At 41.1% G+C, this 60,948-nt stretch overlaps 4 protein-coding genes, 1 long non-coding RNA gene and 1 pseudogene across 5 annotated transcripts; 1 reads left to right on the forward strand and 5 right to left on the reverse strand.

The window, feature by feature from the left end:
* Nucleotides 1-12,499: 12,499 nt before the first annotated feature.
* Nucleotides 12,500-14,562, reverse strand: LOC121053460. The gene has a single exon (XM_040520394.1). It carries the CDS (start codon nucleotides 14,560-14,562, stop codon nucleotides 12,523-12,525), a length of 2,040 nt encoding a protein of 679 aa, XP_040376328.1. The 3' UTR covers nucleotides 12,500-12,522.
* Nucleotides 14,563-14,612: 50 nt separating this feature from the next.
* On the reverse strand, nucleotides 14,613-23,592 carry LOC121053436. The gene is made up of 3 exons (XR_005811048.1): nucleotides 23,505-23,592; nucleotides 16,675-16,766; nucleotides 14,613-14,687 (listed from the first exon to the last, which is right to left on the reverse strand). It is a non-coding gene; the product is annotated as an uncharacterized LOC121053436 (long non-coding RNA).
* Nucleotides 23,593-24,971: 1,379 nt separating this feature from the next.
* On the reverse strand, nucleotides 24,972-29,388 carry LOC102708684 (potassium channel KAT1). The gene is made up of 11 exons (XM_006647053.3): nucleotides 29,148-29,388; nucleotides 28,828-29,043; nucleotides 28,557-28,712; nucleotides 28,418-28,475; nucleotides 27,960-28,277; nucleotides 26,940-27,179; nucleotides 26,747-26,845; nucleotides 26,629-26,661; nucleotides 26,350-26,535; nucleotides 25,689-26,262; nucleotides 24,972-25,532 (listed from the first exon to the last, which is right to left on the reverse strand). Exons 1-11 carry the CDS (start codon nucleotides 29,315-29,317, stop codon nucleotides 25,420-25,422), a joined length of 2,163 nt encoding a protein of 720 aa, XP_006647116.1. The 5' UTR covers nucleotides 29,318-29,388; the 3' UTR covers nucleotides 24,972-25,419.
* Nucleotides 29,389-38,617: 9,229 nt separating this feature from the next.
* Nucleotides 38,618-44,092, forward strand: LOC102708961 (prefoldin subunit 6). Its single transcript, XM_006647054.2, has 5 exons — nucleotides 38,618-38,807; nucleotides 38,906-38,976; nucleotides 39,109-39,233; nucleotides 39,337-39,397; nucleotides 43,847-44,092. The coding sequence occupies exons 1-5, from the start codon at nucleotides 38,708-38,710 to the stop codon at nucleotides 43,892-43,894; spliced, it is 405 nt and encodes a 134-aa protein (XP_006647117.1). The 5' UTR covers nucleotides 38,618-38,707; the 3' UTR covers nucleotides 43,895-44,092.
* A 4,061-nt stretch (nucleotides 44,093-48,153) lies between these two features.
* On the reverse strand, nucleotides 48,154-49,801 carry LOC107303504 (annotated as a pseudogene).
* Nucleotides 49,802-50,595: 794 nt separating this feature from the next.
* LOC102709244 lies at nucleotides 50,596-52,262 on the reverse strand. Its single transcript, XM_040521105.1, has one exon. It carries the CDS (start codon nucleotides 51,887-51,889, stop codon nucleotides 50,933-50,935), a length of 957 nt encoding a protein of 318 aa, XP_040377039.1. The 5' UTR covers nucleotides 51,890-52,262; the 3' UTR covers nucleotides 50,596-50,932.
* Nucleotides 52,263-60,948: the final 8,686 nt, after the last annotated feature.

Genomic DNA, 60,948 nt, shown 5'->3' on the forward strand with positions numbered 1-60,948 from the left:
CACCTCTTAGTTCTTATTGAGTTGTACTTGAATCTTCTTGTTAGATGAAATTCTGAGTGCTTGTCGGCTGCATCCAAGCCTAGAGTTTGAGCAAAAACCTAAACTGATCTAGATTTGACTTGGGCCCGAGTTATGTACTTGGATAGTTATTCTTCAAGAAGTCGCTAAGAAAATTGAATTAACCCTAAATTAACTTTATAGCATGTTGGATTGTTGGGCCATGGGTCATGCCAATCAAGACCCGCGCAACACTCTCCGAGTATGGATCATGACAACACATGTCAAGGCCTTAAATAACGAGCAAAAGGCAAAATGTTGCCCCCATATCCTCCTTTAGCAATTGTCTCTCCTTAATCTCAAATCTCTCACCATTACAATGTCATCTACCAGCGAATCTATGCCACTCTCCAACCACACTCAAGCATGGGCGACATATATGGCAACAAAAGAGAAGCTTTTGAAGGCTATAGAAGAGGGAGTCCTACCACAACGGGAGCTCATCAGATGGAGGACCGTCATCGGTGTCACGCCTAGAAATTCTTTACACGAATTTTCGAACATTATTGTGTATTAAAATCCCCACCCAAGACCAGCCGGGGTACACCAATAGACAATGTTGATTACATCACCAATAGTTCTTAAAAACAACAATAAATGGTAATTATAGTCTAACGACATGCAGTGGAAAGTAAAAAAAGGGCTTCTGGCTCCAGCGTAGCTTGGCTCTACTTCACAGGCAACACCTTGACGGCGGACAAGCATTAAACCTTAGAATCGCCTCCATCTAAACAGTACTCTACCTCTGAAGGGGGAAACACAAGGCTGAGTACAACCACGTACTCAACAAGCAGCACAGTAAAGGAGAAATAAATGAATGCAAGTACAGTTCAAGGAGAGGCTAGGGTTAGTTGCACAAAAACAGCAATTTAAGTAAAACAGAGATTTAAATAGAATAATAGGATTTAAATAAATAAATAAAACAATTAAATAAAGCATCAACACACTTTTCAACGTTACACCACGTTGCAACAGGCCCAACCCCTACTCAACGTTACACCACGTTGCAGTAGGCCCAAGTGAAAGCTAGTTTACTCAAGTTATTAGCGGTTCAACTAATCACAGTAAATCTGGAAGTCCGCTCATAACCGTGGGCACGACTATTCGAATAGATTATACTATGATCAGAGGTGTACTACTATACCCACAAGACACGACTCCACTGCACTTGAACGTGCGCCGATGTACCACCATCACATACCAGAAAGGAGGCCGTGACAGGACCCGTCACATAACTATCCTTATTTAATCGTACCGCACTTCAGGTTTCACCCCCTCCTTTTGTTAACACCAAAATTTGGTAAATTTCCGTATTGGATTCAGATAAGGAAAGATGCAATCGCCGATAGAAAATCTTATCCACGAGAAGCCGAATTCGAGAAGGAATCGTGAAGACCCAAGGCTTGGTGGCGCAAATTTATTAATTAGAGTTAGTTATGACTTTTATTTTATCTCTAAGGGAGTTAGAGTCCAATCGGGACTTGTGTGTTAGAGATAGAATCTATCTAGGAGTTTGTTATTTCTTTTTATCTATTAGAAGTTGTATGTCGTGTCCAACACGGTCTAGCCTTAACCCGAGGGTATAAATATGTATGCCCGGGCTCATTGTTTTTGATCGACCAATCAATTAGATCAACTTCTTTCGATGCAAAAAAAACAATGACCTAATTGATTGGTCGATCAAAAACAATGATCCCGGGCATACATATTTATACACTCGGGGTGGCTAGATTGTGTTGGACATGACATACAACTTCTAATAGATAAAAAGAAATAACAAACTCCTAGATAGATTCTATCTCTAACACACAAGTCCCGATTGGACTCTAACTCCCTTGGAGATAAAATAAAAGTCACAACTAACTCTAATTAATAAATTTGCACCGCCAAGCCTTGGGTCTTCACGATTCCTTCTTGAGTTCGGCTTCTTGTGGATAAGATTTTCTATCGGCGATTGCACCTTTCCTTATCCAAATCCAATACGGAAATTTACCAAATTTTGGTGTTAACACATGCCCCCCAGTTTTGAAGTATGAGAACTCATGCTTCAAAATTATCTTCTGTGCTCCGGCTTTGGCGACTCTAAAAATCCTCTTCTTTTCATGATCGGCTTTCATGAACCGATACTGCTTGAATGAGATGGGCCAAACTTGCAAACTCATGGCAAAAGAATTTGTCTTTGATTGGTTCTAGTAGCCCTCCGAATGCAAGCTCTGCCAACTGTTTATCATTTAAGCTCAAATTATAGCATCGGCTGTGAACGTTACGAAACCTTTGTATATATTCCATAACCGATTCTCCTTCCTGCTGCTTAACCAAAATTAAATGTGTAAATCTCATCTCATTCGTGCCAGCAAAGAAGCATTTGTGAAATTGTTTCTCCAGATCGGCCCAACTTCTGATAGAATTTGGAGGTAACGATGAAAATCATGTAAATGCCGATCCAGAAAGTGACAGCGGGAACAACCTAACCTTCAGAGCGTCAGAAGCCGATGCCTCTCCACACTGTGCTAGGAATCGGCTGATATGTTCAATTGTGGACACATTGTCTTGCCCTGAAAATAAGGAGAATTCTGGTATCCTATATCGACGTGGCAATGGAACCCTATCGAACCACTCAGGATACGGTCGCCGATACAGATCTATTTGCTTTGTTGGTCTGATTCCGAATTGTTCCCTCATTACCTCAACAACTCTATCGGCCAACTCATCTTCCGTTGCATCATATTCACCTTGCCAATATTGACGAGGTTCTTCTGGCCGATATTGCCCCCCGAGTCGAATTCCTTGAGCAGTGTATTCATCAATTGTTGTCTTAATCAAGTCTTGTAATGTGTTCATCACAACTCCGGATTGATCAAATAAAGCACGATGAACTGATTCATTAACCACATCTTGGAGTGTTTCATCCATCGGCTTCGGGAATTGAATCTTCTGAATTGGCCCTTCTGGTGTCCTGACGAAAGATTGAAGGCAACACTTCTCAAAATCTACCACATGTTGTGCCACTAGTCGCCATTGTTCCTCTGTCAAGTCTTCTATGGTGACCAAGTTCTTGGTATTAATCTCTTCGGAAGACATCTCTGACTTTTGCTCAGACGATCGCTTGTGAGTAAAAATAGCACGTTGTCCCACTAGGCATGCCAAAAATATATTGACGTCAAAAATGTGATCTGACGTGTCACACACGAAGACCTGAGAGTCAATCTTAAATAGCTCCAGTGCAGGACCTAAATTCTTAGAATGTGAGGGTGTGCTAGTCAGTTTGATCCTGCAACTGACAAGATATAAACAGTAAAACAAGTCGATCGGCTATTGAGCCGATAGGTAACAAAATATTCAGCCGATCGGATGTTGATGCTGCAATGGTTAGCCGATAGGATGAACAATCGGCTGTAAAAAGCATGGATCGGCTAGAAACACCAATAGAAATAGACTTGAAATAAATAATAAACCAACGTAACCCGCCAAGTTACTTATCAACTCTCAGTTGATCGGACGAGCCCCTATAACCAGATCGAACCAGACATACAGAGATTGGACTTAACCAAGACAGTATGCAGTCGAGCACGATATGATTATAGGATACATGAAGATCGATAAAGCTAATAAATAAACCGACGAATTAGTTGGAATAAACAATAAATCATGTGTTACGATCGGCTAAAACCGACTTGCATGTAATTCTCATAAGCCGATGCAACATAAATAACTGCCGATCTAATCTAAATCAAGCCGATTGGTATAGAAATAATACAGTAAAGCAATTGAGTACTCTATTGATGTAAATATGATAAGCATGTAGATCGGCAAAGATCATCGGCTATAGACGGCGGACAAACAACCAAGATCTACAAAATACCTAGCCCAGATTGCTAAGAATAATCATAGAAGATCGGACCCAACCGAGACAGTTCAAGATTAAACCTAGCAATGTCAGGATAGATAGTAAACAGATCTAGATTGCTATCAAGCCAATAAGCCGATGACTGGTAACTTATCGGCTGGTACTCTGATAAAACAATGAGTAAAATACATCAATCTGATATAAACCATCTGACAAACGTAATCTACTAGATCGGACCTAACCGAGACAGTACTAGATTGAATATGTCAAATAGCGAATATCAAACCAACATAGATCGCCCAAAGTGGTCGACCAGATCAACTCAAAACACGAAAATGATCTAAGTTGAAACTGATACGATAACTAGAAATCACGCAACTAGATTAGAAGATCAGACCGAACTGAGACAGTTCTAATCTAGCCGCACGATTACCATGGCCCGGCGGAACGTAGGACTTACTCCTCCGTCGGAGATCGAGACGATGCAGCCCCACGTCAGGTGCCAAATTCCACCGATGTTGAAACCTCGGTTAGGAGGGTGGCGATGCGCCGAAAGAAGTTGATCTAATTGATCGGTCGATCAAAAACAATGACCCCGGGCATACATATTTATACCCTCAGGTTAAGGCTAGACCGTGTTAGACACGACATACAACTCCTAATATATAAAAAGAAATAACAAACTCCTAGATAGATTCTATCTCTAACACACAAGTCCCGATTGGACTCTAACTCCCTTAGAGATAAAATAAAAGTCATAACTAACTCTAATTAATAAATTTGCGCCGCCAAGCCTTGGGTCTTCACGATTCCTTCTCGAATTCGGCTTATCGTGGATAAGATTTTCTATCGGCAATTGCACCTTTCCTTATCCGAATCCAATACGGAAATTTACCAAATTTTGGTGTTAACACCTTTACACCAAGTCGGACAGTCACCTCTTGTGCCTTGGTGAATCGGGAAGCAGCAGAGGCCATCGTTACACCATGATGTCTCGTCCGAACTCCATCACAATCACCCTTCAAATCCATGCTTCAAATCCTACCTTACCCATTTCGGCATGTGGTTAGCACTAAATTACTTCCAAGGGTTTCCCATGAACCGGTCCTTATCTGCCATGGGTGCGACTCTCAAAACCATGCACCCACGACCCACCATTATTAGTGTTTTAGTTGGAATTATCCCTGACGGGCAATGAATCATTAGTAGCTAAAATCAGTCTAATAGTGATTAAAGGTTCCCATGTGCTACTTGTTCTAAGCAGAGCTAAGCTTGGCATAGACCTAATACTACTTCAGTTACCCCAGGTACAACATGGATAAAGAATGGATAAACAACAGCATAATGGGTTCAACCTATTGTATTATGCTGGAAATACTATAGGTAAATAATGCATGTTGAACAGTATGCTGGGGTAACTGACCGGCGGCGGTGGTGCCATGACGGCGACGGCGGTGACCGGCGTCGCGGGGGTCGGTGGCGTGAGGGTGCAACCGAGGGGAAGGGTGGTGGCGGCCCGGCGCATCGGCTATGGCGCGCGACGAGCGCGAGCATGCTCGAGCACTGGAGGGGACGAGATAGCAGCGGCGTCGTGAGGGCAATGGCGTCGGGACGACCGGCGATGGCAGGGAGATGTCGCAAGCGCGTGGCGGTGACGCCGGGTTCGGGCAGCGCCGATCGAAGGGGAGAAAAGTGAAGGAAGAGGGGAAGGTTGTGCTCACCGGCGGCGACGGGGCAGCAACGACGACAGCAAGGGAGTGTGACACGAGGTGACGCGGTCCGGTGACGGGTTCGGCAGATGGCGGTTTTCGAGTACAAGCTCAGAGGTGGCGACATTCGGCGGCGTTGGAGAAAAACAAAACCTGGCGGCGGCGGTGGGGATTTTATGGCGGGGACGAGTCAGTGATAAATGGAAATTGGAGGAGGGATGGAAAGCGGTGACAGAAATCACGACGGACGGCGGCATCAACGGCGGCGGTTCGGGCCAGACTCGGGGAAGGGGAGGGAGAGGTGGCTGACATGCGGGCCTGGCCTATCAGCGGGCGCGGAGGGGAGAGGGGAGTGTGAGCGGACCTCGTGGCGCGGGCGGAAACGAGCTGTGCCGGCTGCCCAGTGGGGTGGCACGCACGCAGGAGGAGGGAAACTGGCCGAGCGGCGGTTGGGCCGGCCCGGGGAGAGGGAAAGTAGGAGGAAGGAAGGAAGAAAGAGGGAGAGAGATTTGGGCTGCGGCCCAAATCTTAAAAAAAGTAAAAGAGGAAAAAGAGAGGGAGCTTCAACTTGTAAATTTTTAATTGAAAATTTTGGGGCAAATTTTATAACCTGAATTTCAACTTTAAATCCAGTTAATGATTTCGTGGACTTTGATTTGATTAACTTAATTCTTTAGAGGGTATTTTCCTGAGCTTTAATTAGGTCGATTATTATTTAACAATTTATTTACTGAATTTGGCTTAGCAATAGAAACTTGGGGTGTGACAATCGGTGAGGTATTTCCTACGCTGAACATCGGGGTGATCATGGTCTTCCTTGCATTCTTCTAGGCATGATTAGGACTTCCAACAAGCACCTTCCTTTTGGGCTCGCTTCACTTCTACAGGATCGAGCTTCACCATCTCAACCTTAACTCCATCTCCAAGTCACCATCTTCATCCACCTTTGCAAGCATTTCTTGTCATCCATCCTCATTTTGTTTTATTCCGCCACATCTTCTAGCTCAAGCTGCAACCATCAAACTCAAATCCACGAGGTCGTCTGCATAGTCAGCCTCCAAACTCGACCAAAGATGAAGAGGGAGTACCTCCACCTCCCAATCAAGACCAACCGCAAAGGACATTACCTAGATTGGTTTTACTATGTCAACCTCGAAGCCTCCCATCTATCCTTTGTCGGCCACGCTCTATCCCCAAGTGATTCTTGGGGCTTAGTGTTGGGCAAGAAGGAGATGGAGCTAGTGAAGTTGCAACTACACGAAGCACGATCGACCGGGCCGTGCTTAGCACAGCACGGCCCAATTCCTAGCTCTAACCTATAGCATGAACAATGCTGACAAACCACTTGTGAAGAAGCTTGACAAGGAGCCCATCATAGATAAGCTACGAGCTCCCACCGAAATAATATCTACGTTAGTATTCTGCTACAAACCGTGTGCTGTAGTCAACATTCTCCAACTCCCTCAACTACATCATGCAGAGCTACACAAACACTTAGGCCAACTCCACTAGCCTAGGCAAAAACAAAGCCGAGTAGTCAATATGTTGATGGCTTGAGGTCGCTGAAGCTGTGGAGGAGGAAATTGCACGCACTAGAAGGTAAAAGTACTTCTGAGCCCATTGAGCTATGTAGCTTGTCGTCAGGTCTAATAAGTGTCTCTATTGAGATCTTGCGAACCACTGAAGCCACACACAACAATAGTTCAAGTACTTTCGGAGAAAGTGGTGCTAGCAAAGCTTATCAGGATAGCTTGATGAAGGTAGTGAAGCATGTTATCGAGTTTCTTCCCAAGTCACCGGGTGGACAAGAGCTATACGCCATGGGAAGATCTTAGCAATCGATTGGTCCATGCCCTAGATGCTATCAACATGGACGGGTGTGCGAGGTGGGCTAGTGGCCTAGGGTGAAAATGAAGGGAGAAGTTGGGTTGCGGGAGACATTGGCCTACTTATTGGGGGAGAGGGTGTTGGGCTAGGCCAGTGGGTTGCCCTGGTGGCTAGGGATGAGAGGAAGGAAGGGATGTGAGGAAGGAAGGAAGGAGAGGGTGCAAGGGGGCTGGTCTATGATATGTTGCACCGGCCAGGTGGTTGGGGAGGGGAAGGGATCCAATGAGGAAGGAAGGGGTGCTAGGATGTAATGGGGGTAGGAGTGGTAATGAGCTAATGCCTTTAGGTCCTTTCATAGCCCTACTTAACCCTTAAACAATTTTAGCTAAAAAATATTTTTTTTGGTTACTCCATTTTGAACCAATCACTTAAATTATTTAGGAAAAAAATTAAGCCTATTACCACTCCTAGCTAGGAGAGGAGTGGGGATGAAGGGGAAGGAAGAAGAAAAGTGAAAGAGAAGAAGGGGAAAACAGAGAGGTAAAAAAGAGAAGGAAAAAAGAAAAAAGGGAAAAGAGAGAAGGGAAAAAAAGGAAAAGAAGGATGAAAAGAGGAAAGAAAATAGAAAAAGACACTGGTTTGAAAAGGAAAAATCTCAAACTCCAGAAGATCCACATTATGTAATTTTACAAAAAAAAATTGTCCCTCGATTTTTGTTTTCAAATATCTAGGCTAGGAAAAATCAGGATGTTACATGAATTTTGACAAAGTTTATAGAAAATATATGAAGATACTAAATTAGTTTCACTAAGTACACTGTTGAATATATTTTTATAGCATAGTTTTTTAAAATGTTGATATGATTTTATATAAATTTTGTGAAACTTAGAGAGACATTTGTATAGTATATTAGTTTCATTAAGTTTTGTATTTAAAGTGTTCATGGGATTTTTATAGTATGTTTGTTTCATTGTGGTATGTATCGGAATGAGTGAAAAACAGGAGGCAAATAAAAAACAGGTATTGACCAGACGACGAGTCATATTAAATTAACAAATTTAACACGGAAAGTCCTGTCTTAAAAAAATGTTGCTACTTTCAACTCTGGTTGGAAACAGCCTAGTCTGCACGCTAGCACACGACATGGTGGCAGGTCTATCCGTGATTTCTTATATGGAAGGAAGATCAAAAGCTTAATCTGTCGATCAGATAAGAAAATGAGAAGCATTCGCGAATTAGTTATATATTGTATTCGATAGTTTGGAGCTGATCATAGATTAGCGGCCTCTGTTTAGTGCTCATTTCATTTTATATTTTAAGATTTATTGGCTATATTTAATTAATATGTAATATTTATAATATTCATTATAAATTTAGTCAGAAGTCTTAACCTATAAAATAAAAAATAAAGAGGTAGAAAGACGTTTATGATTCTCCTCCGACTGTATTCTCCACAAGTTAACCTGAAAAGTCTATTCCTAGGGCAGAGTCATCTCGTTATTTTTTCACCCAGAGAGTCATAAAAAATCCCAAAAAAAATAGTGTAATCCTTTCTTTCTATAAAGTTCATGCCCACTGATTCTCTCTTCTCTAATGAAGTTATATCACCTCAATTTATTTTAGCTTTAGAACGATACATCAATGATATAAATTATATCTCTTCATATCACCTCAATCATTTTTAGTCTTTGGATGATTCATTAAAAATGTAAATTGCATCTTTCCCTCAAAAGACACACCATACAATCTAATCATTTATAACTTATGGATAATTGATAAAGGCACAAAATATATAAACACATGAAAAAATCGTACAGTAGGTAAGAAAAAATTTAGAACTCATATCCACTATATTATCACACATTTCTCCCACAGGAACACACGGAGTATCTATCTAGTTATATCAATATATAATGCCATAAATATATAAGAGTTTAAATTTGACATATAAATAGAAACAAGCACGAAATTAATTTAACTACGGACGAAACCTTAGTAGCTCAACAGGTGACGGTTCATATAGGGTTTGTTTGGTTACTCACATCGCCTTAGCCTGGCCCATCGGTTGAGTGTGGCCTAGCTATAAGGGTATATATATCTATGTTTGGTTGTTTATATCAATATAGCCTGACTGACACATGATTATGTTTGGTTAATTGTAGTGGAGATACGACTGAGTAGAGATGTTGTTTGGTTGTATCTGATATTTTTTTTATCATTTACATGGTCAAATTCAAATGATAAAATTAACTAGAAAAATCGATGTAGCATCAGTCACTGTATAGTCTATACTATACAGTTACAACATAATATTTTGAAACAACAAATTGACCGGAAATAAGAAGAAAGAAAAAGCAACAGCGAGGACGACGAAGCTCGAAGACGGCGAGGACGACGGCGACTATGGTCGGGCGCGAGGGAGGCGTTGACGACAGTCGTGCGCGAGTGGGGGAGCTCGAACAGCGTCCATCAACGGCAGCGGCGACGAATTCTTGACGCTGGGAGCAGCCGTGTTGGCCGCCGACGACAGCGGCGGCGCTGCGTCAAGCCAAGAGGTGGGGCGCGGTCGTGGCGGACGCCGACAGGAGCTAGCGGCAGTGGATCTGGAGAGGGGCAGCGTCGGTGGTGGTGTCGAGCGAGGCAGCGGCGACGGGGACAGCCTGGCATCGAGTGGCCGTGGCGGCTGTCGATGCGAGCGACAGTGACGGATCTGGAGAGGGGAAGCATCGGCGGCGATGGGGACGACTCGGCGTCAAGCGGCAGCGCTGGCGGCGGTGGCAGCGATGAGGTCGAACGGCGGCGACGAGGACGACCCAACGTCGAGTGGAAGCGGCGGCAAAGAGCCAAAGACGTAGGTCGAGTGGCAGCGACGCGGGATACATGCGTTCGTGCAGCGGTGCGCTGGGTGGGTGCAGCACCTTGCACGCTCGCAGCAACGCTCAGATGGAGCGTTACTCCAGAGCCTGGCTGGGGAGCACGTTTTGCACCCACTCAGCCTCGCTGGAACCTCTATGCAGCCAACCAAACACGAAAAAATTGTATATGTGGGTGCAGGCCAAGCCTAATACAGGCAACCAAATACCCCTATACCGAACCAATAGTTTTGAGTTACCACATATTCTGGTTCTAAAGAAAACTTAGCACTCATATTGATATCAGTTTTCTAAAAGAATCGAGATCTATAATATATTATATCCAGTGGTTATTTAAGAAGAATAACACCTATAACAACCTAGCCGATGGGTTATGTGGTTGGAATTTTTTCCAAGTGTCAACCCGCTCTTCCACTCCGCCCCACTCCCATTCCTCTTATTTTTCTCTCCATCTCTCTTCATATTACTCTTCTCACCACTGTCGTCGCTACTTAAGGGCTGGGGCAACGACAATAACAATGATGGTAACTTGAGCATGTGTTCCTCCTCCTCCCACCACCAACTATGGCCTCAGCCTCCCCGGATTTGTTGGCGATGGTGAGGGTGGTGACAACAATACCAAATTTGGCCATCCTGAGACAAGCTTAGCAGACCCCGGTGCCTTTAAGAGCATGTTTAATGGTAGAGCTCATTATGTGTTTTCAAGCCACGTCAACAGAAAAACTTCTCATACAAATGACAGTCTCTCAAGCTGACTATTCATAATTATAGACTAATTAATTCCTCGTCTGTATTCTATTTGGTTAGCGTATCTGATTAGAGTCAGCACATGTTTTTTTAGTTGTCTACTCGTTTTATGCGCCAAGAATCGATGTTTTGTCTGACTCCATGCAAAACAATCAATTTTCCCTCTCCTATCGTCTATTTTTCACATCAGCGAACATGCAGCAATAGAGATTACAATGAGAGTCCTTCGTAGATACCAAAGCCTCCATGTGGCTGAATTTGGCAAGGTGGAGGCTGAGTGAGGGAAACACGGTGACCGGTGACATGAAGTTGAGGAGGGCGCCGTCGATCTGTGCAATGGCAGTGGTGGTGAGCTCGGCCTCCGGTGAGCGGCGATGGCAACAATGGCCTCGGTGTTCGTAATCTTTAGTTTTTGTTTTTATAATTTTTTAATGAATGCTGTGATTCTATTACCATGTGATGATTCTGATTTACATTGGAATTACTCCTTTTTTGTTTTGACGCAGCGGACTCTTTGATTTATGTTTGACCTTCATCTTATTAAAAAATTTATCTAAGTATATAAAATTATAAATTATACTTAAAGTTATTTTAGTAATAAACCAAATCATAATAAAATAGTCAATAATTATATATTTTTTAAATAAAATGAATAGTCAAACATATATAAAAAGTTAACGGTATCAAGAAAAAAGAAAAAAAAAGGGAGTATATGATTTGCCCCGGCCTGAAGCATCGATGTTTTTTTTTCCTGGCCTCCCTGGGCGCTAATTGCTGTTTTTTTTTGGGGGGGGGGGGGGGGGGGGGGGGGTGGCCTAATTGCTGCTGGTTCACAATCTGGCATCTATGCCACGACCTCAGGGGTGCACATATGTTGGGTTGGCAACCAGCCCCTGTTAAGTGTTATGTTGTAGTAGTGTATTCTATTCATATTTAAATTTGTTTTTAATATAAACTTGCATCTAATCAAATTTTTTCAATAACTTTTTTGTGTGACATACGTAAAAAAGAGTAAAAGAGAGCCAACATCCCTCAAAGTGATAAAAATTCACATAAAGTCACCCTCATATGACATACTTTCTACACTCCGGCACTCAAAAAGGGGAATATGACTTATGTAATACTCCAATAAATATAAGAGTATAAGTGAAACACATATACACCCACCGTTTCTTCTAGTCTGGTACGCACAACTTTTTTGTTACGTATAAATAAGACGACCGCTGGTATAAATTTGCATGCGCACCACCGCACATCTGTTGCAACTTGCAAGCGGTTTGAGAGCGAGAAAAAACAAAAAATATTACAACCGTTTCTGATTATAATTATAAGTTAAAATTTAGAATTTTAATATTAATAAGTTGATTTTGAAGTTTTCTTTGCTGTAATTTATTTTTCATTCATAACTTTTGTACTACGATAAACACGTATATAAAAATATTATTCGTAAATTATTTTTTATTTACAAATAAGCAGCACAGCCGCGACGGGCCGGTTCTGGAAGCTCCGGCCTCTGGAGCTGGTCGGCCAAGCCCTCCATGCCCATCCTGTGCAGGAGGAGCCAGACGACGGTGAGGAACTCCCCGCCGGCACCCAAGCTCTTCGCGTGCAGGAATCCCCTGCATCTGCTCGCGGAGTAGCATATCATCTCCACCCACACCCCGCTGATGATGCTCAGCGCCCTTCTCGTGTCGTTCATCTGCGTCATCTCTCCGGCGAGCCTGCGTGCAGCCTCGAGATGGCCTCCCGGTGCTACAGCCGCCGCCGCCGGTGGCGGGGCAGCGATCCTGCGCACGAGCTCGCTCTTGCTGAGGCGGCGACGATCTTGTCCCAGTGTGCGCTCGATCTCGCCGCAGGCCGCGGCGAACAGGCTCCGCTGGGTGCCCGGCATCAGCATCTCCGCCTGGAACAGCAGCAGGTACATCATGTAGTCCGATATCTCCCTCGCGGCGGCGGAGGCGCGCTCGTCGGCGGCGTCGATGGGGTGGTCCCTGTAGTGGTCGAGGCAGATGTCCGTGGCGATGTGCCAGATGAGGACGGCCTCGTCGAACGGCAGCTTGGTGACGCTCCATCCAAGCTTATCTTGGAGATACTCCCGCTGGAGAGTCCACTGACCTCGCCGGTCGTTGAATCTCCGGTAGTCGTCGGAGCTGTATAGACCCACCCAACCGTCTCTCAGGTGGCCGCGGATGAATTTCGTGATGGCCGGGGTTGACCAGCGATGGTGAGGGTGGCAGTACTGGCTGGCGTCGACATAGTTGAAGTCCTTGCATCCGAACAGCATGCCCATGATCCACCTCGCCGCGGTTAGCCACCGGCTGCCGGCGACGAACGCCACGAAGCCGATGAGGTTGAACTGCGTCACCGTGCGTTGCATCTCCGGCACGAGCTTCCCCGATGGAACGAATCGCAAATCGGCTAGCCAAACCAGGGCACAGATCTCCAGCACGAGCGTCGAGCAGAGCAGGATGTAGGACACCACGACGTCGCTGCTGTGAAAGCCATCCTTGTTGCTGTCGTTGAAGCTGGCGATGGCGGCGATGCCAAGAAGCAAGCTGAAGGTGCGCAGGTAGACGCCGACGATGGTGTAGGCGGCTTCTTTCTTGGTGTAGAAGAACTGGAACGCTATGTCCAGCAGCATGCAGAGCTCCTCGTAGGCTTTGTTGTCTCCGAGCGCCATGAATGACTTGAGGTAGCGGAGCCGGCGACGATAGGGTGCAGGGAAGTCGATGAACAGCTCCATGAGATCGTCTTGAAGCTCCCTCTCGACCAGAGGATGGATCACCACGACAGAGCGGCGGTCGTGGCTGGGAGTTGCCTGCCTCACCTTCTGTACGTAGTCGCGTGCCTGCTGCACATAGGCATAGCTCTCCAACGGATCATTGCTCCGGCAGGCGGCGGAGGACCTCACGGCCGCTAGCCTGGTAATACTGGCTCGTCGGAGAGCCCACAGCCGTTCGCCTAGCTTGAGGAACCCGGCGGCGAACAGTGACAGCGCTGGGGAGCGCTCCGGCACCTGGCCGCCGGCGACGGACCACGACCTCCAGAACACGTAGACGGCCACCGCGGCCTGGGACGACATGGCCACCGCGTGCCGCGCCCACAGCTCGTTGTCCTCGATGTTGTACGCGGTTATGCTGTCCTGGCCTCCGAGGTGGACGAGGAAGACGGGCACCCACATCACCTCCAGCATGGAACTGGCGGAAGAAGAAGATCCCGCCCGCCCCCAGTAGTGGCCCTCCGAGCCGCCGCCGATCGTCGCCTGCGCATGCTGCCTGTGGCGGTTGAATACGGTGGCGAGGGCGTAGATCGCCAGCGCGTCGCCGCCGAGGTAGGCCAACCAGACGCACGACCTGAGGAGCGGCGGGATGCGGTACTTGCGGAAGGTGGCCGAGACGAAGAGGAACAGCTGGAGGAAGAGGCTGCTAAGCGCCAGCACGCGGAGCTGCCACTCCTCCCACCATCGCACCATCCCGGGGAACGACGGCGTCGCCGACGCCATATTCAATCTTCTTCTTACTCCTCCACTCCGTTCGACAGATCGATCGAACGCACGGCCGGCCGCTGGTACGTTGCATCTTAATTCTCTTCACCTGTTTTTCCTCGCTCTCGAACCGCTTGCAACAGCTGTGCGCATGGCGGCAAACTTATACAGTTATACTTATACTAGCGGCCGGCTATACTATATATACTCCGTATGTTACACGAAAAATGACATCTTACCTTATGAAACAACGGAGGGAGTAACTTGTTACAACATTAAAAAATCAATTGTGCAGATAAAAACACAAGTTTTTCTAAAAATTAGATGAATTTACTTACCCCACGACGAATTTACTTCTAATGTCGTGACAAGTTATTTTCTTTTGTTTTAAGTTATGTCTATAATATATGTAATGAGTTTTTTACCATTTTTAAAAAAATATTTCAAGGTATCACAATTTTTAGTGTAAAAAGTGAGATACCTTGGGGTACCAAAAATTTATACTAAAATTCTTGGTACCTTGAGAAACTTTTCGAGGATGATAAAAAAACCCATATGTAAATTATTTTTATGTTGTATTAAATTTATTTTTATATATCTAAAATGTGATTCAATGAAATCTAAAAATAATTTGGATATATTATAAAAGTAATTTGTAATCTTTCATCAAAATATAATCATGTGAGATCTTGTTATAAAGATTTGATTATTATGAACACAACAGTGTAATCGGATCGTCGATCGGATGAGTAGTTTAAGAGAAAATTGAATACGAAGCATATGATTTTTAGGTTGGTTGAACATGTCTTCTAACCAGATAGCTAGGTTGCTTGCTTATTTTGCTGGTCTAGTCCCTCGCTCGTGCTCGCACACCTAAGAGCAGGTATATTAGCAGGCTTTAAGCATATTTTAAAAGAAATAAAATGAGAGAGAAGAGAGGTGAGCTACTAATTTGTAAGCTGCATATGGGCTCCAAGACAAAATGTGTGTATGACATGTGGGGCCTTGTATAGATGTTTTGTAGCTAACTATTGTATGCATTGGCTAGTATATTGGCTATAGATGAATTGGAGCTAGTAGTTGGCTATACTATTGAACTTGCTTCAAGCATCCGTCGCTCGTTAATCCTAAATCATGCGCGTCATTTAGATTTTACGTTTTTTTTCGTCGAAGCAGTGGCGGAGCCAAAATTCTTTCAAACATGGGGCTCAATTTTTAAATTTTTATCTTTATAATTTTTAGATTTTACGTTTTTGAATTTATATAATTTTATCTTTATCTTCTAATTATTAAATTTTTAAAATAAAACTTCAATGCATATTTAGGATTAGAAGTAGCGCAACAGCCCTAGCTGCCCTACACCTGTATCCGCCCCTATGTCGAAGGATAGACAGGTGGATGAAACTCCCATTTTAAAATAGTAAATATTTTTCTAACTTTGTCTACCTTAAATATTGAATAAGGCGACCCACTTGACCTAATAAAAAACAGAGTCCTAATGAGCCACGAGGCTGCCATGTGGGAAGAGAAGCAACAACCACCATCCTTAGGCCCAGTTCGATTATTTCTCAAGAGGGAGGGGTTAGAGAGGATTAAGGCCTTGTTCGGTTGGAGGGAGATTGAGCGGGATTAGGCTACAACCCCGGTGGATTTCTCTCCCGCGGAATAAATCCCGGTCCATAGAAAAATTGTTGTTCGGTTAAGGCTAGTTGGAGTTTTAGCCCGGTCCATCCTGGAATTTTTCTATTGTCTTGCCCGAGGAATTAATCCTCTCCATCGGTGGTGTGAATAAAATCTTATCATCTTGTGTGATAATGTGTAAAATCCCAACCTGCTACTTTCTGTAAATTTTTATCAAAACAAATAGATGTTTTTATAGAAGGAACTATGAAAAAGTTAGGAATTCAAACCCCATGGGGATTGGATGACATGGGAGAGGTTCACCCAATCCCCCTCGGAATAGATTCCTCTTGGGGTTAAATCACAACTAACCGGCCTAAGAGGAAATAATTCCACACCACAATAGATATGAAATAAATTCCTTCCTAATTTCTTTGAATCCTCTTGTGATTTGGTATTATCTGAACGAAGCCTTAATGGGTCTTAAATAACCACTAAAAAGTTATGTACCTGCGTGGATCGATCTTTCTTCCTCGTCATCGTCTCAAAATTTCTGTACGACTGTAGGAGGACGAATGGACAAAACTTCTCATAATGTATGGCTGCATTATCAATGGTGAACATGTCTCCTTAAGTTACATGCTAACCATCCTATGATTACAGTATTACGAGCAAGTATAATAGTAGGCTATAAGCTGACTAAATGCTTATGTGGAGAAGAGATGATAAGAGAGTGTAAGCATACTGTAAGCTTCCTAGTATATGAGTGACATGTTGGTTCTGCATTAATAATGAATAGCTAACTAGTATATGAGTGAACTAAGAGCTGGCTATAAGAAGTTTTATAGCCAACTTGTTGGCTATATTATTAGCCTTGCTCTTACTGGGTTAGCTTTTTCTCAAAGTTCTCACCACAAATTAATATTCCTGCATCTAACCTAACTGCATGATATGGCCTATTAACTTCTATCTGGTGCACCAGTTTTTATTTTGAAAAACTTCTAAATGCAACATACAATAGATTGATTCTTTGCAAACAATGATCAACAAGACCTTTTCTTTTGTTTGCGTTTTACAGGGGAAACTCACACATGGTAGTATGAATTCAAGGAAATAGGCTGAGGAGTTTATAGTATGACCACTCTGTTTCAGGCTTTTTAAAAAAAAGGTTTATAAGGGCATGTTAGCCTATTATGAGCTCTGTCTCAAGCCACGTCAACAAAAAAAAAAACTTATATAAATGACAGTCTTTCAAGCTGACTTTTCATAATTACAGGCTAATTAATTCCATGTTCACGTCCATCTGATCAGCGTCTCTGATTAGAGTCAGCAGACTTACAAAGCAGATTTTCTGATTGTCTTCTCGTTTTATACGTCAAGAGTCGATGTTTTATTGACTTCATACAAAACAACCATATTTTTCTCTCTCCTATCCTCTCTCTTCCACATCAACGAGCATGCAGCGATAGAGATGACAATGAGAGTCCTTTGTACATGCCCTAAAATGGAATTCGATTTAAATGGACTAATTTCAAACTTAGTGATATTCTTGAGAATGGATTCCTAATCTAATATGATTTCGTTGCAACACACGTGCATGGTTCATATTGCTAGTTTTCCTACATAACCAATTACAAGGGACATTTTGTAGCCGAGACGTGCATGGGCTGACGGACTCGATTGAATCGAAGGCCCAGCCCAGTTGTCGCCTCCATCCCAACGGGTCCACCACTCCACCGCGGCGCGGCCGACCGCCGTCACACACGCGCCGCGCGAATCAGCCGGCGCGATTGCTCGCCGCGGTCCCGTGGGGACGGCGATGGCCCGGCCTCCATCTCCATGCGCGCGCGGCTGATCGCCCCCCCCACCCCACGTGTGCGCCACGATCCTCGTTTGTCACGCCTACGGTTGTGACCGGTGCAGTGGAGGATGAAGCGGAGAGCGAGAAGGCGTCTTCGGGCCACGGAGGCGAGGGAGAGAATATGTAATGTGAGTTTACGTCTTTGTGTTGAGTTGTGTGTGCGTGGTGGGACCCAGAGGGCATGAGCGGGCTGAGCTGGCTGAGAGGGAATAAAATCCGGGAGTACTGTAGCTTGTGGTGGTAAGTTTTTGAGAAATGAGAAATCCTTAGTCTGTTCTTCCCCAATCTATTCTCTGAATTCTCTGGCTCTATTCTCTTGCGATCTCGACTTCTTCGCCCCAATCGACGGCGACTTCTCTCATCGGCGACGTGGGATATCACAAGTTGGTATCAGAGCCGTCGGTCCCGGAGTGCGCTCCTTCATCCTCGCGGCTTGGTCGGTAAATTCCTGTGGCCGAGTTGGTGGTTCCTCTCCGGAGTCGAACTACTGTGAATCTCGCGTCTGGTTCGACTGAGTTTCGTGCAGGAGACACAACGGCACCGTCTAAGCAAGGAGTGCAGGTGCGACAAGTAGTTGCAGCGATGGAATCCATGGAGGAACGGCTACTGAAGCAGTTGCAAGCGTTGGTTAAGCAAATGGAAGGGGTGGAAACGATGGTGTCTAGGTTGGATCAGATTGATTCACAGCTGAAACACCAAGGGGATTGTCTAGAAGAAGTGCAGAGTAAAGTGGATTTGTCCATGACTTCCCTGGGGCAAGTGCAAGCAGAACAACTTCAAGTGGCGTAGGCTTTGCAGAAAGCTACACTGGGGTCAGGACCTCATCCGCCTCCGCCACCGCCACCACCACCACCTCCTCCCCCGAGGTCTGAATCGGTGCTTGGGTCTCCATTTTTTCATCCTGGTGGGGATAGGGAGCATGGGGAGAGGCATTGGACTCCGAAAATGGATTTTCCGAAGTTTGATGGTTCGGGTGCTCGTGTGTGGGTGGATAACTGTGAAACTTATTTCTCGATGTATAACATCATTGAGGGTTTTAAAGTGTCAGCTGCATCGTTGAATATGGTGGGCAATGCAGCCAATTGGTACCAAGCTTTGGAAGCAGGAAATGGGATGGCCAACCTGGGAACAACTGAAGTTGGCTGTTCTGGAAGAATTTGAGGCTCATCTTCATCGTGTAAAAATGGATGAGTTGTTACTGCTGACACAAACTGGAACTGTCTATGAATACAGGTCTCGGTTTGCTCAGTTGGTGTATGAGATTCGATTGTATGACCCGGCAGTGAGTGGACAAATGTTAGTTTCCCAATTTGTTTTGGGCCTGAAAGAGGAGTTGCGATTCTTTGTTACTGCTCAACAACCTGTAATTGTAACTCAGGCTTATTTGGTGGCTCTAGCTTATGAGGGAGCTGCTAGAGTAAAGAAGTCTAATCATAGAAGAGAGTTGGTTCCATACAAAGGTGGAGATATGAGTAAAAATGGGAGCACTGAGTTATGGAAGGCCCAACAGTTGAAGGAGTATAGACACACGCATGGATTGTGTTTCAAATGTGGTGACAAGTATAATCCAACTCATGTGTGTGGGAAGGTTATTGAGGCACAGTTGAAAGCTCTGGAGTTTCAGGAGAATGAAATACTATCTGATGAAGTATTGGAAGCTGTCACTCGGTTAGAGCATTCTGAAGATGATGGAATGTTGTTGTCCATTCATGCTATTTCAGGGACATGTACAGCTTCCTCATTACAGTTACGAGCTTTAGTGGGAAATCAGGTTATTCTTATATTGGTGGACTCCGGAAGCACTCATAGTTTTATCAATGCTGATTTGTGTAACAGGTTGCAGCTGACCACACAAGACATTGCTCCTTCTGCTGTTCAGGTAGCTAATGGTCATACTTTGCATTGTACTTCTGTTGTGCCCGATTTTACTTGGTGGATACAGGGTATAACATTTGTAACTCCTGTGAAAGTATTGGATATGAGGGGCTATGATGTAGTGCTAGGTATGGATTGGTTGCAGCTACATAGTCCTATGCATTGTGATTGGAATGGGAAGTGGTTAAAATTTGAGTATCAGGGATCAACAGTTGAATTACAGGGTATTCAGTTTTCGGAATTGTCCCAGTTGCAAATGGCTTCTCCTGAACAAGTGATTAAATGGCAGCATGGTAATGATGTGTGGGCTATGGCATTAGTTCAGCCCTGTTCAGATCAAGAGGATACACCTGCAGTTCCAGCTTCTGTTCAAAAATTATTGGATAAGTATCAATCTGTTTTTCAGACTGCTTCCTTTTTACCTCCTCACAGAGATTTGGATCATGCAATTCTTTTGATTCCAGGTGCTGCTCCAGTTAACAGCAGACCATATCGGTATTCTCCAAGTGATGCAACAGTGGCCTACTCCTTCTATGATTACTGAGCTGCGGGGTTTTCTAGGCCTGACTGGCTATTATCGAAAATTTGTGGCTCATTATGGTATTATAGCTAAACCACTTACTGTGCTTTTGCAAAAGTCTTCCAAGTTTGTTTGGTCAGCCCAGGCTGAGGCAGCTTTTCAATGTTTGAAGCAGGCTATGTGTACAACTCCGGTATTAGCATTGCCTGACTTTAATCAACCTTTTGTATTAGAAACTGATGCTTGTGATACAGGTATTGGGGTAGTTTTATCTCAAGTCGGTCATCCTATTGCCTTTTACAGTAAAGCTTTGGGTGTCAATAATCAACAGTTGTCTATCTATGAAAAGGAGTTCTTGGCTATTATGATGGCAGTTGATAAGTGGCGTTCTTACTTATTACATGGCCCTTTTACTATTCGTATTGACCATTAGTCGTTGTGTCATTTGGATGATCAACTCTTGACTTCTGAATTGCAACACAAAGCGATGACTAAGCTTATTGGTTTACAATGTAAGTTTCAGTATAAGAAGGGTGTGGAGAATAAGTCAGCGGATGCTTTATCTCGAGTGGGTCATCATTTTTCTCTTCAAGCCATTTCTATGGCTCATCCAATTTGGGTACAAGAGATAGTGAATTCTTATGCTGTGGACACTTAGGCTCAAAACTTGTTAGTTGAGTTGGCTGTAACAGGTTCTAATGACAAGGGTTTTTCTCTCACTCAAGGTCTGATTCATAAGAAGGGCAAAATTTGGGTAGGTGCTAGTTCTGCACTGCAAACAAAGTTAATCTCAGCTTTTCATGCGTCTGCTTTGGGTGGTCACTCGGGTATGCAGGCTACTTGTCATCGTCTCAAGAAATTGTTCTGCTGGACTAGTCTCAAAAAGGCTGTGGAAGAGTTTGTGCAGCAATGCTCTGTGTGCCAACAGGCTAAGCATGAATATTGTTCTTACCCAGGTTTACTTCAACCGTTACCAATTCCGGATGGGGCTTGGTTGGATATTTCTATGGATTTTATTGAAGGTCTTCCTCTTTCTCGAAACAAGAATTGTATTTTGGTGGTGGTTGACCGTTTCTCGAAGTACAGTCATTTTATCGCTCTTCGGTATCCTTTTACAGCTCCTCAAGTGGCGGATGTGTTTTTGGACCAAGTTGCTAAACTTTATGGCATGCCACACTCTATTGTGTCGGATCGTGATAAGATTTTTCAGAGTTCCTTTTGGCAGACATTGTTCAGGAAATTTGGCATTCCTTTACACATGAGTACTGCTTATCATCCTCAACCGGACGGGCAAACTGAACGTGTGAATCAATGCCTTGAAATGTACCTTCGTTGCTCAGTAGCGCAATCTCCCTCTCAGTGGGCAGCCTGGTTACCTTTGCCGCGGTTTTGGTACAATACCAGTTTTCATACCGCTTTACAGTGTTCTCCTCATCGGGCTCTTTACGGACAAGAACCATCTTATGGTCTGCTTCCGGTGGTGTCCTTGAATGCGGAGGCTTCTTCGTCTGAGTCTAGAGATGCTACCAGTCTGTTGACATCTCGGGCCTTTTATTCTAGTTTGCTCCAGTATCAATTGGCTCGGGCCCAGAACCGGATGAAGCAGTTAGCGGATGCCAAGCGCACGCAACGGGTGTTTCAGGTTGGGGATTATGTTTTATCTGAAATTACAGCCATATGCTCAGACTTCAGTTGCTCGGCGTCCTTGTCCGAAACTGGCTATGAAGTTTTACAGTCCGTATCAGATTCTTGACCGGGTGGGTTCGGTGGCATATCGTCTTCAGCTCCCAGCCAATAGTCTCATTCACCCAGTGTTTCATGTCTCTCAGCTCAAGCACTTTGTTCCCAACAATGCTCCGATTTTCAGTGAGTTACCAGTCACCTTGGAATTGGATGTTCAGGAACTTACTCCTACCGCTATTTTAGAGCGTCGGCTTGTCAAAAAAGGGAATGCTGCAGTGGTTCAGGTTTTGGTGACTTGGGGTTCACTGCCAGAAGCTACGGCCACATGGGAGGATTTTGATGTTTTAAAAGCACGTTTTCCTTCCATTGCTGCTTGGGGTCAAGCTAGCTCTCATGGGGGCGGCAATGTCACGCCTATGGTTGTGACCGGTGCAATGGAGGATGAAGCGGAGAGCGAGAAGGCGTCTTCGGGCCACGGAGGCGAGGGAGAGAATATATAATGTGAGTTTACGTCTTTGTGTTGAGTTATGTGTGCGTGGGGCCCAGAGGGCATGAGCGGGCTGAGCTGGCTGAGAGGGAATAAAACCCGGGAGTACTGTAGCTTGTGGGGGTAAGTTTTTGAGAAATGAGAAATCCTTAGTCTGTTCTTCCTCAATCTATTCTCTGAATTCTCTGGCTCTATTCTCTTGCGATCTCGACTTCTTCTCCCTAATCGGCGGCGACTTCTCTTGTCGGCGACGTGGGATATCACATCGTCTCGTCTCAGCATCGGCTTCCACCCGGTAGTTCCGCGTGGAGAACGAAGGGAGCCCACGGGCGGCGGCCGCTCTGCTCTCCGACCGGTCGGGTCCATCACCAGGTGACCTGCCACCGTCTCCCCAACGCCCTTTAAGCCTCTCTTTCTTCAAACGAGAACTGACCGTAGGGCCAATTTGCAGTTAGACCCTCGCAAAATTGCAGGTATTTCGGCGGGAACCCTTCACCTTTTCTATGCAGACGGAGCGCTCTCTTTCTCGTCTAGTATTGGAGCCATTTCCCCCAACGATGGGGCATCTACGCATTTTTTTTCAGAGTTCGAAATATTCAGAGCTCTTGATGTCTTAACTCACAATTTAGTTAGGGCTGGCGAGACATGTTCGGATGACAAGAAACCTACACCAGTATGGCGAGACATGTTCGGATGATGAGAAACCTACACCAGTATGGCTCTAGTAAGTATCTAGGCCCATTAATGCACACTAAAAGTCCAGTTTTGCTATTGATCAATTGATTGAAATTTTTGAATCCATCAATCAATTGTCTTGACCATTGAATCACAATCCAACGGTGAGGGTGTCATCTTCAACCTTGTACCAAAGCATAGAGAAGGAAAGGAGGGAGAAGAAAGCAACAGTGACTAACCAGCGACAATGATGGGGACAGCGATGATCACCCTCGAAGTTCTATAGAACACCTATGGATTAGGGTTTTGGGGTTGGAGACGGTGGGAGGAGGTAGGGGGCAGTGTGGGTGGTTGGGGTGGTGGAAGACCGGCGATGGGTGGTGGAGATGGGCGGGCGGCGAGGCGCCATGGCCACGGGGATGGAGGAGGGAGGTGGGCTGGCATCGGATGGGGGGGGCATGCCACCTGAATTGGGAAGGAGGAGAGCGGAGGGGGAGGGAGGAGGCGGGGTGGTATGGCTAATGGCTACTGTTCACGCACGAACCTGACGCAATCTGGGCCATCCAAAAATTTGATTGATGATTTTTTTTTCAATCGATTGATGAAAAGGCAGACCCCTAAAACTTTTGGTTGTGTCCACACCCAACACCCCAGGCCCCCTCCTGGGGTCAATTTCGCTACAAAATCTTGATGATTAAAAATTCCTTCCGTAGAAGTTCAGGTGGGCTGGCAACAACATTCTGGCCGGCCACAGTATGCAGCATCGCACTGATTCCTTTAACACAAGTTCATTTTTTGTCAACATAGTGCTTCTGTTTAGTTTTTGGCTCCCTCCCAGATAAATTTAGCTCTGGCACCAATGCATCATTGATCCAATACTAAATCTGGTGAAGCTATTGTGGGTTTGATCGTGGATTGTATGGCGAATTAACTCAGTGCGGGCCAGGAGGCCCAGGAGTTCAGCTAAAAAAAATCATATTTGTCATTACATTAATGTAAAATTGAGGTGGATTGGCCACAGACTTCCGTTGATTGCTAAAAAAGAACACCGGGCCAAATTGGCTTAATCTGGTGCTTTTCATATAGGAGTACCTTTCCACCCCTAACATAATCAGCAAGATTAAACTCAAAATAAGAAATATCTTATTGTACCATCTAAAACATAAGAAAACAAAAGAAAAAAAAGTCAAAACTTAAAATGACAATTGGTTTGGTACTTATTTTCAAGGTCAACAAGTCAATAAAACAATCTAAGTCCTTTAATATTACGATAACTAAAGGTCATTGCCATCCATGGTATCTTTTATGGAGGAAGTTTGTTGAATGTAGCTGATTGATTTTCCAGCATGTGTGTCATTCTTGGGCTTATATCTAAATATGTGGTAATAATGGTTGATAATATATACGAGCTGGCGTTCGTTCATAATGTTTAGTTGTGCTGTTTGCTTAGTGAGTATTTTGTTCTTATCCTGCATCATGTTGTTAATTTATTGACTTATGGTATCCATAACTTGTAAAAGTCCAGCTAATTACTTTTTACTCCCCTTGTTCCATATTGTAAGACTTTCTAACCCAGTAACCTGGCATGATTTATCCATTGATCAATGCATATGATTTATATATATGCCTAGATCATTAGCATTCATATAAATCTGCGTTGATTTGTATATATGTCTTGATTCATTAGCATTCATATAAATCTGGGCAATGATAGAAAGTCTTCTGTTCTGGAATACTGGAACAGGGGATTAGGCATTATTACAAGACCCACAATCAGACCAGGGTTACAAAGGGAAGTGGGGAATGGGAACATGAAGCAGTTGCTGCAGACCACACTAAATACAATGCAACAAAGTACAAACACCAACACAAGAGATGAATGGATGTACATTTTCAAGTTAAAATCCTTGCACTAGGAACCTACACAACCGCTTTTGACCACATGCTTTCATGATTTTGCATGACTGCATGCATTAAGGCTGACTTGTTTATTTATCGTACAATATCAGACATTTACATCATGTTAGTAACGGTTTAAAAAATTGAAGTGTCAATTCCTCTTCATGTCTTCAGTTTCGAATCCTGGTGCACACCAGCATCCATACTTATGCCAGATTTCTGACTTGTCCAGTTAGGTTGTTATGCTTTTTCCCCCTACATCTCAAGTAGGAATAGATGGTCCCCATCGCGGATAACACTGATGTCATCTATTTCGGCATAATCTCTACTGACCACCCTTGTAGGATGAAAATCTTGAAACTTCTGACCTGCCATGTGAAGAAATATATGTAATGAGTAAATACATACTAAAGTAGCTTATGTACAGTAAGTTGCAGTTTTACATCTGCTATATACTCAATGTCAATCATACAGCATAGCCAAAACACAGTTAAAAGGATACTTTGAAGCTTAATTTTGCTTACTGCCAATTTCGAAAAGTTCCTCCAATGATCTTGGCAGCTTGATAAGCTTTCCATTTTGTGGTGCTGAACCTGCTGCATTATTTGGATACTTGTGAATTGTAACTCTTTTATTTGCTTTGTTTATGTAACACTCATCTGGAATTCTGCTGCTTGTTATGTTTTCTTCTGTTTTATGTGGAGATCCTGGCTGCATCATTGCATCTATCGTTTGCTGACTGCCTGTGGAGCTGCTATCTTCAGAGTTTATCTGAATACGGTGCTCTTCTGTATTTATTTTGGTCTCACAGTTTATGTGTACTTCATCGTGGTTCTCTTCTTTACCTGTCATACCATGACTATTTTCTTTTTCTTTCACCCACAATTGGGCTGCTTCTCCATGTAACTGTCTTGAATAACTATTACCTCCCAACACGGGAATGTTGTTACTAGAACCTTTACTTATGTGCTCTGTGTAATGCAGGTGTGACTTGTTCAGCAGCCATACTTCTCGAGGAACATGGAATAGCTCGTACTTGCTCAAGAATCTTTTCTCTGGTTGACTCACTTCAGGTAAGCTTTCTCGTAGCTTCAGCTTCTGTACATTGGGATAAAGAGTTGTTAGCTTCTGTTTGGCCCTATTTAAATGCAGTATAATCACTTCGAAGTAAAATTGAAGCAGTACCTGGAATAGATTGTTCATTAGAATGCTGCTATCTTCCCTGTTTTCTTCAATGATCTCTCTAAGCCTTGTTTTGCTTATTCTCAAAAGCTGTGAAAGTTCAGCTGTGCGGCAAGTAAATGGCTGTGGTGTGCTACACAGAGCACCAACCTCTCCAAACATTTTCCCCTCTGAAACTTTCTCATACACCTGGTTTCAAACAATTCATAATTTTTGGTAATCTGAATAAATCTTAGTGATATATAGAACATTAGAACATATATAAATGGATGGATCACATACCTGCTCATTCCCATTAATTGTTGCTATTATATTCTACATAGGAGAAAGGTGCAATTAGCATACCGATAATACTTAGTGAAATTTCATCTCTAAACTAAATTGGAGATAGAATACTGACCACTGCTCCTGAAACTACTATGTAAACGTCTGCTGCTCCTTCGTTCTGCAATATTATGTCTTCCTTTGGTGGAAAGTACTCAGCCTGCACTTCCATGACCTGTTTTGTCCAACATATTCAATTAGCAAAGACTGCAGAAAATGGTACTTTTGTAGGATCCTAAGAAAAATATTGAATTATCGCATCATTTTACCAGTTCGGCGATGAAATTGTCAGATACTCCATTGAAGAGATAGGCCTGTCGGATGATTGGAAAGAATAAGCTGTATGCTATGCTTGAGCGGATTCCTTTTGGCAGTCCATCTAACATGACCTGCTGGTTGAGTCCTTCTGTCTTGAATTGTAGGCAGAAGTGAGATAGCACTTGCTGCTTTATGTTCTCAGGTAATTGATTGCGTGCTGCAAACTCTGATGCTGCTTGGATTGAGTCCCTCTGCATATATAAATCATCAATATAGAAGTGCATATATATGGAACAACAATACTGTTATGCTGATAGTAGTAAATATTTTTGATAAAATTGTGACTATGCTATTTGCAGTTGCTTGAGTCTTGTATATACGTATTATTGCCCTTGAGTTGAATGATATTTTGTTGGTGTTGTTCTCTCTTAGAATGGTTGAGTGACTTAAAATAATTTGGTACCTTGTGGCATACTAGCAAGAACACGACTCTATTATTCCCTTCATGCTTTATGGTTGAAAACCTACCTCTGCCATTTGCATAAGAACTTATAGAATTTTCCAGCTGGACCAGTCTTTCTAAATGAAACTATAATAGTTCTGAAATCCATTCAATTTATTGAATTGATTAATTAGTTCTGAGGTTGTTGACCCCTGGAAGTCTTAGAACTAATTCCTATGACACAATGCAGATAAATTGTATAGCTTTGTAAATGCACTTGAACAAGCATGGTTTTGTATGGAACCATACATCCTCATAATCCAAAATGCTACCTTGTTATCAGATCTTTACATCATTTAGGCATTTAGCTATATGACACCCATATGTAGCTTATTTGTATTTTTATGATCGAAATGTAAGGTAATCACATCTGTAATGGCATTCCAAATGCTAAAATTTTTACTCATGTGCCATAATCTTCTGTTATCATCACTATATAAATTTCATTAGAAACTACATTCCCGAATGATCTTTCTGGAGTCAGAAGGTTTCCTATTTAGAGTTTTTGCCACTAAGTAGAGAAACTTACGAATTTCCTGGTGCGGCTGGTCCCATGAACAACTAGGTTGGTCATGTTGCCAATGAGATATGCTGTCAAGCCCAGATTAAACATCATATAGACGATATCAAATAGCATTTCTGTTGGATTTTCAGCATGTAGGTCCCCATATCCTGTTGTTGTCAGTGTTGTAATGGACCAGTAAAGAGAAGTAACATATCTAGTCCATAAGCTTTCTGATCTGAATGTAGGCATCACAGCTCCTATCCATGTTTTCTCTGGGTTGGAATATCTGTCAGCAATCATATAATTGAAGCATCCTCCACAATGCACTGCGAAGAGAGTGACCTGCATTTTGGTCAATGTATATTTTATACATGTAAGAACTGGCAAATTTCTTCCTATAGGCACAGAACAATACTTCACAAGATAGAAATTTTTTCTTGCGCAGAAACAGAAGGTGAGTTATTTTTTTCTGAAGGACTTACAGAAATAAGCTTTGAGCACCTAGTCCAGAAATAGTTGAATCGGATGTCTTTCTCCAGCCTGGTAAGAATAGAAGGACTAAATTGTTTTCACGTGTCATCCAACATAAAATTATGAAGAACCTGGACAAGATTTTTGAACCTGGCAAATAGTGAACTGACTCGGTGAAGACGCCACAGCCTGAGCAAATTGAGTATCTTAAAAGTAAGGTCATTCCCCTTGTGTGTAAATAGAAGGATGATTGATTGAAACGGTGCTGTTGAACATACATCAAAGATAAACCAAGTGGATAGGTACCTGCATATGATAATTGTTTTCTAATGTCAGGGAAGAATCATTTGGCCCTGCCCAATTTAACATATGGGATTTCTTACATGAAAATATCATAGCAGTGAGTAACGAAGATACAAACCTTACTGCAATTTTCTTTCGGTCATCCACAAAAAGGTGTGTTTTGCTATCGACGTAAGCTACGAAGAATGTCAAAACAATATCAATGGCAAAGAAGATATCGACAATGTTCTCAACTAGCAAAAGCTTAGAAGGTAAGTCCCTCAAGAATGCTATTTCAAACGGGCAAATCCAGGCAGAGTAAACAACTAGGACTATAAGGAACAGCTCCCAGGATCTGAGAGACACACAAACAAAGGAAACAAAGATCATGTCAGCAACTGCTATTCTCTTATATGCCTTGTAGCATGATAGGTACAGACAGTGCATTGTGAGCCTCACCTGTACCGGGGATCATAAGGCGATATGATGAACTTCTGCAGTTTGTTTGAGTGGTTTATAGTTGCACCAAGGGATGGAAGTAGCTCGACAGCGAAGCTGTCGCTGCTCCTCTTGATCTGGAGTCCATCCCAGAACTGGTGGAAGCAAGATTTTGAGTGAGCTTGGGTCATGGTTGCCTTGCTGTGCTTGGCCACTCAACTTTGTTTGCAGAGGGTGTGGAGGCTAGGTCTTTATATATATATGTATGCTGCACATGATGAACATGCAGGGTTAGGGGTCAAGGCGAGGAATTTGAAAAGAAGGGAACAAGAAACTGCGTGTGTCCTGTACCTTACGAGGAAAACAACTGACAGGGCATGCGTGTTTTGTATGGGAGATGTGGCAAGCTGTTAGCTAAGACAAGTCGGCAAAGTCTGCCACCAGACAAAGTTGACTTCTTTTGGTGGATGATCAGCTCCAGTCAAAGTAACTCCCCAAACAAATTCTTCCAGCAGATTTGCGAGGATAGAAGCTCTTGCAAATGCCTCCCGTTTAGCAAGAACCACCAGACTCCTCTCAGCCATTTGCTCTGGTGAATGTGCAGGCTCCTTCTGTGGACTGGTGTTCTCCTCGATTCAACCAAGAACAGTCTGTGGTGTGCATTGTTTTGCTGGTGTGTTGTACATCCAGTCCTTTGCGCTGAAGTGGCAATTGTGACTCGTAATTAATTCCTGGATAGCTATACTTCTCCTTAATTGGTACACTGGGTAAACCAGCCATTGGCTTCCAAGTCAAAGGTTAAAAAAAAGGACTCGTGTGTTGGTAAGTGATAGATATTATGTTAATCTCAGTCAAATTTACTTCTGACGTAGGTTTTTCTAGGACTGCCATCCACATGTTTGTGCAAATGTGAACAGGACTGTCGGAACCATGGATGTCATTTCTGGAAGTGATCTGTGATGGACTTATCATCTTTGGGTATATTCTTTTGGTAGTTGGATTCAAGTAAGATTTGTCTTAGTGGGGTGTGAAGGATCCATTCTCTACGGTCATCTCAGCTAATTAAAGCAGATGAATGGTTAATAAGCTCGTCCACGATATCTTATCAGTCTAATTGTAGCCTCCGTGTTCTGATGCCTACCAGTTGCTGCCATTAGTGTTTATCCAGTGCACTGATTGGGCTGCTTGTTTTCATGGGACCAGTGAGGACTGAACAGACTGTATCTCCATTATTGTGATCTCTGGCAAAAGTTTCAGTTGTTTACAATCTTATTTCAAGTTCTGTCCTATACTGCATTCTTTGTGAATCAGCCAGTCCTCGTTCAGAGGGTACCCACTTCATATCTCGTGCTTTGTTTGTAATGGACCCTGAATTTAGATTCTAGACAAAGGAAAAAACCTTCTTCTTGGTACACTAATTGTTGTGGTTTGTCGATGTTATAACTGAATAATTAAGTGTATGATTAATTTTTGTAATGATTTTGCTGGTTGGATATAGCACTTGCTAATTGCTATCCTGACAGATGCTCACATGTCATGCAGGGTACTCTGGCACACTGGCTGACAACAACAATTACTGGCGCCTATTTTGGTGTTAGGATGTGCTGCTGGGGATACATTTTTCATACATCTTCTGTAAGATTGATTATTTTTGGATTTAATTTATGCAAAGTCTAGTCACTTGTCTGTTAGTTTTATGGTATGGACGTCAAAGTCATAGACAGCTCATATACTGGTTAAATCTTTTCCTTGAAGGTACGCTATATTTCCTCAAATATCACTCCTTTTCTATTCCTAGAAAAAAAGGAACTATGTTGAAGTTGTCTAGAATTTAGCAATGATAATTGCATAATTGCATTAGTTATCCATTGCTACCTAGTCCATCCGCTTCATATTATAAGATGTTTTGACTATTTCAAAGTTAAACTTTTTTTATGTTTGATCAAGTTTATAAAAAAATATAGCAACATTTTCAACACAAAACAATTATAGCATAAAAACGTATTGTATGCTGATTTAAGAAACTAATTTGGTGTTGTTAATGTTGCTATATTTTCTTATAAAATGGAGGAGGTAGCTATCATTATGCCATTGCACGTGTTTGAACTTTGAAGGAGATGAGAAAATATAAATTTCGGGGCTATTTGCTTATTACTATCTCTGTGGGCCTGGCCAAAAGCTAAACCATACGAGTCCCTATCTGGTAAGCTCTTCAATATACTTTCCGTCTTTCAGAGGCAGAATTCCATATAGGTGAAGGTGACTACTGGTCCATCCTCTACCTGGGATGTCAACCTTTTTTCTCTTAAATATGCATTTTTTTTGTTGATTCGTTTACATCTTCTGTAATTTCAGTTCTTATCAACTCCATTGAGTGTATCCCATTAAGATAGAATAATTTATCTTTTGATATCAACGAATTTCTACTGCTTTTTGTAGGACTTTTTTCAGCACTTCTCCTTGAGTTTTTATTCTAATTTTTGAAAAAAAAAAGAGAATATATCATACTGCAAACATAACCAGGTAAAGCAGGTTAACAATTTTATGGTTTTACAATATCAACTACCTTGGAGGGGCTGTATTACAAACACACTTTTTTGCTAATATCTTTTTTGCAGTACTTTTCATAGATTGAGCTATGAAAAGCTGGTGCATTTACAGGACCATTAAAACAATCTGACAACCAAAATTTTAGCCACTTCCTTGTGTTTCTTGTGTTCCTGATATCTTGCTTCTGTTGGGATGCTGTCTGCATTATTGATCACAGGTGACCATGTGAGAGTGGGAAGCAATGAAGTGGCGGTCCTTGCAGGCATGTGCATGCACGTGTCCATTTCCCTTTTCTTGTTGCACCTTTGAACTGTGGATGATGGTGTTCTTACTTATTAGGAGATTTGGCGATGGTGTTCGTCTTTGTAGTGAGCTGGTTGAAACGTTGTTGCAATTATGTTCAAACATCACAGGGTAAGGTCTCACATGGGTAGTACCATTAATACATAGACCATGCTGATTGCAACGTATCAAAGAGATGTTTAAGGTTCAAATCTAATTAATCCTGCTTGTCACTCAAACAGTGTATTTAGCTGTTGCTGAAGGCTAATCGAGTAAGTTACATCTACTTATGAAATTTTTAGCGTCGAGTATTAACTTCCTATTCCTATAGACCATGGTCTGTTCAGATCTTTAAATCATCAGTGATATGGTTCCATTCTGACTAGTCATTTTCAGTGACTTCTTCTTTCCTCTTTATATTCTGTACTTTTGTTTGGTCTTATCTAATTCTATTCCATGTTGTTATCTGGCTTATATGATCTGCTCTTTGAGCACCCCTGTTCCCATATCAGCATTTTGGAATCATTTGTTTGCGTAAACAGCCATACCTTTTGTTTGCCCTTTTTGGTATCATGGTTCTGTTTGTGAACTCGATGTCAGCGTGGTTGTTACTCTTTTGCCCTCCACAGTTACAATGATGATTTATATAATGTTAGCTTATGCTATTTTATCTGATAAAAAATGATCTCTAAATTGCTTATTTTCCATGGCTGATAGTGTGTGTCAAAATTTGGACACAGATATTTGCAACAAGGATATGACCCTGCATAAGATCATGAGTGCGGTCGATATATCTTTAGTCTCTGTCAAATTTAATGATTTTTACTCGGCTTCACAAGAATAACATGTTGAATCTTAAATGTGCACACAGCGGTTGATTATTAACTTACTGCCTTCTATTTTGTTTTGGTCCCTTTCAGAGTATAATTCCACAAACAGATGAAGCAGAATTTGTGAAAGGTGATGGTGTTGCCGACAATGAAATGATTCCAGGGGTGATGTAGAATCTTTGCCAGCCCTTGTGAATGAAGATTTGGGACATGATATGAGAGGTAAGGAATTGTTTCTTTTTTATTAAAAGGAGGAATTCTATGTTCTCAGAGTGAAAAAAATCCTTAATTGCGTGTCAATATCTCCTACATTTTTTATTGTGCGATTGCTTATCCTTTCGAGGATTATATGGAACTAATTTAGTGCTCTTATATGAACTAGACAAAGAAAAAATGATTCCAAGAATTTACCAGAATAAGCATATCTGAGCCCCAGCAAATTGCAGATAATCACAATATAAATAAATTGGCTGTGTGCAACGAGGTCTAATGGAACCTCCTCTCAAAATGAGTTGTCTATTAGATTAGTGGTTATGATAAGGTACCAACAACCAATTCTTGCTCATCCATCCACTTGATCCTTAGACGTCTTTTCATGTTAGTACCTCTTGTAGTTTTAGACCCCCATTGAACAATTTAATTCATGCCCCACCCTAATTAATCATTGACAATGTTCTTCTCTGTTTAATTTATGTAGTTTCGTAACTGTCACTAGATTACCATGTAAGATTATGGAGTGATCTACATATTTTTGTGATGAACAAATTTGTGTTTTGCGAGTTAAGTGTTTTTGTGATATTTGACTGGACGGTCAGACCGCAGGTATATGGGTGGTCAGACCTTTCTGATAACTGCGGTCAGAACGCAGGTATCTGGGCGGTCAGACTAGCAGGTCAGCCTCGAAAGTTTCAGCTTTTGGTTTTCTTTTCGGTTTTGAATTTGTTCTTCGTAAATTCGACTTCTAGTTGGTTTCTATACGTATGGGTACTGTTGTTTTGCTAATCATGAGTCAAGTTGGAGATAGCTTGGTCTCGGAATATGGTTTCTTTGTTTGATTCATGTGTAGGTGACTTGATGCCTCGGGAGAGTATTGCCGGTGATGGATCGGGAGTCAACTTGGAGATAAGGTGACGTCCGGTGGTCGAGATATCATGCGGGATATTTAGACTAGAGTTCAATGCACGTGGTTGGTGAAGATTTCATATGGCATACGATGGAGATATTGTGTGCGTATGGGATATGAAAGTTGAATTCGGATAAAGTCCGGATTTGAGAAGATTTGTTGTATTAGAGATAGAGATATGGTTAGTTACGGATAAGGATTGGTTTCCCACGAGATTGAGAGTCCTAATTTGTGCTAGATATGTGGGCTTTGCATACCCACGTCGAGGTTATAAATAGGTAATGAGAGGTATGTCCCCGATGAGCTTTTTTGTGCCGTTTGAGAGAAAAAGTTAGGGTTTCGACTCTATTTCGATATTAGATCGAAAGTTTTTGTTAGGAATACTTTCTATGCACTTTGTAAACACCGGTTGATTAATAAAAGTCGAGAGATTCAATCTATATCTTGAAGCTTTGTCGATCGGCGTTTTTCCAGGATCCCGACGGTGTAACCGCAGGTAGGCTGACGGTCTGACCGGTCACACAATGTCGGTCTGACCGAGGTTATGTGAACGGTCTGACCGGTGGTACATTCGCAGTACGACCGGAGGCTTCGATAAGTCTTTTGTGAATGTAATCTTTTATTTCCACGAAAAGATTTGGTTTTTTTTATTTACCTACCATTCATCTTCTCTGGTAGTTGTTTTACTCTGTTGCGATCCTACGTACCACTGAACATATCACATTTCTGTGAATTTCAGGTCCTCGCACCGTGGCCAAGAAGCTGCTAGCGGTAAGGATACACAATTACACATTCAAAATTTTTAAAAATATCATATTTAGAATTATTCTGTCCGGTTACCGGATTTCACCGGGTGCCGATAATTCTGACCAAACCGGTGTTCCAAACCCTGGTCCCAACACATATACAGTATAAGCTACACCCTAGCTGTTGCATACCCTGCTAGTTTGACATCACTGAGCCCAGCTATCCGGATGAGCAGCAGTAGTACGTCGCTGCTGCACCTGCACCTGCACCGGCCGGATACATATGCATAATTGCTCGCGTAGGCTCCAGAAAACGACCCCAGTGGTGGCCGGCCTCCTCCCCATTCCTCTCCAGAGATTAGTAGTAGGTTCGCCCGTATGGCAAAGTCCATGCAGCATTCGACAAATGGCCGTCGACGATGCTGCAGTGCTGCGGCGACCGACCGACCGACCGATCGACTTCGTGCTGCATTCCCGTCCAACTCTTGTCAGCTGGTCAGCTCGTAAGAGCAAGTTCAATAATATACTCAACTGCCGGCTCTAAATCATCTCCAACCAACTTAATAGCTAATTTATACGATAGCTACACAATTAATATTCGGCCACACCTATCATATACACATGTGTCTTGCAGTCTGTGTTGCAGCTGAATTCAAATTTGTAGCTTGCTCTTCTCTCTCCTCTCTTATCTCCTTAAAAATATATTTATAACTGGTTTATAGTCTGCTATTGTAACTGCTCTAAGCCATTTCCAAATTTTATATTCTGAAAACTTACCTTTTAAATTGGTTTAGATGCTTTTATTTTTGCCTGTTGTTTTCAGTTTCTCAGCCTTCGCTTTTAAGTCGTTGAAAGTAAGTAAAATTTTATAATATGTCCTAAAATTACTTTTCATTGTTTCAGTCATGTGTCTGTGTCACGACTTGTAAGGCCGCAAAGAAGTACTAATCTGTCAAAAAAAAAAAGAGCATTTGTTAGTTTCTTTGTCGAGCGTTTGGTCATATATATTATTTAAAAAGTTTATAAAAATATTAAAAAATATTTACGCGTAAAATATTATTCATGTTTTATCATCAAATGACAATAAAAATTTAATTATAAAAAAATAAATTAGACGAACATTCTATCTAAAAATTAGAAATTAACTTATTTAGAACATAGGTTGTGAAAAAAGAATCTTAGCCCTACCTTACAAGTTATAGGCCACTGGCAGAAAGGGTGGAGCTGGGCACGAAGCAGCATGCATGCAGCGGCACTGCAGGCCGGCGCCAGGTTGGTCGGTCAGTACATGATCCATCGATCTCAACTTCTCAAGATGGCCACTAATGATGATGAGTAGCTGTCGTTTTGTTTATGCCGTAGTGGTGTCATTAGCCTATTTGAGTTTGGGCCTGGACATTGGAGATCAGTGGAAGGATAAGTTGGATAATGGTAGATAGTTCGATGTTGCCTTTGAGTTCTCTAGATCGAGTCTAGAGGTGTGCAGTGGCAGCTATTCAGTTTTCAATTCTTCTTTATGCGTGGCTTCCTACCGGAGCATATTTGAGTTTGGCAGATGAGAGCAAGGCTAATAATATAGTCAACCGTCTGTAAGACTCTTTGTAGTTTTCTCTCAGTCTACCTATATAATAGTTAGCTCTTTATCATTAATACATAGCTCTTTACCATTAATATATGATCCACTTGTCTCTCATAGAGTTTTTTGGTTCCTGTGTCCGATCCGACTATAAGCTTATAGCCTGTTTTTTCTTTCTCACATCTCTCATCCACTTTAGCATTTAGCTGGCTTACGGTGCTATATACTTTCTCTGATCAAGCCCCAGGAGCCACTTGATGATTGACCAATAAAGAAACTCGCGGAAGAACACTTTTTAAAGGTGGAATTTGTACTTTATTTATCACCAAGGCAATGCATGCGTCTTTCTTTGTTGCACCACCGACGATTGGTATCGGTGATGACGTGTTTCTTTCAACTGTTTTTTTATGAGATGCGTGCTTGCTTGTAGGCAGGCCATTACTAGTGGAAGGTTTTATTTTTATGTTTTCAAGAGTGTCGAATAAGCAGTAAAATATTTAATTGATGGTGAAATAACTCATACAATGCTTAATAGGCTATACATCCAACAAGAGACAAGCTATATATATTGGAAATAATGTGCATACGGTTTCATCTAGGATGAAATCCATTGCATTTCTCACTTTATTTATTACTTTCCACATCATAAAAAAATATTGACATGTAATCTTATTTAATAGAATAAAAGTTCCAGGAAGTGCCTTGTAAACCTAAGATATAGCACTAAAACAACAAAAAAAGAAAACCTAAGTACATGTATAGTTTTTTTCTTGAATTTTCAGTGACATTTATTACTTGGTGTGTACGAGGTATGCATAAAAAAGTTGTGTATATGATACGTTCTTATGATATGGATGACAGGATTGCCCCTTGGAGTAGAAAAGAACATCTTTTGTGACCAAGGAAGTAATTCCCTCCAAACTCCTTATCTATACCATTTCAATCCAGAAATTCATCCGACCTTTTAGTGATTTATTTTGTCAATTAACTAGGCTATATTGATAAAATTGCTCATTTGCTTGCAAAGATAAAAGAAAATGTTGGTAAATAAGTAGCAACATAACCACTTCAAGTCTTGAACTACCCAAACAAGCTCCACTAAAGAAATCCCTATTACCAGGGGTGCAAAATATACTAGGTTCACATGCTTCATATTCTTGTCATTTCGTATACTACAATTCTAAATCTATTCATCTAATCCAGTAATCCACCCCTAATATTGAACATCAAACTGGAAAAATAGATGGCTGAGATTGCATGGTCCTTGATGAGGTCTCTATCAATGGGAGTTCACACCTTTTTTCTTTAGAGAACTTCCATTAGTACCAAGAGTTAGTTTAAGTGGGAGTGCAACAAGATCTTTTCCTCCCCTCCACAATCAAATTTGGAAGAGATGGGCAACACAATTCAGTTGGCTTTTTTCTAGGAACTATCTCGAGAAAGTGTGTTGCATGCAGTAGCCTAAGGAGAGAGATCTCCACAAGTATGTGACTAATGTGAGGCTGAGGATCCATAATGCCAAACTTTCTTTCTGAGAATGAGAAAGGAGATCATATGCTCCTTTTCTTTTTTTTTTTTGGGTTAGGTTCAGATTCTTAATTTTTGGCGGTCCTGATATTATGCGAAAATAGTAGTGTACAATGTGTGCACACATATGGGCCTCCCAAAAGGTTCCATTCCATCACTTGTGGTAACATAGTTTTTATACATCAATGGCCACTACATATTCTCCTTTCATGGGTTTGTAGCCATGAAATGAACAGTGGGAATTTGGTTGAAAGAAATGGGAAGGAATGTCATCAAGAAGGAATTATTTGTAAAAGAGAGGATGAGATGAGAGAGGGGAATGTGATGGGAGGAAACAGAGGGAAAAGAAGGTGCCATTTGGACTACTTGGCTTTTGGCCAGTCTAAGCCCCAATCATTTGTTCTGCAGAGGAGCTCATCTTGGCCTTTGCATATGATGGGCAGAGGAATCCTCCCAACTTGCAAGCTTGGAGTCTCTTTTTTAGCTTGTGGTACTCCAAGAAGTTCTCCTAGAGTCTCCTCCACACAAAAGAGTCACCTCATTGAAGAGGATGAATTACCATAGAGTGAGACATCCTATTTTGATATTTCAAAAACAAAAAACAAACTCATTAATAATATAATAATAACAATAAAATGAGAAAACTGTAAAACCAAACATGTACATGGGCCTATGAGCCCAATCAATATAGGTCGGCCTCATCTTATTACGCAGGCCATCTCTCTCTGGTCGCCTTTCCTTTCTGGGCCCAATTCCATTTTTGGGTTGGGTTGTTAGGCCCAGTAGGGGGCCCACTCGGCCCAAATTAGCATCAGAAATCGGAACAAACTGGAAGCCAGCGAAAGCCCAAAAGAACACACCACCAGCTCTAGCATTCCGCACCAACACCGGAAAGCCGGCGGCAAGACGCGGCGGCGGCGAAGGCGGAGGGGAGCGGAGGCAAGCAAATGGCGTCGTCGTCATCGTTTTCGTCCACCCCGGCGGCCGTCCGCGAGATGCAGCGCGACCTCGAGTCCCAGGCCAACGCCCTCAGCAAGATCCAGAAAGGCACGCCATGCGCGCCCGCGCGCGAAACCCCCGCGTCACCTCGGAATTCCGAAAACCCTAACCGGCTAACCCGAGTAGCTCCGTCGTTCCCCTCGCAGATATCGCCAAGAACCACCAGGTCCGCAAGCAGTACACCATCCAGGTCGGCGAGAACGAGCTCGTCCTCAAGGCACGTCCCCCTCCCTGGTCGCCGCGCTCTCTTGCTTTACTAACTTCTTCAGCACTGCAAAGATTGGTGGGTTTTGGGTGTGGATTTCTGATTCGATCTGGTTCTGAGGGGTTTTGCGGCTTGGGTTTGCAGGAGCTGGAGCTGGTGGATGACGAGGTGAACGTGTACAAGCAAATCGGGCCGGTGCTGGTCAAGCAGGATCTCGCGGAGGCGAAGGCCAACGTCAAGAAGCGCATCGAGTACATCTCCGCTGAGCTGTGAGTAGCTTTGAGATGATCTTGTTTGTGATATGATTACTTGATCTGTTTTGTGGTATATCAAGTTGCGCTGACAAGTGAGGGGTTGATTCTTTGACGGCAGGAAGCGGATGGATCGAGCGCTGAAGGACTTGGAGGAAAAGCAGATTAGCAAGAAGGAATCGGTATGTCATCTTGTTTTTATGTCATTTTTTTTTAATTTGTTGCTAGTTCAGTTAGGAACATTGATTCAAAGGAGATGATGCATGGGTTTGTTGAGCCAATTCCTTATTGCCACCCTAGATTTGGTGTGATCATTTAATGTCTCGCTGACATGTAGTCCCTGGACCTAAACGGTCACTGAAACAACGAATGGCAAATAAGGGAACTGGTAAAATTTCAGTAGATACGAGGATCTTATCCTTCCTTTTTATGTACGGCATTTTAAACTGTAAACGCCTAGTTGGTCGGCTAGGCTGACTAGTTGGTAGTTGACGTCATGCCGTTTGATCAGGGGGTAAATGGTGAATTAGTCGGTCCTACTAACTAGTTAAAGTCGGTTTAGTCGTTCAAGTTGGTCAATATTAATTGGTGACTAGTCAGCTAAATTGGTCGGCTAGGATATAGAATAGTGACACATGCTGTAAATTTGAGCCAAACACGCAGGCTAAGAGGGCTGGGAAGGTATCTTGGGGTTAGGACCTCTCTATTATTCCCATCCATCATGCCCTCCCTCACCTCCATGCCCTCTCTTGCCTCCCGTGTGCCCTCACCATAAGTTTAACGATGATGAAAAGCTAGGCCTGCAATACCTTCAAAATAAGCTATGCTTTTCAAATCTCAGTTTTATACTTTCTTTTTTTTTCAATAATCAATATTCAGTACTCAAGTCTGAAAGTACGTTGCAAAACATGTAAAAAATAGGTAGTATTTGTGTGTAATATTTTGTTTTTTGACATATTGGAGTCAACTGACTAGTGCGCTTAGTTGCTAGTCAAGTAGATGGTGCCTTGGTGGGCCACCGACTACCGACTGGTTTCTAGGTGAACACTGTTTTCTATGGACAAATATGAACTGCAATTTCCAAAACTATGCATCGCTAATGCCTGCCCGTATTTTAGTTTTAATGATAGGTTCAATTGGACACACTGATGGATTTGAAAATAAGAGTAAAAGTACTCGAGACCTATAGCCCTTGTTGAAGAATAAATTACTCCACTGTTTTTGAATAATTTATACTCTTGACCAAAACATGCATACTGATGCAATTGTATGTTAATTAAAAATGTCCAAAAATACCCATTCATATCTCAAGCATGGATTATGAGGTGTAAAAGTAGGTGCATGCATAGGGGTAGATTGTGATAAAAATTTCTCGAGAAGTTTGGTATGCCAAGTATTTGAAAACAGAGTACAAAGAAACTACTTGGCAAAAGGATTAGACCAATATCCATGAATTAAACATATGCGCTACACTGATGGTGAGAATGATGTGTTAAAGAGTTATGAAATACTCCCTCCATTCCAAAATATAAGCATTTGTAGTATTTGAGATGGCAATACTGGGTGGTCTGGAAATTGTTTGTCTGCAGAGCTTGGGTTCCATTTTATGCACTCAATCCACCTGAGAGTTGTTGTGTCAGTGTACCACCTGATATGAACCAGGTGTTAGTACAGGTATACTACAGACCCTGGGTTGGTGGTGTGTTATTTCCCCATTTATAAAAATAAGAAAAACCCTGGCACATTCATGAAATTGACATATATACTGTAGTCCAGCCAAAAAGCCACACATCAGCGTTCCTTCATTGAAATATTACAACTTTAGTAACTTCATTACGCAAACAAGGAGGGTAAAAAAGGAAATGGTGCCAAGATGGAGTTTAGTATGTACTTGGCTGACTCAACTTGGAGGTTATGTGGATTGAATCTGTGCCATGGTTTGCTTGCAAACTAGTGCTGCCACAGTGTCACTTGATGCAACTATCTGAAATCATCCTTCCTATCCCTTGCATTCATCTCTCTCTTTATCTGCTTGATTATGGAGGCAACCTCAGGTTTTATAGTTTATTCACTTTACACCCTCATCCATTGATTACTGCAACTAGCCTATGGACCCGCTTGTTCGCGCGACTATAACCTCCCTTTATATTAAATATATTTTGTTGTTTGTAGTAATTAACTTAAATTCGCAATAAGAATAACGACGCAAATATGTAGTGTAGAATATGCTTGGCAGGAAGTGTAGCAATAGCACTAACAGATTTATCTTGATTTGTATTTAAATATTATCATTACAGCTAATAATTTACAATGCTTTCGTGTGACCATAACCTCTGTCTTTGTTAAAGTTTTAAATGTTTCATTTATTGATCTGAAATAAATAATATTATCATAACAACAAATAATTAACCATGACTACGTTGAACTTGAAAAATGTGTCATAAAGCCTATATCCTTATGTCAAAGCAAATTTATTTATAGAAATTCATCATGCGCATGTTGTCATATCAAATTTACTATGCATGTGTTGTGTTAAATTCAAGCTTACTATAAGTATTCAGTAAATAATCCCACCACTTTGCATATATCAACACCACCACATGGCAGCCCTCGCTTAACTTGTATCATTGGTCACTTTTTAAAACCCAAAATTCCTAGGGCTTCTAAGTAAAGGCCCCTTTGAATCACAGGAATGATAAAAACAGAGGAATAGGAAAAATATAGGATTCTGACCGGAATGTAAGTGTAAAACAGAGGATTGCAAAACACAGGAAAAACGTAGGAATGACCATTTGATTGGACCACAGGGAAATTTGAGGAGAGATAAAGACTCAAATGATTTTTCTCAAGAGGTTCAACCTCTTGCTAAATTTCCTCCAAAACTTGTATAGGAAGAGGCATTCCATAGGAATTTCATAGGATTTCATATGATTCATTCCTTTGATTCAAAGGGCTTTATAGAAAAAATTCCTATAGGAATGAAATCCTCTAAAATTCCTATGAATTCCCTTTGAATCAAAGGGGGCCTAAATATGTATCTTTAATAAATGGACAGAACAGAAGTACCTTGGAAATTTAGAGGTCCCTACAATAAAATATATTTGCAGGGGTTCATGTGTAAAACTGGCAAGAGAATATAAAAGATACAGGTGGGATTTCCAGCTGAAAACACGTGAACACTTGTGATTGCTCCCTTCAATTTACAGGAACCTTCGGTCCCATCATCCTTCTTCTAACAGTCCATATTGATTTTACCTATTCTGTCTACTTATAAATCTGATGTCCATTATTAACCGAATGACGTGGCTTATTTGACATTCATCTCAAGTTTCACTCTTCATCTGTAGAGATAGGGTATTTGTGGGTTATTATTATTTTCAGTCCCATGCATTATTCTCTAGCTGTTTAATTGTGGATGGAGCCTTAGGTTTGTAGTTCTTATTTGCACCATAATCTATCACGTTGGTCACTGCATTTGGGGATTTATGGCCTGTCATGTATATTTCCAGATAGTTCATTCTGTAAATAGAACCAACTTATATAATGCATGTTTTTTTTTTTGGGGGGGGGGGGGTTAAATGCATGTGTGACTGCATAACCTCATCAGTTTTTTTTGGAAAAATGCATCAGCACATCACTATATCTTCTTCCAATATGTGCAATCTTTGTTCCATAGAAGTAAATCACTGTATATGGTTCATTACTACACCGGATTTTTTTTAATAGCAACTTTTGCATGTTCTGGTCATCCTCAATTGACATTTGATGTGAAATGTCCTGAAGTTTTTCTATGTCATTTGCATAATTGTGGTTCCTTAAATTTAGCATAACCTCCTGTGAGGTTGATGAAACATTTGGACCTTTTTTCCTTTTTTCCCCTTGATGAAAACAATTGGCCTTATGAAAAGAATAGTAAGATTAAGACAGTGACAGTATCTAGATTGACCACGTAAAAGAACCAAGTGCTATATTTCTGACCAGCAATATTATTGTGAGTCCCAAGTTGTTGTGACCAGTCACAGATCCGGCTTGCACGGTTGCACCCTGCAGTAGAAAGGAACAAAAGCATAGCGTCCACTGTGGCTCATGACTGTTATGCTGCTCCATGCTGTAGCTTCATTATATGGCATTATAGCAACTAGATGTTCACTTGGACATCTAGGCATTCTCTGCTGAAGCTGTTATCTGATCCTTTGGACTGCAAGCTGGACAGTAGAGTACAAGCAAAATACATCTTATCAAACTAGCTGACACTTGTGCAATATGTGTGCTCATACAGGTTTGCAGCCTTCTATGTGTCTTGCAGTCTTGGGACTGAAAATTGGCATATGTGTTCACCTTAAAAGAATCTTAATCTGACTCAAATTTTGAGCATGACAATGAGATAGTACTTGTGGTGAAATTGCGTTGCTAGTAGGTTCTGCATTCTTATAGATGTCGTACAAGCCATGAAAGGCTCTTGGCAGAATGCACAAACTAGTTTCGTTTACTTGTTATCTTTGCTAGAACCATTCTTTGCCTGTACTTTGCATCAGAGCATGACTAGGATAATGATGACCGTGCATTCTGTTGAATCCTACTTAACATATTATTTTGAAGATTTCTCTCAAAAGATATATTTGTTTTTGTAGATTTTCAAGTTGCAACAGAAGATGCAGGCTGTACAAGCAAAGTCATAGGCACCTGTTCACTGATTACTTGCCCTTCTCCACTTCGTGTGGAATTATAGTGTCTGGTAGAAAAAGGAAAAAAAGAGAAAAATGTTTGGTTATCTGGAATTTCCAGGTTTTCATGGTCCTGGTGAAGAATGTTATGTGGAACTCTTTTGATGTTAAAAGTCTGGCACTGGATACAAGGTGGTCAGTGATTTAGGATTGTTTGCTTGTGGCGATTTTTCTGTCCCTGCCCCTGGATCAGTTGCATTTTGCTGCCATCGCCGCTTCTTGTTTGAATTGATGCTTGATGGATTCTCTGAAATTAAGCTGCCAAATTCATTGCTGAGCTGAATTTCTTGACGCCAAATAAGCTCTTCAAATTTATTTGTGGGCCGAATTTGTGGCCGGTGTTAAAGTGGACCGAATTTCGGTATGCTGAATTTGTTGAAGGGTGCGGCAACGGACCTCCCCGGGGAGGAAGTCTAAACGACAATAATTAGGTTGAATAACAAAAATGTCAATTCAGATATTGTATTGGCATGCTAGCAAACATGTCGGTTTAGCAAACAGGCTCTGAACATTCAGATATGGTATTGCCTCCTATAACTACGTATTCAGGCAAAACACACACACACACACACAACAGAGATGAAAACTGTGATTGTTCATGGTCAATTCCTGTAGATTGTTGATGCCCCAACTGGGCTTAGCCTCAGTTCCTGTACATTGAACAAACGAGTAGAATGAAAAGCAACGAACAATGACGAATATAAATGCTAAAGTGCCGCCCTATCCCACCAAAAAAAGTTTGCCCGTCTTCACCCTGCTAAAACTTGCAAACAAAAGAAATCTGAGAGAAAACACACAACACTGATGTTCCGTGAGCAAAATAGTCACAAGGGATTAAAAAGAAAAACAGAAGCATGACTGGTTGCCTCAGTCCCATTATCCAAACATATATATACACTTGTCCTCCCAAAAATATTGATTTTGCCTCCTAGCAATGGAACAACCAGATTAAGCCATTTGCTACATATAGCACTGAAATATTCAGAAAGTAATGCTTCACTTTTTCAGAACATGGCACTAGGACTGACAATTGCAATGGGGGGAAAACAGTTCTGCTAGCTGAGAGAAGCAGAGGGAGATGGAGAAAAAAATGCGAACAAAAAGAGAGTGAGGTACATTCAGTTGCAATAGTCCAACCTAGCTGAATACCCGTGCTTCACTGTGTATGAAAGAAAGATAATAAAATATACTTTCTGTGAAATGTGTTACACAATTTTTCGTCCATAGTGAATATTCATCTTAATTTGATTTATATGTGGCCATCCATTTGGATTTGATTGCTTTTTAAAGAAGTTTTGAGGGGTAATATATAGAATTTACAATGGAAATTAGTTACACATTTTCCCTCTATAGTGAATATTCATCTTAACTTGATTTATATGTGGGCCGCTGAGGCCTGAGTGAGGGAGTAGGGTTGAATCAAATGGGCATTCGATTTTTTCAGGAAATACATAGGTACTAGTAAAGAAATTTTTTTTGCAAGAGTGGGGTTTGGGCCCAAGCTGCCCCAAGCCCAATTCCGCCTCTGTATGTGGCTATCTATTTAGACACTGTTTGGATTAAAAGAAAGTCCCTAGACTTCTAGCAAAAAGCCCTCTTATCCTAAACAGAAGGGACTTCTTTGAGACTTTTTTTGTGTAGGCCTTCAAAATTTTGTAGTCCCTGAGAAAGGACTTTTAGGAAAAAGTCCAAGGACCGCTAAAAGTCCCTCAATCCAAACATGCTCATAGATTTAATTGTTTTTAAAAAGTTTAAAGGGTAATTTATAGAATTTACAATGGAAATAGGTAGTGTGGCAGACTTCGTGCCACCACCGTTAATATTTTTTAAAGGAGTATAGATGCTAATAGTAAACTAAAGATCAGCATATAAGAAGAGGAGGGGTGGAGGAATAAGATAATTAGGTTCAATAAGAAGAGGAATAGTAAGAGAAACAAAAAGTCTGAGTGCTAAAATTAGGTTGAATGAAAAAGTTCTTATAAAGAAGAGAAAGCCCTTGCAAAAAAAATGGCATGCCAAATCAGTTGGCTTAACTGAATGTAAGCATACAACTTTGGCATCAAACTAAATGAAGTCCTTGCCAAAAAAATTTGACAATGGCCAATTCTTGCCCGTACCAAAAAAACGGCAAGCCTAAGAATGGCTGAACCAAACAAGCCCAGTATTCACATTTCCAATCAAAAAAGGCTAATGCAAGGTGCAAACTCCAACCGGAATGGCATCGCCTATCAACATGACGAGGTATCCCATCTGAGCTACTGCATCTCCACAAGACAGGATGTAAATAGCAGAAACGGCCACGTTAACTTTGCAGCAGCTTCTCTGCAATAAGCAGGCTTTAGCTTTACTATCCCATCCGTACTCGTTGCAAAAGAAACAGCCAAAAATACAATCTGTTTTCTAAGCTGCTAGTCCTGCATACAAAACTAAGTTAAAACTTTCAAGATGTTAGAAAAGCAATGCCTGACCAAACAAATCAGGAAAACCATCTTTGGTTCATGTCTGCTCCATTCCCACAACAGCTCCATACACAGCCAGAAATCTCCAACAAAGCCTACTTTACTGTTCACCATCCTCTGGATACAACTTCTTTCATGATAAGAAACGCAGCTGTAGGGCAAACCCAAGACGGTGAGAAATTTAACTTTTTGTCACTCTTACCAGTGTTTAAAACAGATTTACCACTTGTTGTCTATGACACGTGGGCCTTTCTGAATCTATGACATGTGAATCCAATGATAAATCTGTTATGAACATTTATAAGACGGTGAAAAGTATGTTGGAGGCCAACAATCTTGTCTGGGGTAGGAAATTCATCTCAAGCTGTGGCTTCAGCAGCCGAGAAAACAACAAGCACATTGGGATCAGTATCAGACCCCAAACAGAGCCGTAGCAAAATTTATGATCGACATAAACCCCATTTTCATGGTTCTGGAAGTGATCATCGTAGCTTTTAGAAGCTTCCATTCCTCATAGCATACAGGATGATCAATATAACGATGGAGAGCGCAGCCCAAATCACTGAATGTTGTATCTGCAGAGCACCAGAAATTTGGCCAGGGTTGAAAATTTAAGCCATTTCCACGATCCACCCTCGAGTTGCAGATCATTAGAATTACCCTTTGCTCATTCACCTAACAATTTCCCTTTGATCATTAGCATTACCCTTTGCTCATTGTTGTATCGGCAAGAGCAGCAGCAACTATTTGGAGGGGTGCCAGCCTGCCAGGAGCAATGCAAACGGAATCATACATAGACCAACTGAAACAAACTTGCTTGGAGCTGTAAGGAAATACAGGAAAAAGGGTTGATGGAACTTCTCAAGCAATTTATTTACAGAGTGCACTACCCCTTCGAATCTTCAATTGAACTGAACAAAAGGCATTCTCAAACATGTTAACAAAATCTTGTGGTGAGATCAACATAAATGCTGTCCTAAGCAAGTGCTCTACAAAATATAGCAGGCATTTTTATGCTAAAAAAGACAGTGAAGCTCATTTAACATGTTAAGATCATCAGAGGTCATGTGATCCTGCTCCTTTTGTAAGTTCGGTCCAGAACCGCATCGATCTGGAGGAAACTGCCAATATACCATCGCCTGACTCGCACTTTACCAAGATATTACTGTGTTGCAACAATGACAGCTGATGCGGGATATGACATGTCATTCACACACCAATAGTATGTTGGCCGACTTGGATTCAGGCGAAGGTACCCAGATATACGAAATTGGGTAATGCTAGTCAAGGCTAAATTGCTTTTGGTCATCAGAGAGAGATGCAGACGCGAATGCCACAGGCTAGAGTTTGTTAAAACCTTGTATTCAGTTATGTGGTATCTGATTACCTTACACATGCCCTCTAATTAACTACTTAACGCATGTCAATAATACCTAATTGTTTCAAATAACACAACTATAACACGGTAGAACTGACCTTCCGCCCCTGAGAAGAAATGAAGATTTAGTATTCTCGTTTTTAAGATAGAATGCGTGTGCAAACTGTAGAGAAACTACATTGGCCTTACCTGATAATCATGGAAAGCACAATGAGAACATGTGGGCACTCCAAGAGCCTGAAGGCGCCAACACAACAAGAGGGGGACAACATTGAAAAACTTAGTCCGTCTAGACGAAATCGAAAATAATGGAAAATATACATTTCCATACCTGATTATAAATAGAACTGGCAAGGTTTGCAGTATCCTCCACATAATCAGGAAGTCACACCAAGCTTCCAGTCAGGATCTACTTTTCTTAACACACTCCCAAGATTTTCAAATAACCCAATGCCATGATGAAAAACTCAGCAAGGAATTAAATGGCTCAATATTCACATGAAACCTTGTCTATTAACAGCAAAATAGCGCACCACATTCCAGGTCCAAGTTTGGCATTTGGCCATTAGATGCCTCTGCATACATCGTGATACTATCTCTATCACCAGATTTCCTGGTTTCTCCAACTTTAAATATGAGTACAGCAGCCATCGTTCCAGCACATTTGAGAGCCATAAGTTCCGCCTTCTCTGTAGTCCCATCAGGTTCATATAAAATTTGATTTGCGCCATACATCTTGATATCTAAATTCACAGGGTGACTTAGAAAAATAATATTATGATACTGATTTAACCATGCAGAGACTGCAGCATTCCAAATTGTGGGTCTGCAGATATCCAGACAATATCCTTTGATAACCACGCAGCTTGACTTAAGAGGGAGAAAAGAGAGAATCCAAGGGCCAGTGATAATAATTCATATGATCGAACTCAGAATTATAAGGAGTAACCAGGATAATTGCTTCTTCGCCATCATCTCATGTACATGAAGAACTTAAGAGTATGGAACATCAGCTGTCAGAGAGGAACTCATGGTAATAAATTTCCGCTTCCAGATTTTTCATCTGCTGTGCTATGAATAAATCTCCCTACAACATTGCATGAAAATCAAATATGGAGAAAATCAGATAAAATTGCATGCTATCAGAAATCCTGGATTATACCACTTGTTGTATTGTTCCTTCAGTTATGTCATTTATTACCAGTTATTCCAGGTACATATAATTTACTTTTAGATTAATATGTCATGAGAAAAAATGTAGAAGCTATAATTACATGGGTGCGTCTCAACTGGAAAGGGCATTCCAGTGTCTCAATGATGCTCTGGACTCATCCACAGCATCCATGATTTCACTAATGTGATAGGGTTTCCATTTAAGTGCATCAATGGTGTGCACATGTGTACATCTATGTTGTTAGTATCTCATAAAAAATTGAACCATGTATATCTTTGACTTTATATTATCGTTACTAATGAAAAAACTTCTTCGTATTTGGAGTTAAGTGAATACCATGTATGTTCAATAGTATAACTGAAGTGCAGTATTAAGGATGGATTTCATCAGAGCAAGCAGCTTAACAGAAGACTTGAAATATAACAACACACAGTAATCAAATAATATGTATCTGATGCAAATGTTTGTTAAAGCTCACGGTCTATGACAAAGCTGCATATGAAATAAGGGAACTCAGTACAGAATCATGTATGTTCCACCTCTTGATTCCCCAGTTGCTGCTTCAGTTCCCTTCAAAAATCTGTTTGTTTCCAGAACATCTTCAGTAGAAAATAATGTTTCGCAAAGGTACATTAAAAATAATTTATACTTTGCAGAGAATATCAAGGATAAAGAAGTGTTTGACAACCAATCTCAGAGATGTTTGTTTCATGGAATCGCGACATAACAAAAAAATAAGATAGTGAAAGGGGTTGCTTACCAGGTATAAGAGCATTTTCTGATAGGTAGGTGTTCTTGGCAAGTGTAACAGTTATTCTTTCGACTAGCATAATGTCCAACATGGAGACCATCCCCCCACCCAAAAAAAAAAAAAAAGCATGGGGCAGTTATCACGTTATATTTGGAGCTACAATCGAGTTGAATAACTTTCCTTTTTCATGTTCAGTAAGATGAAACACGGTGGACAATATGAAACAAAATGAGTTGTAGAATGCATCCCGACCTAATTTATACAGATAGAATTTGTCTTGTTTGCTTTGTTGATCATCCAAACTTCCAAAGCCCCAAACGACACCTCTGTGCTGGAACTACAATGCTCCTGACTAGCTTGACAAAAGCTGGCCAACTGAAACTGAACCAATAAAAAAAAGAACAAACTTCTTCATTTTGCTAACAGAGCTTTCTTAAATCCCTCATCTGTCATCTGGTTATACTAGCATATATTAGACCTTATTTTCCTGTTTTGTGTGCTTAAATTCAAGCCACTCAAAGTGAAATATGATGTAGAGAACTCAGGCCAACAGAAACTGAAAGGGTATCATATTAGTGCTCAACAATTACACCGGTAGGTACCATGTTTTAGAGTTCCAATATTACTTTAGAAGTAATGTCTGACCTACAAGAAAGATAGACAGCCAGGAATGCAATTGTTTCAGAGAATGCACTGGAAAGTTGTCATTGCACATAGACAGGATGTTAAAACAAGGAAGGACGAAATCTAATTCATGAGAATTAGAAAAAAAAAAGTAATATGTACAATTGTAGAGCATACTATAAGGTCTCTAAACATGAGAAGCCAAAACACGTAAAAAATGATATTGAATTTAAGCTTGACTGAATTTCACCGAAATAGCACAATGCAATGTGCAATAAAATTCCATCACCTTTATTTCCAAAGCCCAAATCCTTTTGAATACAGCAATCCAAAAAATAAGGAATTTCAAATCTGACACTACAACCGTTTCTTCCCCATTGCTTGCTTGGAGATGAAAGGAGCTCCTCACTACGAACATGGCAACTATGAACATCAATAAGAGCCATTCCAGAACAAATAACCTTCCGAACAACAAAACTGTCAAAAGAATGTTGTTGAGCCTGCATGAGCTGAGTCTATGCGCTAAATCATTGGTTTGCCTCAGCCAACCAAACGGCAGTTCCAGGCATCACCAGTGAGCCTTGTTGCCTGAATTCTGCTGAATCAACTATGCAACATACTCACTCTCAATCACCGGTTGCGTCCTTGTCCCCAATGCCACAGGCGCTTGTGACCTCCCAACCTGCGACATACGCAATGTCTCCCCAGCCTCTGCATTCCTTTCCATCACCTGCAATTTCTTCTCTCTTTTGTACCTCGCCAAACACACCACAAGCGATGCCAACAGCAGCAATGCTACGACGCCCCCAACCACGCCGACGGCAATCCTCCACCCCCTCTTGGAGCTGCCCTTAGAATGACCTGCAGGAGTCGGTATTGGAGGGGTAATGTTGCCTGAAGGCACTGGACCCGGAGCAATCTCGCTAGAGTTCACCACAATTGAGAAATGTCCTCGGCGATACGTCGAGCACACGTTGGTCGCCTCTAAGTCCCGGAACTGCGGCACGCCATCCAAATCAAACCACACGCAGCGAGGAGCCGGGCTGCCTGGCGGCACAGTCTTGACATCACTGAAATTTATCGAAATCGGGCTCTCGGAGGCGACAAAGCTGAGCTCCTGCAATCCCACCGCGGACAAGTTGGCGGCGTCGTAGACAAGCAGGCCAAGCACCGGCGAGAGGTACGTGTAGCCCGGGAGCGGGTAGTAGTAGTCGGACCAGTTGGCGAGGTTGTGGTAGAGGAGCACCACCCTCTCGACGTACGGCTGCACGACGACGCCGGTGGGCACGGCGAACTCGAAGTAGCGGGGGAACCCTTTCCTCCGCAGGCTGCCGCTGCGCAGGCGGACCGCGGACAGCGCGACGCCGGTGAGGTTGGCCGGCGCGGCGGCGTTGTAGACAATGCCGGTGTGCGGGTGCGCCCCGAAGGCCCTGTACGCGTAGTCCTGCAGCATTGCGTCCAGCGCCCGCGCCGACGGCGGCGTCGACGCCGCCGCCACTCGCGAAGAAGCGGAGCCCAAGAACAGCAGCAGCTGGAGGAGGCAGACGCCGGCCAAGAAACCCATGGCCGGTCTCCGTCTCCTCTCCAAAAAACCAAAAAAAAAAAAAAGGCGCCGGCTTTTAGCCCCTAGCTGAAGAAAGACAAAGCAGCGGCAATGGCGATGGAAGCAAGAACTCAAGAAGCAAGTCGAGCAAGCCGAGCGAGACAAATTGGGAGGAAACAAACGCCCCCCGCCCCCGCCCGCGACCAAGATTGGATATTTGGATCCAATCCAATCCAACCGAACCCAATCCAATCCAATCCAAGCGCGGGGCAGAGAGGGGACTCCTCCCAAAGGCGACAGCCACACAGGAGAGGGCAATTCGGGGGACGTGGGAGAACGATGGCGACGGCGACGGCGAGGGAGGAGGAGGAAGAAGGGTATGGGGATTTTTGGCAGCGAGAGCGAAGGGGAGGGAGGGAAGGAGGAAGATGAGCAGCTGAGCTTGAGTGGGGAGAGGAGTGGGAGAGAGACCACTTTTGACCCTTTCTTTGCTTTGCTTTGCTGTCATGTCAGTCCAGGTAAAAATTAGGAGTAAGGAGTAATAAAAACATGCAAGGCCCACGGTCGATGAAGAGTGGAAGGAAGATGAATGATATACGTATAAATTAAGAATAATTTATAAATAAAATTTTGTATATGTAAACTTAGTAATCTAAATCTTAAGAGTAGAAAATAAATCACGATAAAAAACTTAAAATTAACTCTAAATTTAAGATTAAAAATAAATTTTGGTTTTCGAGTATAAGTTCAAGCGAAAAGACAAGTATGGCAGCAACATGCAGTAATGTTAGTGGGTATTATTGTTGTTATTCTTTGATTTTTTTTTTGTTTTTGAGAAAATGAACTCTCCAAAATATAATTTGGACATGCACGCCGGTTATATGGCATGCTAACTAAACTGACGTGGCATAATAACGCTGTCACAAATACTGCTCATAGTGTGATAGGGCCATCTTTTGTTTTTTAAAGAAAAAACCAAATAACATATTTAAAAACATAGAATAATTTAAAAATAAAACCTTTATATACGTGTTTATAGTAATCTAAAAGCTAAGATTGAAAAATAAACTATAATTAAAAAAAATCTCAAAGTCAACTTCAACTTTAAGATTGAAAATTTAATAAGCAAAAGCAAAAAAAAAAGGGGTAATAGGGTTGTTTGCTCATATCAAATGGGGTGTAACCAAAAAAAAAAATCTAGATCGAATATATGTTTACGAGGGTTTTCCAAAACAGTTTTTTTTTTTTGTCAAATGGCACTAATTTACTTTTGAACATTGCAAAAATATGTTATAGTTGAAGCACACTCCAAAGCTAGTAATTTACTAGATAATACCGTAACCATTATTTTATTATTATTTTCTAATTAGATATAGAAACCATGTTAAAATTAAGAAAGTTTTTTTATGATAAAAAGCTTAGGGCAGTCTCTATGTTCAGTTTCACTGCACAGTTTTCAAAACAGCTAACTCGATGAAACATGCATGAAACAACTAGTCACAATACAACGTTTTATTGTACTATTTTTAAAGTTAAATAAAACAATTAATTACTGCTAAAAGTTTAACTGCATGTAGACAATGTTTGATTGTATGAAACGTCTCAAGCCCCTCAAGATGAGTTTCACAGCTTTACCGAGGACTTGGTAACGGTGTCCAAACGTTTCATGACCATGAAACGAATTCTCTCTTTCTCCTCACGGTTTCATGTAAATATTCTCTTTTGTACTGATATGTCACCTAAAATGTATATGACACCTCAACGAAACTTTCATTGAGACTGGCCTTAGTACGATGCACTCAAAAGGTTGATCACCAACAATTAATGTACTCCGTTATCAATTTTAGTCGATAACAACACATCTCTCTCTTGGTGTTTCAGGGATCATAAAGGACAGCACTATAGAACACTACCAATTGGATATAGTGATGATTAGTACTATCATTTTGGGTCCATGATCCATTACTCCATTTGGCTTGAATGATTGACTAATCACGCACTCATCAGTGACAAAATGTTCTGTTACACCCATGTATTAATATGTACGTGTTTTTTTTTCCGAAACACTACAGATACATGTGCTCGTATATACGTGCACAGTACATCCTATGCCTTTAGGAATATATAAATACCGGTGATATATTTTAAGACCGATGAAATCATCACATACATTTTATTTGTTAATGGATAGGTTGCCAAACACCGAAAGAATAATTAATTATAAATACGAGTACTCATATCAAATTTAAGGATTTTAACCTTTATGTGTTAAATGTTCACGGCGACGTCGAAAATGTACAAACTAATAGAGGAACACTTGACCTGCCGGTACAACGAAAAATAATTAGAGGTAAGGGCTTATTACACTTAATTATACCATTAATTAACAACAGAAAAGCCAAGGTTTAGGCTAAGTGGCGAAAACGATGAAATAATTCCTAGATCAATTCTAAAATTTAAGATTAAGATTAAAGTTCAATACTTAATGCTAATTTGTATGAAGATTACTTGAAGTACCGTCATTAGTTCATTACCCTACTAATCGCAAAAGAGCGGACCACAATATGTACTTTCCCAATTTGTAATGAGACTTTTACTACTGACTTTAGCGTTGTTATTGGGTTGTTTGTCAAACAACATATTTATAAAGAAAAAATAGTTTACGCATAATTTTTTATATATGGATTCTTGACGATCTAAAAGCTAAAGTTGAAAAGTGAAAAAACCCTAAATCAACTCCAAACTTAAGGTTAAAAATTTAAAGTTTGACTTATAAGCAGAGAGAGAAAGTGAAAATATAGGGGTATCATCTGCTGTGTGTTGTTGAAAGTACTAATTCTAAACACTAACAATGCACTTGACATTTGAGATTTGACAATGACAGTTGAGTAAAGGAGCTGGTCCTAGCTAGTTTGTCACCCGTACTGAATCACTTATGCAATTAATTGAAAATTGATCAAGCGTGATGTCTATATGAGGATGACAATGAACTTAAAATTATCCATGAAATAGATAAATTTAATTAATTAATTTTTTTTGTGGAACTTAATTTATTAACGTTACGAGCATGTTGATCCACATAAATATTTCCTTGCACATTTTAATATATTTTAAATTGAAATCATCCCATTTGGCCACACCAAAGTTGTCATACCACGTCAGTCCACTGGCTTTTAATAGGTTTTTTTAAAATTTTTAGAGAAGGGTTTTTTTAATAGGGTTTTGGCATGTCTAATATACCGGCATGACTAAAAAAGGCCTACGAATAACCTAATACCTGGTACTAGGTGAACTGGCTCCCATCGTTTCGCTTTTTAGAGTAATAAGTAAAAATACGTTTTTGCAAACGAATTATAATTTGCAGGTAAAACTTTTATATATGTGTCCATAGCGACTTAAAAGCGAAATGTGTAAAATAAACCATAATGAAAAAACCATAAAATCAAGTCCAAAATTAAGTTCTAAAATTTAAATTTTAGCTTATAAGCAGTTGCATCTGCGAAACGATTGAGCCCAATATCCATGTTGCACGGTAAGCTGGCGATAAGATTAAATTTAAATTTAAATTCAAATTCAAATCGTTTTGATTCCATTTATATAAGGATGCTTTTGGTGACTCACCCAGGCGTCCTCTTTCCTAACGTTTGGATTCTTCCGAGGGGCTTTTATGCAACTCAAGCTTTCATGTATGAGAGGGTGCTTGGTGTAAAGTTGACTGGTCCAGAGAGGCTGACACGTGGGGCCACCAGCATGGCGTCCTGCAAGCCAGAGCAACCTTTTTTCTTTACTTTGCTGTGGATGCAAAAACGTTTGGCTCATGGGCCCACCTACCAGTGAGAATGATGCCGAACAATCTCTTTGCCAACGTTAACTGTCAAGTGGACTTAAAAAAAAAAGTGTTTTTTCACGTCGCAATTTTTTTGTGCCGTTGGAGTCTTCCTGGAGAGGTTCTCTAGACCAATGATGCTACACGAAAAGGTCCCTAGCTGGACCACCGCATCGACCGCCATGGAGAGGAAGAGGGTGATTGTCAGGCATATTTACGAGCGAAAAATAACTTATGAATAAAAAATTTATATATGTATTTTTATTAATTTAAAAGTTAAGGCTAGAAAATAAATTTTAACTAAAAATCCCTAAATCAACTCTAGATTTAAAGTTAAAAGTTTAAATTTTAGCTTATAAGCATAAGCAGAAGGGAAGAGATGGGGTGACAACAAGCGGCAAAGCCGCGAAGCTAGCGGAGAATATCGCGAGAGTTGACTCTTTTAAACATAGAGTTATGCTTAGAAATAAAACACATTTTGTTAAGTAATTATAGAATTTTGCTTTGGAGGTCTATTGATCCCGACAAAAGAGCCTAGCTCTATCATTGGAAAAGACTGTTTGAATGGCAACCGTTATTGGTAACTGAAGACTGGGGTTTGCTCGAGAGTACTGAGGCCAGCCCAAGCTCAAGCATGCACTATACTAATGCACTCCGTTTTATATGATTGCGAGATAATGTCTTTTGTCTGACGCAATCAGCTTGTCATCATCTCTTTCTTTTCTTGCATCTTGCTCATGTGTTGGTCTATATATATGTCTCTTTTATTAGTGCTAACAAACAGTAATGCTGTCCCCTTTGGGGTTCAAGGGATCGAAAAGGACAGCACTAGAGACGGCTCTACCAAATCGCGCATATACACGAGTGGTTATGATTGAGGCCATTTTGGGACCATGACGCACATCCCATTTTGGCTAGAATGAATGAGTAATCACACACTCACCAGTGATTAAAAGTTTTCTAAAAAAGAACAAACTGAGTTTCATCACGATATATTATATAATAGAACTAGGAGTCCATCTAGTTTGTAGAACCCTCTCTAACTCTCTCAAGATGGGCAATATACACATATACCTAGATATATACAAAAGACCTAACAAAAAAAAAAAGATGCACACACAGTGTCCTTTCCTTTGCTATGCGCCTATGCCCACAACAACCACGATCTAGTCAAGAGAGCAGCAATGGTGGACACAAGAAGCTCACGGCAAATTACAAAAGGTGCAGGCATCTCAGACTCTCGACATGAACCCAATCGAGACCTCGTTTGGGTGGTTCAGGCATTGGTAAGCAGAAGAAAAGTTCGGCCACATCATACCTTCTATGTCTATTTGTTGAAGCCAACGAAGAAGAAGGCCGACGCTGAAGCAGATCCATCGCAAAAAAGATCGAATCTGACTACCCCAATTCAACAAGAAAGAAGTTGCCGGAGAAGAGACAATGCACAACCTCTTCCTGGGAAGACTCGGTGTGCTAGGAGAAGTACCTAGTAAATTTCAAACAAAAAGAAATCTTCGAAGCAAGAGTCAATGATGTACTCTATCTTTGAGGGAAAACAGGCAAGAGCAATTGGATGCTAGCGGTTCTCTCCATTTCATTGTTCTTGATCTACACAAGACTATGAGACTAGTTCGATAAATAGGATGGACCAATGGATCTACACCTTAGTTCTACTAAGGATAAGAAGGATGACCCTGACCCCTCTTCCCTTTACCAGAGTCGAGCCACCATTGTCCAAGAGAAAAATGGACCAAAGAGGTGATTTTCCCCCTATAAATAGCACATTTTTATGAGAGTACTTGTATGTCTAAGGGAAGACCGTTTTACGTGGTGGATTAAAAATTTTTTATCCCACCTACACGATACCTAGCTGCATGGGATGATTTAGTGCATCGTCTATTAAATATGACCTTGTGGAATGTGATGATTTTTATACGTGTTTACAAACATAAAATGAGCGGTTTTCGATTAAGTTATGTATAATGTGCCCATGATCTCTGATATAATGATCCACGAGAGAGCATGTTATCGATATACAAACAAAAAGTGAAAGTCTTTTATGGTTTAAAAAAATCCTAACAAAAATAACCTTGCTAAAAGAAACTTTTTCTAGAGCGGGTGGACGAAAGCATTGCTGTTTTTGCAATTAAAATAGAACCATGCGTACGTCATCATTTCTTTGAATGCCACACGTTGCATAATGCATTTGGCGATGTGTATCTATGTTCAATGACCCTCTCCCTGAAATGCTAAAAATATTTTTTGTAAATGGCTCGTGGAGTGCCTAGATCCATTAAAAAAAATCTGCTGAAAATATATTTAGAAGTAGTGTATTGTGTTAGTTGGAAAATATATTCATATATTCCAGCCGACGTTATTGATAGCCAAAGCCTTTTTTTAACTTTAGATGGTGTAGTTTCTATATGAGCATTTTTTTTATCCTTGAGAAGGTATATGAGGTACCACTGTTTTATACATAAAATTTGGTATCTTTTAGTATCTAAGGTACAAAGAAATATTAAATTTTATATAGAAAATAGTGGTACCTCCTTAAGGATGATAAAATTGCTCTTTCTATATACTTTCGTTATATATGTAATTGATATTCAATTTAGCTGAATCAGGAGGGAAATAGGAATTTGTCGCATTACTTTGAATCATTTTGTTTATCTTTTAAAATTCACTGTCTATATATGTACCTATTGGTATATACCGAATATGTGAGTCATTTTCATCATCAAAAAAACTGACACGATACCTTATGTGTTGTGCACACCAATAACCTCCAGAAGGCATTAATTTTTACAAGCGTCACCGGCCACCCAGGCTTTTATAAGTGAAACATACCCTCTCTATATTTTTTATATAACACCATTGAATTTTATATTTACATTTGACCGTTCGTATTATTTAAAGAAATATACAAAATTATAAGTTATACTTAAAGTTTATATAATAATAAATCAAATTATAACAAAATAATTAATAATTATATATATTTTTGAATAAGACAAATGATCAAGCATAAATATAAAAGTCAATAACACTATATAAAAAATACATGCCTGATGCAACGAAAAATAATTTAAAGATATGATTTTTACGTTTGTACTCTTGGCTGTTAAAAAGACAAGACTGGGTTATGAAAATGAAGAAGAAAGAAGAGTCCATCAAGGCATACAGTACTCAGTTAAAACAACTGTAGTTACAGTGGTAATTACAAGAGTGTACCACACTAAGCTACTAGTAACTACACTGGCTTTTACTGCTGACATTAATTTATCCTCTACCGTGTGCTGTGCATCGTATTTTCGGACGAATGGGGTACTGTATATATATATTTCAAGAGGTCAACTCAATGAGCCCTTAATTAGGAAACTCAAGTCAACGCCATTGATGAAACCCAATTATTGCAAGAACGTACTACTAATCATAAACATTAACAATGTCCGTTTGTCATTTGACAATGACAGTTGAGTAAAGGAGCTGGTCCTAGTTTGCCGCCCGTGCTTAATTATTTGTGCAATTAGTTGACAAATGATCAAGCATGACGTCAACATGAGGATAACCCGTGCTAACGCTATAGTCTACTTATTAATTTAAATAAGATGTCATAAACTCTTTATATATAAATTCAAATTACAGTCTAGCCACCTTCAAGTTGTTCTCCTCAACCTATGGTCCCCTCGTATTGCAATAAAACCTTCGCACATAAAAATCATATATGCAATGCTAAAAAGGTGTTGGGTTCTTCTGTAAACATTTTACAAATTTAATTTGACAGTAAAAATTTCTGTACATTTGGCAGTACTCATACTGGTCCTGGACCTGCAGCAGAAATGTTTGATGGTGGTGTTATTGCACTCATCAATGTGCAATACTCCATTGATCCCCAATGCGTGGACTTGTGGGTGCAATCTACAGCTACTAGCTGGCAGGATGATCGATCAAATTTTGTCTGTTTGTCATGCATGTTCTTGGCTGGCCTCAAACATACCTGCTGGCAAGGACCATTCATTGGCCGGCCTCTTGTTCATAGATACTATGTACACAAGCTAAGCCACCAAAACTGTCAAGGGAATTCAGGAAACATTTGCTGTTCAAATTTTGTTTTTTTCTTCTATCTTGGTTAAGTCGAGTATCTGAAAGGCAGTGTAGACGCAACACAACACGATAGTCCTCTTGCATGATGGGAAGCACACTGAAATAACTTGCTAAGACAAATTATAAATCCTTTTGTGTGCATAGTGAAGCTGGAATTAAGTAGGTCCCTCGTTTTTTCGCTTATGCTTATGCTTATAAGCCAAAATTTAAATTTTTTAAACTTAAGTTTAAAGTTGATTTTAAGGTTTTTTTTATAGTAGTTTATTTTTCAGACTTTGTCTTAAGAGTACGTATATAAAAATTTTACCCATAAATTATTTTTAATTGTCAATAAATTATGCTTGTTAAAACCAAAATGATGAGACTCCAGGTCATCACCGCCTCTAGTTATAAATATTTGAAGTTTAGAATAAAATTTAGGTGACTAGCTAATATAGTCACTCAAGTTGCAAGGAGGGCTAAATTTGCTTTCTTCAGGTTCTATGATAAGATTTGTGTCCGAATTCATTGGTGGGCTAAATATGTGACAGGAGTAAGGTGCTATTTAAAGGGCCGAATTTGATGACAAGAACTAATAGGGTTAAATTTGACTTTAGGCTGAATTCAGTGACCACAATTAAGCGGGCCAAATTCGAAGGTGAGCTGAAATCGTTAACGGGAAATAAGTGGATCAATGCACTCGTGGGCTGATATTTTCCGTTGAGCAAAGTAGGCAGATTGGCCGAGGTTTTCTTACGGGCGGCCATATTCAGATATGGGCCGAGATTAGGGCATGCTAAATGGTAGAGTTTATTACGAGCTCTATATCGAGCTACGTTATCAGAAAAAACTTATCATACAAAAGTCTCTCAAGCTGACTCTTCATAATTATAGTCTAATTAACTCCTAGTTCGTATTTCATCTGGTCGACGTCTCTTATTAGAGTCAGCATATGTACAAGTAGATTTTCTAGTTGCCTTCTTGTTTTATACACCAAGAGTTGATGTTTTGCTGACTCTATGTAAAACAACATATTTTATCTCTCCTATCGCCTCTCTATTTCGCGTTAGCGAGTATGTAGCGTCTAGCGACAGAGACGGTAACAAGAGTCCTTTAAACGTGCCCTTAAGAAATGAATTTGTAGGTCTTGTTAGGTAAAAGAACACAATCT

Source organism: Oryza brachyantha, chromosome 2 (assembly GCF_000231095.2).
Source record: "Oryza brachyantha chromosome 2, ObraRS2, whole genome shotgun sequence".
In the NCBI taxonomy this organism is placed as follows: Eukaryota; Viridiplantae; Streptophyta; class Magnoliopsida; order Poales; family Poaceae; genus Oryza; species Oryza brachyantha.

What these genes read in the sequence shown, in the direction of transcription:
- LOC121053460 (XM_040520394.1), bottom strand. Translation starts at nt 14,562, where the DNA reads ATGGCGTCGGCGACGCCGTCGTTCCCCGGGATGGTGCGATGGTGGGAG.
- LOC102708684 (XM_006647053.3), bottom strand. Translation starts at nt 29,317, where the DNA reads ATGACCCAAGCTCACTCAAAATCTTGCTTCCACCAGTTCTGGGATGGA. An exon ending in CGAAAGAAAATTGCAGTAAG is followed by an intron (nt 28,713 to 28,827) that starts GTTTGTATCTTC and finishes TATCATATGCAG; the next exon opens with GTACCTATCCACTTGGTTTA. An exon ending in TAATGAACAATCTATTCCAG is followed by an intron (nt 26,263 to 26,349) that starts GTACTGCTTCAA and finishes CCCAATGTACAG; the next exon opens with AAGCTGAAGCTACGAGAAAG.
- LOC102708961 (XM_006647054.2), top strand. Translation starts at nt 38,708, where the DNA reads ATGGCGTCGTCGTCATCGTTTTCGTCCACCCCGGCGGCCGTCCGCGAG. An exon ending in GAGTACATCTCCGCTGAGCT is followed by an intron (nt 39,234 to 39,336) that starts GTGAGTAGCTTT and finishes CTTTGACGGCAG; the next exon opens with GAAGCGGATGGATCGAGCGC. An exon ending in AGATTAGCAAGAAGGAATCG is followed by an intron (nt 39,398 to 43,846) that starts GTATGTCATCTT and finishes TTGTTTTTGTAG; the next exon opens with ATTTTCAAGTTGCAACAGAA.
- LOC102709244 (XM_040521105.1), bottom strand. Translation starts at nt 51,889, where the DNA reads ATGGGTTTCTTGGCCGGCGTCTGCCTCCTCCAGCTGCTGCTGTTCTTG.